Source organism: Hibiscus syriacus, unplaced genomic scaffold (assembly GCF_006381635.1).
Source record: "Hibiscus syriacus cultivar Baekdansim isolate YM2019G1 unplaced genomic scaffold, ASM638163v2 tig00005377_pilon, whole genome shotgun sequence".
Lineage (NCBI taxonomy): Eukaryota > Viridiplantae > Streptophyta > Magnoliopsida > Malvales > Malvaceae > Hibiscus > Hibiscus syriacus.
Genome location: NW_024062054.1, coordinates 2178260 through 2250348, shown reverse-complemented (window position 1 = coordinate 2250348; position 72089 = coordinate 2178260). Strand labels below are relative to the sequence as shown.

General features: G+C 33.0%; 1 long non-coding RNA gene and 1 pseudogene across 1 annotated transcript; both read left to right on the top strand.

The window, feature by feature from the left end:
• The first annotated feature begins 7687 nt into the window (after positions 1 to 7687).
• LOC120199144 lies at positions 7688 to 15116 on the top strand. Its single transcript, XR_005523427.1, has 3 exons — positions 7688 to 8013; positions 8510 to 8597; positions 14960 to 15116. It is a non-coding gene; the product is annotated as an uncharacterized LOC120199144 (long non-coding RNA).
• A 15716-nt stretch (positions 15117 to 30832) lies between these two features.
• LOC120199172 lies at positions 30833 to 36262 on the top strand (annotated as a pseudogene).
• The last annotated feature ends 35827 nt before the right edge of the window (positions 36263 to 72089 follow it).

Here is a 72089-nt window from a genome sequence, read left to right as displayed (position 1 = left end):
CGAATTTGACATTGGTATTCTAGAACCTGCATTTTAAATACTGTCGAGATTACACATGAACATGATGCATAAAAATGATTTGGGCACCTTAAGATTAACCATTCCGTTTTTCCCCACTAAACTACCTACCAATGCATTTTCCCCTAGTTAACCATTTTTTAGCATATTTCCATTTCTTTGTTTTCACCATATTCATAAACCCAAGCCTTTTTATTTTATCCCTCTTTTCTACCCTTTTCAGGGCAAGTGAATAATTTAACCATTGTATGCTCCATCAAAAAAAAAAGAAAAAAAGATGATGTTCGAAAAAAAGAGAGATAGAAAAAAAGACATGAAAAAAATGGAAAACAAAACAACAATAATGTGAAAAAGAAAAAAATCAAATGCATTTCGAAAAGAATTTTGTTATTCGATAGATTGTTTTTATCTTGTTGTACTTAATGTTTTGATGGAGTTGAACTTGTTATTTGTTAGTTCCTTGCCTTGAATTCTAGCCATATTAATTAGCCTTTTCCCCACCATTACCTAAGTCCCATTACAACCAATCAAAGACCCTTTGATTTATGCATTTTTTCTTATTAGTAGTGGAGATTTGATTTACTTGTAGGCCTAGGGTAATATCGTGTCGGTTCTGACATTGAGCGTTTCTTTACCCCAAACACATTGAGTGATTTGAGTGAATCCTGGTAAGGTGTTGAGTTATGGGCATTGAGATTAATGAATGAATGGATGTTATAATTGCATTTAACTTGTTCCAATTGGTGATGTTCAATTGATTGATGTCTTGACTTGAATAATTATTGTGGTCTCTACATTGCTTCCATGAATGTGAAACTTGACAAAGAACGGTAAATGAAATTTTTGACTTATTTGATTATATCATACTTGAGGACAAGCATGACATAAGTGAGGGGGAATTTGATGAGTGTTCAGAATCAGTAGTACTTGCTCGTTAATTCTTCGATCTTAGGGATTTATTATTGTTGATTTGGTTATATTATGCTTATTTTCTTGCAATGTCTTACTTTACGGAATTAGTGATAAAACAGGCGCATTTTGCTTTTTTATTATTTGGTCATGGATGGAGACATGGACACGACGCTGGGCATGACACAGTCTGACGTGACAGTTTCTAGAAGGTCCAGTCAGCGGCAGTTTCTAGAAGATCTACTCAGCACGCCTTCTGGAAGATGGACGAGCAGAGTTGCATTAGGAGACTTGTTTAAAGTTTGAATTTAGGAAAAAACAATTATCTTTAGGATTATTTTATTTTAATTTCTTTTTTTATCTTTAGGTTTTTAGAGGCTATAAATACCCTCTTGGGGTAACCCTAAACACACATCTCAGATTACAATCTTCTTCTTCTTTCTAGTTTTATAAAAATTATCTCTTTTATTTTATTTTCAAGTTTTCAGTTTTTTTCTTTATTTTTTAGCTTTTTTTTTTAATTATGCTAAGCATGACTTATGTCATGCTTAGCTAATTTCCTCAGAAGCCGAGAGATGAAGCGATGACTCAATTCCAATGGGAGAATTGAAACAGGCCCTTAATATTTTCGAAGTATCTCTCTCAATCTCTGCGCTTATTTTTCAAAATAAAAACAGTTTTCAAAATCAAAAGATAGACTTTGGTCAAGAGGTTGTTGCGATTAAATGTGTGGGAGGAAGATTCGGCTTATAGAGAGCACGTTCGACTTCCTGGGAATACACTTGGCGAGATAGATTCGCCAAGAGGGAATTGAGATCGGAATTGACGGTTATAGAAGCAACAATCCAAGTCGGTCGCCACGAACTTAAACGTTAATTGATCTACGACAATTGATGTTGATTAGATCAATTTCCGAAGCCGTAATCAAAGATTGCATTGGGTATTCGATATACAAGTAAAGTCACAGGAATTGTCCTTGTAGACAAAGTAACCGACGTGAATTCTGAAGGAAAAATCTAATTCGATGATCTAAAGGAAATTGAGTTAAAGCGAGGCTTGAGGCTATTTTTACCATATTCAACTTTCAACGTTACATTGTTTTATTTTCACTTAAAATTGCCTTTTATTTAATCCCTTTTATTACTTAATCACTTTTTACAAAACCCCATGTTTATTACATCACGTCTGGCTTAAACAAATCAGACAAAAATTTATAATTTTCTAAATCCATGTGGATTCAACCCTTACTTCTCTTTATTACGTATTTTCTTCATTTATCAATTTAGAAGAATGAATTTATTTTGATATCAAAACGACAGTTGTCACAACTGGGCTGAGCAGGTGGATAAAGCAAATAATATTACCAACGTTGAAGTGAAATAACTTATCCATTTCAGTATCGAGGCAGTACCTGATGCAAGAGGCTTTTTTTCATGAGTTGCAAGCTTCGACCAGAGATAGAATAAGGAGAAAAAAATACGGCTCAATGCTCGAGATCCAGAATAAATTCCTGTCGGTTATATAGAGAAAAAAGAGAAATCGAGTTATTAAGAAGAACAACTCGAGAATGGAAAAGGAAAAGAGTGTAGAGATCGAGGTTCAATCATTATCAGACTCTGGCATATCTAATAGCAGAAAAGTTTTAATTAGAGAAGCCGAGAGAACTTTGAATCTTGAGAAAAGTTTGGGTATTACAATAAAGGGAGATGAAAAAGAATTTATCGATGACTTGTAAGAATAGAGAAAAATTGCAGTTGAAGAAGATGGTTACAGGCTAAAGCTTCACTCTTTTTGGGTAAGTCTTGTCTGTTCGGTGTGTGTTGGTTGGGGTTTTTTGGTGCTTGATAGGTGTTTATCAAAATTCTTTTGATAATTTAGATAGTAAGTTTTTAAAGGATCACTGGCGAGAGACTTGCTTCGAGAAGGAGTTTTATGTTTATTTTTGAAGAAATTATGCTTGTGTTGGTCTAGGAAACTTTATTCAAAATAATTCGGGTGGGAGTTTCGTACTTGAGTTTGGTTTCGTTTCTTCTTCATGATTGTGGTTCGTATTGGTTGGATTTTAACTTTTCGGTTGGATTTTATTCAACGTTGTTCTAAGGTTTGAAATGATGAACTAATGGTTATACAAGCTTTAGAATGTTGTTTAAATCAAATTGGAAGCATAGAAGTGTTAAGGGACTAATTCGACATGTGTAGAAATGATACGTTTGTCGAGGAAATTGATGTAAAATTGATGTAAAATGCTTAAATGAATTGATGGAAGTTTGAATCTAAGGTTAAATGGAAAGGGACCATTTCAACAATTATGGAAATATTAGAATGAATTTTGAAAGAATTCATTTTGATGATTAAATTGTGAAATTTGGAATTGTTATTTGAATTTTCTTTTGATTTGGGTATTGAGAGATTTGAGGTTATGATATGAAATGTTAGTAGAATTTTGATATTTAAGGTTGAATTGGATAATACGAAACAGATTTATTATCGAATAAGCATCAAAAGAATTTTTTAGAAAATTCTTTCTTGCCATGAACTTATGTATGGCAAGGTACTAATTTGTACTTTTCATTGTATGTATTTTGTAAATGATGTATGTGTAAATCCTGAACTGAACCGAGATCGAAACAAGCTTAAAGTTAATGAAAAAGTTAAGGAGTAAGGTTTGTATCGTTGTTTGAGGTTATCTAGCAAGGCATATCAATTGAGTGCATTTTTATCTTATACTATTATATGTGATATAAGAAAGGCTTGCGATAAGCCAACTTTGAACGTTTTGGAAAGGAAAATGATTTGATTTATATTATGATATTATCATAGTATTTTGTTAAATGGTACTTGAATGATTGTGGATATGAGCTGCCCACAACACTGCTATAAGAGATATTCTTGACATATCTATATTTATGGATATTTTGATAAATGAATTATATGTGATTTTAATAGAAATGCCCATTATATATACATTGAGAGTCCTTGGTATAGTTGGCATGTTAGCAGCAGGATTAAGTACATAGTAAAGTGTTTATGGTACTATTGTACTCTTAGGAATGCAATACATAGTAGAGTGATAATGGTACTATGGTATTCTTGATTATTGTTGAATTGATACAGTGTTGATGGTATCTATACAAGTGATTGGCACTAAAAGTGCATTCTTAGTGACTCGCATACTTTGCATTCTCATTTATGTACTTCAGGATATGATTTGAATGAAATTGAAAAGTGTAGGATTGATTGATTTATTTGAAAGTAAATTTTTCATCGAATACATTGAATTGACATTAAATGCTTCATATATATATATGAACTGTTGATTTTTAAGTTATACTTACCAGTAAGTGACTTCGATATACGTCAATTTTATATTAACATATGTTATTATATGATATTTTATGTATTATTTTATATGATTTATTTTTTATATACTGATATGCTTTACTTTAAGTTATGGAAATGTCTCACTTAGTTATACCTAGCGTGTGATGATTTTTCACGCATAGGTAAAGGATATCGAGTGGAATAGGGAGCATTTTGGCATCTACTAGTGAGAAATACATTTCTAGTTGGCATGTATATTTATGTGTTAATGGTATTTTGGTATAAACTATGTTTTAAATAGGGTGTAAAAGTTGTACAGGTTAGTTTTTAATAAATAGTAGGTAGATATACTAGTTATAAAAATGGACTGCATATTAATAATTTGATAAATTAATGTTAAAATGACATTAAGATGAATTTTAGTTTAAACAATTTTATTTATTATATGTTATAGTTATGAACTGTTAGATTGTTGCTTGAAATTGATTTTGGTTTGATTGTTAGAAAAATTGAATTGGATTTTACGTGATTAAATGGATTAGCATTTATTGTCTTAGAAATAAATGAGTTTAAAGAAACAAAATTTTATTGATCTCGATAAGAAATGTTTTATAAGTTATATGTGACATTTCCGGCTCATATTCGGCGACGAATACAAGAAGGGGTGTTACATAAGCTAAGGTGATTACAAAGTAGTAATTGTTCTAAATACTCTCAACCATTTGACAATTAATGCTCAATCAGCATGTTACAGTCGTCGGTGCTTGAATCCGAGACCTCTATGAATAACAATCATTCATTTAACCACTAAGGTAATTTTATTCATGCTAATAAAATAATCTCTTATATGATCTTGTATTATGTCAATCAAATTTGTAATTTTACTCTAAATAAATCAAAAAGATATTGTAACTTTCCATTAACATATCAAATAATATAATCCAAATATAATCATAAATTCTATAAGTCAAATACCCTCTCACATTATATCAAATAATGTTTCTTTGATTCAAATTACAATGCGTACACTATCGTAACCCTTCAATCCCTGAATCAAAAGTAAATGCATCCAAGCACACTCGAATTCACAATATCATAATCACTATAGCAAATATTTTGTAACACAAATTATTATAATATTTTAAATAATATGTCAAAAATTGCAAATATAAAATAATATTTTTAAAATAAATAATAATTCAAATATAAAGGTAGCATCAGCACGATCACATGCCATGCATCGACCAGAGCAACTAATTTCCCATGTGAAATCATTAGTGCTGTCCATGCCTATGTTTTTCTCTTGAAATTGTAACCTAACTTAACCTAACATAAAAGACAATATGTGAATTGGACAAAAGAAAATGATTCGTTAGTTAAACCCAACTAAGAATTTGTTGTGGTGGGTCCATTTAGGTCTTAATTGTTGTACCTAAATGATTTCGAAGTTGTAACTAATTACTCATTAGTCTTGTGGGCTACGTAGTTGAACTAGAGTACATATTCATCCCTCATTCTTCCTTATCCGTTATTTATGTCATTGAAAATTAATTCGATCAATTAAATTATAATTGATTATGTGAGCAAGCACATTTGGTTGGTTAGTTTAGCTACTCATCTATGTTCCTTCATATTCACTCAAGTCATGAGTTCTAGACATACTATGAGCACTCTCCCTTCTTCCCCTAGAGTTTCCCCTCCACCTTCCCTCTAGGTAGGATTAGGATTAGATTTAGAATTTGTCAAAAAAAATCATAATTGATTCTTTAGTCCAATGTATGATTTGATTAGGGGTGTAATTGAATCGAGCTTGAACGAACAAGGTTGTGTTTGTTTGTTTATTTTTGAAGGTGTTCATGATTGGTTCATGTTTGTTTAATTCTTAATATCATGTTCATGTTTATGTTCATTTATTTATTTTTGAAAGTGTTCAAGTTCGTTTATTTATTATCCACGAACATGTTCCTTTAATGTTCGTAAACATGTTCATTTAGTGTTCGTAAACATGTTCATTTAGTGTTCGCAAACATATTCGTTTAGTGTTTGCGAACATGTCCGTTTATATGTTCAAAAATAGCGGAATTATGTCACTAGTCCCTTAGCTTCTTAGCCTTCATAGTTTCAACTCCAAAGCTTACATTGTGTTCAATTTAGTCCTTACTTCACCAATGTCTAAAATGTAAAAATAAAAGAAAAATGAGAACCGGAAGCAAGCTTAAAAATGAGTCAATAAACGAGCCTGTTCAAGATCATAAACAAACCGAAGACACTTTTTTTCTTGTTTGTTCATTTATTAAATGAACATAAAAAAATTATTCATACTCGTTTATTTAGCAGAATAATAACATAAACTAACATTATTCAAACAATTCACTAATAGTTCAATGAACACTCTGTCCATTTACAACCCTAGATTTGATACATTGTATCAGTGGTTGATCTTGATAGAAAACTTTAAATGTCTAATTTACAAAAATGAATGACTCAATGAGAATTAAAAACAATTGAGGATCTAATTAAAATTTTAAGGGAACTTGGTTAAATATATTCAAATTTTTTAAAATTAAACCAGAAATTTTAAAACTTTTGTTTGAAAAATTGAGCAAACCTAATTAAAACTTCTAAAAATTTTAAAGGACATGATATAAATTTCTCAAAACATTAAGGACCAAGACCCCTAGGCCTTTACATTGTTTGATTGTATATATTGTCGTGACATATTTTTCAAAACAAGTTTCCCCTTTTTAAAAAAGAAAAACCCTAATTTTATATTTATGACTTATTTAAGGAAAATTGGATTTTTGATAAAATTTCATTTGGAGTCACCATCGACTTTCGAGTTAGGTAGGTCGAATACATAAAAATGTCTTCTAAAATAATTTTAAGAAAAATCATTTTAAACAAAAATTTGGTATGCGTTTACCAAATATTCATTTTTAAGGGTTTAGGAGTCGGTTACACGTGGGAAGGATTATCACTCCTATAACACCCAAAATTGGTACCTGATCGCATATGTTGTCATAGTAGTGGAGTTTGTATATTTGAATCAAAATTTAAAATGTGATCCTTTTATCAAACATTTATCAATTTATTTTGAATTATTTGTTAAAGGGACATTTCCTATTCTGAGAAGAAATCACGGGATTTCTATGACACCTTGATTTCAATTAACATTGATTAATTTTTAGGGACCAATTTGTAAGTTCATGAAGTTCTAGGATAGTTTATAAATCCCAAAAGTTTAAGGACTTGTCCCAAAATTTTACCATCATTGGTCTACACAAATAAAGAGGATTAGGTGAAAATGCAACTGTGGGGCTTTGAACCCACATGTTACAAAAAGCATTGCCATTAAACTAGGGCACTATTTTTGTATTTTTTTAAGCATAATATATTTTGAAGATTCTCAAATGGGATTTTTAAATCTCCAATTCCCTTTTCCAATTAGAATGAAATCCCTTAATCCCATATTTCCCCATCATCGTCGTTACTCCCCCCGAATCGCGTCATCCATTCACTGTGCTCGTCACTACCACTACCAAAGTGATTGGTGACCTCCCGCGATCAAAACCAAATCAACCACTTATCGTGAAGGCCCACAATTCTTCTTTATATGAGCATCAAACCTTCTTCAAAAACCTAAAGCTCCCCTATCGAGAGCCACACAGTGCCACCACCGTGTTCTCCATGCAATTCCGATCAAAACCTAGGTGGTTGGGTCCCTTATCGTTACTCCGTTGCTGCCCCTCCATATTTACATCGTGGGTAAACCTCGATCACCATTTTTTATTATTTCTTCTCAGTTTTGGTTGGTTTTTGCGTAGATATAGGCTAGTTGTGGTAATAAGATACCCAGGGTGTAATCGAATTGTCTTCGGTCATTTCGACTATAGCACACGCTCCACACGCCATCCCTATATGTGGGGGTTGTTTTTCAGCTGAATGTGTTTCTAAAATGGCTTGAGCTAAGCCGATTAACCCTAGCCGAGCTGATAAACCGAGCTGAGATGAACCACGTTGATCGATCCAAGTCGAGTTGATCGAGTCGAATAGTGTTGATCGTTGATCGAGTCATTAACCATTAACTGATAGTTGGTCGATGTTAATTAGGTGTTGCTAACCATTAATTTTTATCAGAACCCCTAATTGTAATTTTTTTTATATTCTCAGTCTGTTTTGTGGTCCATTTAAGTGTTTTTCTCTCGATTCGATCAAATTTTCCTGTTTAAGAACTGTTTTTGATTCATTTTGTTTTGATAAGTATATGAGGTACTATTCAACGTCAAGTCCAAGACTGAGAGTGATCGAATGGAGTTGAAATGATCGACTGATGTAGCTAAAAAATCAAGGTAATATCTACGACCTTTTGTATGCTTTATGAAACTCATTCATAATTGGTAATTTCAAGAAAGAAAATGATTGGTTATGTGAGTATCGATGATTATTCTGAAACTAGTACTGAATTCGGTAAAAAGTTAGTAATTGAATAATACTCAGATGAATCGCATATGAAATTGAAAGATCGATAAGAAATAAATTAAAGCTCAATGATTAATTAGTAAATCAATTCAACCTAGGATCCGTAAATTTTGATTATTTTTGTTCAAGGTTAAATGCCGAAAACACTTGGATGAGAAATTATGAAAATACCCTTATGATGTAAAAAGACAAGGATTGTCCTTGAAAGTGGAAGTAACCCAGAAAAGACCTACTTGATCCGATAAATCCACTAATACACTTGTTAAATGTTTGTTTTGTTTAGAAAAATTTTGATAACTAATTTTTGACCTCCAAGATGTCAAAGGACTTAGAATTTCGATTTTTGAATAAACACCTGAAGACCAATTTTCCAAAACTAATGTATATGACGAAATTGAACAAATTGACTGAAATACCATTGAAATTAAAAAAAACCTAGATATCCCTTGACAATGAAAATGGCCTAGGAATTCATTCTTGACTTGATAAAACTACGAATTCATCAGTTAAATTCATGATTTGATTTAAAAACCCTGATAATCAATTTCTAACCTTCGAGATCGCAACATACATGGATATTCTGATTTCTAAATAAATATATAAAGATCAATTTGTCAGAAGCACATTGTATGGCTGAATTGATTGAAATGGCCAAATTACTATAGAATTATGAAACAACTAGAATAACTTTTAATATTGAAATGACATTAATAACCTCATGATCTGGATTAATGAAATGACTGTGGATAAGTTCTGAAAGTATCGGTGAAGCTTTAAATATTGTAACGCCCCTAAGAATTTTTAGAGTGCAACCTAAGTATGTTGGAAATCCCAGTTACTATTATAATACTAGGAAGGAATATCATCTGAATGCATGTATGTCTCCTCAAGATCAGTTCAATGATGATTCTAAAGGTGATTAGTTCAACTAATACACTCAGTATTAGGAAGCAAATAATTGTGAAGTATAGCAGTTTGAATGATTGGTAAGTATCGCAATGTTGAGGTTTATTCATTCAATCTGCTCAAAATTCTGATAATTCAATATAAATCTTAGATACTTTATATCATCATTTTACTGTTATTGGATTAAGTTGCTAAGAATTCTTCAGGAATCTAAATGTCCAAAATGCCATTATAGCCTGAATGATTAAATCACTCGTGTTATATCTGAACCTTAAATAATTATGATGTAAAAGTTCTTAAATACCTTTCAGATGCACCTAAATCTTATATGGTCCTAAAATATCAATTTTCTAAATGTCATACAAGACCCATTAGTAATCGAACTATTTTAATAGGGACCTCGTTCCTGAAATCCGATCAATTTACAAAAGTATCATGTTTTCCAATCCTGATAACTACTAAGTGCCTCTATAAAATAATTGGATCCTCTAGTGTGTTCCCTATGCACATGGTACTCCATTAGGTTGGCTCTTAAGCCCAATGGACCTATAGTAAGTCCTTATGGATGCAGTTTGGATAAACTGCATATCGATGTTTGATTAGAGAGCATGATCACTAATCTCTGCTTTTTAATATAAAAACATATGGCTCTTGATCTCTGATATTACTGTTATTGTTTACTATCTGTATGATATGATTTTATTTGGAGTGTTGTCTAGGTAGGTTTATGGAGTTCTAAGGTTCAGCTCTGATCAAGCTGGTAATTCCTTACAACCTAAGGTGATCCTTGGATAGGCTTTTAGGCCCAAAGTACTCCTTTGTGTAGACTCTATTTCCCAAGGTATTCTCTTAGGTTAACTTCTACGTCCAATGGGCTTAGGGTAAGTTCTTATGGATGTATTTTTGGGGAACTACATATTGGTCTTCAGGTAGAGGGTATTACTGTGATTTTTAAAAATCTATTTTCTGGTTTTGTTCGACTATATAACCTCTAAATATTAAACCAAGTTATATTTTTAATACAAATTATTATAATAGTATATATGACACATCAAATAATTATATATATGAAATATTTTTAAATAATTTTTTAAAATAATAATAGTTCGAACATGAAAGTTACATTATTAAATTTTCCATTTCAAAAATCCTACATAAATATTAAGAAAATAGACAAAAAGGCTAATTACTTAGTACATCGACAAAATTAAATGTAGTCATAGTGAGAAGCGTCGTAATTATCAAATAATTAATCATTTTCTCGGATAATTATGCAAAGAATGTAGTATAGAGAAGAAGGTGTCGGTCCATAAGGATTCAGAAATTTCTAATATCAATATGAATTGATCTTTAGCCAAGAAATCTGTAAAATAAGAAAATAAAAAATAAGGGTTTATAATAATCAAGTAAACTAAATAAATAAAATGAAACTAAAGTTCAGGCAATAAAAAAATTAAGAAAAGTAAATTGTAAAGGAATAATTAAGATGACAAATAACATCTAGCTTCGCTTTACCTCAATCTGTCTCGATACTGAAATAGATTTTACTTCGGATACTTGTCAGTTACAGTCTACAAGGAACGACCCTTGTAACTTGGTCTTCTCTCTGGTGAACTAATTTCCAAACCCAATCATTGAAATCCAACCCTTGTTTGGATTAATATTGGCTATCGATATTAATTTTAATGTTGTTTAGGAACTGGAAAAGCATGTGCTCTGATTATGGTGTCTCAATGAGAATTGAACTTGATCTTGATTTCTCTTACCGAACTGTCGCTAAGTTTGTTCTTAGGGAATAGAATTTGCTATAAACCGACTCTCCTCTCCAACTGTAGATCACAACATTGATCAAGCCAATGTGCACTCCTTCAATTGATGATATTAAGATGTTTGAAGAAATTTTGATTGCCTCTCCTTGTCCACCAAAAATCAAGAAATAATCTAAAGATGTGAAGTGTTTTTACAATTCTCACGAGAATGGATAGAGTCTTCGCTTAGTCGTCAACTAAAGAAACTTTTAGCCAAGAATGGTAGAGATCATGCTTGGCGTGTAGAAAGAAAGAAGATGAAAAAGAAAAATCATTTTATTAAACTGAAAACCTAAAAACAAAAAAGAAGCCAAAACCAATTCTATACTGAATTCTAAACTTGTACATATGTCAAGCTTCACTCTGATGGGTATTTATAGCTTGAGAAAACCTAAAGAAAATAAATTACTAACTCTTAAGAGTATTCAAACTCATAATTCTAACAAACTAAAAAAATCCTAATTAATAAATATTAAAAATATTAAATAATAAGAAACTAATAATTTTATGCAAACTAAATTCCTAATAAATAATATAATATCAAATTTTTAAATTCAATTACAGTTTTTAATTCCTAATGAATTATAGTTAGCGTTGATATCCTCCTTTTTAGGGTTCACTTAATACCATCACAAATTGTAACAAAACTCAATACCTCACAAGGGTTCACTTAATATTGTTCAAAGTTTTTAGGGTAAAAGAAACCGCTCAAAGACGAGATTAATAAAGACATTACTATAGGCTTGTACGAAAATCATGTCTCCACCACTCATTCGAACAAGATATATTTAATCAAAGGGTATTTTAATAAGGATGTAACGGGGCTTAGTTTGGGTAGGGATAAGGCCAAAAAATTGGGTTCAAAAGTCGAGATAAGAGATGTCGAATATATGTGTTCAAGCCACAAATTCAATATAGTAAACACATCAGAAGAAACATAATCAAACACTTACTTTTTTTTCAATTTCCTTGCTATTTTTCAGCTCCCTTTTTTCGTCGCTTTGTTCGATATATATATATTCAATGCTTTATCTTTCTTCTCTTGATTTTTTGTTTGTGAAACAAATCTATATCATGTCTCGATAAGGGTAACAAGATAGGGTGAAAATAAAATTGAAAGGTTTTGGGTTTTATAATGTGTTAAAAATAAAGAAAAGTTTAAAGGCTCAAATTTGGTTCACTAGTGGATATAAATAAATGGGTAGGCCATTTGCGTAGTAGAGAAGTGGTTTAATCATAAGTTCCTTAATCATCTTAAAGCATCAAATTTCAACATGTGGTCTTGATATACATTTAATCACAAGTTCTAGAATATCAAGATTAATCCATCACACTCAATCAAACAAATAATTAAGAATAACAGGGTATGCTCGTTTAGGTTCAAATCTCACAACAAGGGTAATGTGTATCGAGTCAAGAAACCTATCAACTAAAGAATTCATGGAACATCAAGAGAAAAAATTTAATGAAAAATACTAATCATACACCCTAAATCTGATAAAAGTGTGATCATAAACTTATAAGGTAATCAATTAGACAAAGCAAAATTCAAAATTAATAACAAGAGATATCAACAAACCAATCAAGGCAACTCAATTTCAAGTATCTAAACAAGCAAGAGATAATTCGATGCAAGTATTCTCTACCCCCCACTTAAAGCATATTGCCCCAATATATAAAATTAAAGCATAGGAGAAGGAATAGAGATAATGCCTATGTTTAGTGATGGCCTTGGTCACGACCTCGGCGAGATGTAGCCAAGCGGAGATAGGAGAGAATCTCATCAAGAGTTGACTCAAGGGAATGCAGATGAGCATACATCTCGTTGAGTTGATGTTGTATGTTCGTCCACGGATCATCTGCCAGTGCCAGTGGTGGTGTTTGTCTTTAGAGAAAGACACGTTCGCTTCGAGGTGCTGTGGTGTCATGAGGTACAATGAAAGGTGCATTAGGTGTGCTAGCAAGTAATCCTATTGTCTCCAAGCATCGCAAATCTAAACCATCCATAGAAAAAGCATAAGTAAATTGTTCAATGGTAAAAAATATGAGAAAAGTCTAGATGTGAGATGAATTATGTAAAGGTCGAGAATCAATTATTTATTATAGACCACAACGCTCTCGAAAGCTCGTACGAACCAAAATCCTAGGTTAACTTTTATGTCGGTAAACATGAACCAAAGAAAGAATACTTCACTTTACTCAAACTAGGTGTATTGTCATTATTCCCTGAGTAGTTGAACGCGAGAAACATGTATATGTATTGAAGTGCAGAGTCGTAGATATACCATCCTTTCATCATTTGTGCGTTGAAGGATTGTCTTGGTGAACAAGTCAACATGGAGTAGGCATAATCGGTGTTAATATCCTATGGAATCTCAAGTAAAGATGTCAGATGGTTGTGATCTATGACATCTATCATGAACCTCATGGAAAAATTAATTCAGAAATTTACATCCTGAAGTATTGTCCTAACAAGCGATAAAATAACATCCGGACAATTTATACTAACAACTCGATATGGAAAAAAGTTAAATGTGGTGTAAAATTCAAGAACCAATTCATAGTATGTTCCACATTTAATTTCAAGATATAAAGTACAACCAATAGCATTAAAGTAATGTGTAACGGAATGTCTCATATGCAAAGTATCTAAAGTACGAGTAGGAATGTACTTACAAGCTTGAAAGTTTTAACTCTGGATGTTGTTGAATCGGATTTGTTCATCGTCATTAAATTTAAAGTAACATCGCAACTCTTCTTCAGATGGAATGGTGAGGTAATGTGATGATGATGATGCCTGTGAGGGTGTATTTTCTCAAGAATTTTTAAGTATGGCATTATTGTGAGGCTAGGAAGATTGAACGGAGTTAGAAGTGCTTGGTTCAAGATTAAATTCCATAGCGGTAGATCTTTGACTTTTAGTTTTCACTATCTTGAAATTTTGCAGTAGATAATAAATATGAAAATAAGAAAGAAAATATCGTGAAATACTAACCGGTGACACGAGTGATAATTGATGAAAAGTGGTGACACAATTGGAAACAATGATAATGCTTGATTACACTTAGAAACGAGATCAATTAGGGTAACATAAAACTAGCCTTGCTTGATGTTCAGGAAACGACCAAGAAAACCAAGTTCCTTTAGTAATGTTAAGGGTGTCAAATGTATAGAATCAGTCTGGATATCTTTAGGTAGTGCGCAAGACACTTTAAGCTGACTAACTAGGGCCAAGGCCCTACACTCGCAAGGGGTGGTTTAGTCGAGGATGTTAACTGATGCATAGTTCCATGAAATCACCCTCAATAGACTAGATGGGTGTGTGAGCTCCAAGATGCAGAACCCTCAGCCGCACCATAATGTCTACCATAGAGTAGACAGTGAGTATACAAGTATACTCACCAAAGCAGAAAACTTGATAGCTTGAGCATTTTAGTGATACACTTTTAGTATGATCTAGTTGTTAGTGTGGCACTGAGCTATTTAGCTCAGCATTTGGAATTTGTTTCCTTACGCAGATTAGGTGAGCATACGAGGAGCCTTCAAGTGACCAAGGTTCAGACCAGTGCAGAGTACATCTTAAATTTTGTAGGGCATGTATATTTATAGACCCATTTGTATTGAGTCGTAACTTTATTGTAAAGTGGTTTATTTATTTTAAATGTATATATTTATTTTAGGAGCTCTCCAATGTGAAGTTTCAAATATATTTTATGGATGGTTTTCTTATGAAAATTGTAACACTCATTCCCCGTATACGCCCCGTACACGAGTCATAGATGTCACATGACTTTTAAAACATTTTCGTACTTGAAAACCAGTAAGCTTTTGTTTTTTTAAAAAAACAATTTAATATAATAATATTATAAACGTTCACTGACTACTTGTATATAAAATAGTCTTCAAGTTCGAACATAATATAATATTACAACCCATTTGTCAAATACATACCAGAGCATCATCATATAACTAATACATGCCAATTAGTAATATCAAAAGTAAACATCTAAAGATGTAATACAGTTATTGATGAGGAAACCTTTGATTTACGATGTCAGTTACACTCCTTACTCTGATTGTATGCTATTACCTACGTGTGAAACCATCACATGCTAAGTATTCACTTACTGAGTCATAATAAAATAATCGTGGTGTAACAAAACATAATTATTTCATTAAAGATCAAAATATGAATTTAGTTTTATAAAATATAATAACACATAAAACTGACTTGGTAAGCCAAGTTTCCTTCAATTAACTTATGAATCGTTATGTCATAAGCCCTACATACTTAACATACAATATAATCCAAAATGGATATCCATTTTCAGCCCAATGTATGATAGATGAAAATGCAAGGTACATGAGTTGCACATAAGTGCTAAACAAAAGTATATGTACTGTAGCAAGAGCGACACTATATATATATATATATATATAAATGAATATTCACACAACTCATTATGAATATCATGAATGCACACATAGTGTAGAAAGTACACAAAGGTACATATACGAAAATAGAACATATGCATTAAACAAAATTGATCGATAACCATCATACTCCAAGTATGGAAAAATGCTCAATGCACATACAATATGCCTTTAAATCAAATTCGTAGATTAAACATTTATTCGGAAACATCGATAGCTGTTAAAATAATATAAAAGTTCATCCATCTATTTTAGGGTAGTTCATACCCTAAAATCACCATAAACCATTTTCATAAACCTTATGAAAATATTTCAAAATATGATAAAATGCGCTTTTATAAAAACATTCAAGGTTAAATCTTCGCAAGTCATCGTCATATCATATACATACATAATAAATGCACTCACCTAGTATGCCTCACTATTATGCCTTACTGACAAAGTCAGACTGTTCTTGAACTTTTTCCTTGCCTTTTGATTTGCTTGTATCACGAATTTGATCACGGTCTACACAAGCATCTATAATCACACATACAAATATAAAATACATTGTTAGTATACTTACTAAAAATTTTACATAATAATAATACTTAAAAGTACTATTATTTTCGAATTCTTTTAAAATTCATACTAATTTTTCCATTTTATTCATAATGAGCCCTTTTTAATATTTTTCAATTCAATCCCAAATAAGTCCAATAAATTTCCAGCATTAAATTTCCATCCTAAAACCTCAACAATGCCATAATTACCAATTAAGTCACTAACTTCTCTAATATTTGCCATTTTTGTACTTAAACTTAACCAACTTTCCAAGATGGCTAAATTTTACATTGTAACTTCAATTTCAGCCTTCAACAAGCAATGCACATCATCTATTGAATAATTACATATTTATCCCATAACTTTTCAAAATTATTGAATAAGTCCCTCAACTTTTGTAAAAGTATATATTGGCTCAAAAAAAATTCTAAGGCTTGTAGAACCTTCCAAACATCATTTCTAATCCATGAGAATTTTTCCACAATTTTTCCCAACCTATTTCCTCAAGGTCGAATGGTATGTAGTTTAGGGTTTTAAGATTTTCACTAGATTCAAACATGAAATCAACCTCGATTCAACATTTCAAGACCTCTAAAATCAAAGCCCTAATCAAATTTCATCAAAACACTTCTTTCCCCTAAAGCTAGGGTTTGGCCAAATTCAACATGAGCTTATATAGCCATGTAGAAGTGATTTTAATCATCAATCATGCTTGTATATGATTTTACAACAACAAAAATCAAAATCCTTCATCAATTTCATAAACCCTAATATGAACACAACCCATAAAATTTGGGATCTTTCAACACAAGCAAGATTAGCATGCAATATTGGTACCAGATGGTAGCGTTTTTCGCGTAGAACAACTTTCTATTTCACGGCACTATCCAAAAACCAAAGGAAATTGCTCAAAAAGTTGAAAGGAAATTTTATCTTACCTTAGGTTGGGGTACACGGCTTGGTTGCTGAAAAATTGCCTAAGTTTCATGAAAGTTCCTTGGGATTTCATGTTAATTTAACCTTAAATGAATATTAAATTCATTTAATTGAGGAAATTACATTTCTCTTAATGAAATTTCATAATTACCAAAAAACCAAGCCATATCACCCTTATCATCTTGCAAAATTCAAAGATGAGCAAATTTTCTTACCATTTTCCAATTTAACTAGGCAACATTCCAAAAACATTTCAATCTTGCCATTTAAATCCAACAGTCCAAGTTAAACATGAAAATAAATCTTCAAATCTAACGATCCATGTTATTTTCAATCATTTTAACATGAGGAAATAATATTTTTTAAACCTAATTTATCATCCTTCAATTTTCCCCAAAATTTCTATTCGATCCGTTTACCGATTTCTTACCCGACTTTGACTCTTTCTAGTTTTCAACATAAATTATAGATCAAGAATCTAATTTCCATAAAGCCGCACTCTCAAAATTAAATTATCTATTTATGGAATAAAAATTATTTATGGGAAAACTACCACTTAGGTCCCTAAACTTTTCCAAATTTTATAATTTGGCTATTAAACTTTCAAAAACAAATATTTTTGGTCACTAAAAAAATTTGGGGTATTACAAAAATGGTCATTTTAAATTAAAATAAACGTAAAAATTTTTGGATTAGCCACTCTGATGGTTCCTTGTGGCATCTTAATCGGTCAACTGTGTGTCGTACTGTTTAGGGTGTTACAGCTTGGTAGCTTATGGTGAAAAAGCATGAATCAGAAAGGCACCTCTTCGCGAAAAGACACGAACTGTGAAAAGTGGCTTTATGTGAAAAGCATTTTCGTTTGATGGAGGATTGCATCTTTTCAGCTCTCCAACTCGTTTGAGTAGCTGAGTTAGATCATTTGTTCAACAACTATGTGTCCAAGTGCAGCTAACAAATTTACTTATCTTTGATCGTGAACTTCTATAGAGTTGTCCTATGTTGATTCCACTAGCTTTGAGCTTCATTTAATAGTTTAAATCTAGCTCACATCCTTTGGCCTAATGTACCTTCACAAAAAGAAAACAAGATAAGTTAAGTAAAAGATATAATAAAGCTTACAACATAAGATATATATATATGTATGTATGTATAATGCATGCCTAAGTATGGATGAAATGCAATCATATAACATAGGAATGATATGTATAACCTAAGATAATGGATGCATATAATCATATAACATAGGAATGATATGTATAACCTAAGATAATGGAAGCATACTAAACATATAATAAACTTATCATATGCTTAATATAATAATGTGGACTATAGGTTATATGCATGAACATCATATATCATGTAATTCATAGTAAATGGTGAATGGAAACATGTGAATATAATATCCTAAGAAATGATATGCAATCATAGCATATATATGAATGATATGAAGGACATGTTAAACTAAGCATAAGATGATATGAACGACATGATAACATATATTTAACATGTGAAAGCAGAATAGGATGTATAAATAAGATAATATAAGACAAAGAAAGGTAGATCTTTAATGATGCGAGGAAGTCATAGAGAAAGTTGGTGCTAGGCTGGATCACATCATTGGCGGTGGTTCTTACTTAAATATAGATGTTGTTAGGGATGTTGTAGTTTCTTATGGTAAGAATGATTTATTACTTCGTGCTGTCCTTCATGTACCCCAATTAACTCGTATTTACTCTATTAGTCAATTAACATCACAATATCCTTTAAATTGTGAATTTACTTACAAGAATTTTTGCATTAAGTAACGAGCAAAGGGTCGGGCTATGATAGTGGGTCAACATAAAGGGATCTTTATGTTTTATCCAAACCAAAGAAAGAACACTTTTCCAATAGAAAAAATTCAGGGACTGAAGAGCTGTGACACCAACGTCTTGGACATCCGCAAAAATCAACAGTTCAATTATTATGTACTAAGAATTTAATTCATGTTCGTCCAAATAAAAAGGAGGACATTGTTTTGTGAAAGTTTCCAATTAGGCAAACTTAGCAAATTACCTTTTAATTCTTTTTCTTCTTCTAGTATTGGTGTTTTTGACAATTTATTGTGACATTTGGGGACCAACCCCTATTCTATCTCTTGGTAAGTTCGATATTGTACTTGCCTTGTGGATGATTGTTCTCACTATGTTTGGATAATTCTTCTTCGTTCCAAGTCTGAGTTTATTGATGTTTACTTTGCTTTTGAGAGTTATGTGCAACATCAATTTGGTAAAAAATCAAAAATTTTCATTCTGATGGTGGTGATGAATTCGACAATAAAAGACTTTCTTTACATTTTCAACAAGGAATCATTCATCAACTTTCTTGTCCACGTACACCAGAACTAACTAGCATTGTCCAACGTCGTCATTGCACTATCAGAGAACTCAGGATAACTATGATCTTTCACAGTGGTGCACCTACTTTTCTATGGGTCAAAGCCTTCACCGCTGCAGCTTTTTTAATCAATCGTTTGCCTTCTTCTTCTTCTCTTAATTTTGATTATCCTTATTTTTTATTACATGGTGCTAATTCTAACTACTATATTTTATGGGTTTTTGGTTCAAGACGTTATCCATATACATGGAACGCCAAAAAGAATAAATTTGATCCTAAAATCATTCCTTGTGTGTTTGTAGGTTACAACGATCGACATAATGGGTACAAATATTTTGATCCTAAAACCCACAGAATGTTTGTATCCTTGCGAGAAAAACGGGTCTTTGTCATCTTCCAGTGTTAGCATATTAGCATTCTTGATTCTCCGTCTCATGTCTTAATGAAGTCACCATCTTCAGCAATATACCTAATACATATTCCTGTTCCAACCTTAATCTCAAGCTCGTTACCCTCTGTACCAGATGCTACAAGTTCAGCAGTGCCCTCTGAATTACCAAAAAAAATTAATCCCAAAATCCCAATTCCATCAATACTGATCTCGAGTTGTCGGCACAAGAACAAGATATGTCTTCCTCAATACCTCTTCTTGATATTTTTTACTTCTCGCATGGGGAGATATTCCAAGTGAGCCACAGTCGGTCAAAGCATCCCTTCAACATGATGGGTGGTGGAAAACCATGCTTAATGAACTTGATACTTTGCATCAAAATCTCACATAGACTTTAGTTCCCAGAGACTTTCATATGAATGTTGTTGGCTCAAAATAGGTCTTTAAAGCTAAATTAAAAGCTGATGCCACACTTGACAGGCTCAAATCCCAACCCCTTGTAATAGGGTATCACCAAGTGAATGGTATCAACTATATTGAAGCATTCTCTCCAATCATCAAACTAGGTATTATTCGTTTTGTTCTTGGTTTAGCCATGGTTCGCCAATGGAACATTCGACCACTTGATGTTAAAAATGCTATCCTTCGTGGCTACATAACTGAGGATCTTTATACAGAGCAACCACTAGGTATGCATGATCCAAAATTTTCATCTCATGTTTGTAAACTTCAAAAGGCTCTCTATGGACTTAAGTAGACACCAAGATCTTGGTTTGATCGTTTTAGTTTTTTTTTTTTGCTGAAAACTGGTTTCTTTTGTAGTCTTGCTGATCCATCATTATTTATTATGCACTCTCCATCTGGCACATTAGTCTTACTCCTTTATGTTAATGATATGTTGTTACAAGATCTAATTCGACGTTACTTGATGATTTTATCACAATTTTGCATTCTAATTTTTTCATGAAAGATCTTGATTTTCTTGGTATAGAGGTTTAACAGTCTGCTAATACTCTACACCTTTCTTAAACACACTCTGCCCGCACTATTATTGACAAAGCTCAGATGTTGGATTGTAAACCAATGAATACACCAATGGATTCCAAAACCTAGTGGCTTCATGTTAACACTTCGTTCTCTTATCCTACTTTTTATCGTAGTATTGTTGGTGCTTTACATTATTTAACACTTACAAGGCCAGACCTCTCTTTCATATTAAATATGTATCTTAATATATGCAATCACCAACTGTTTCTAGCATAAAAATGGTTGTATCGTATGCTATGTTAAAGGCTCTATTACTTTGTGTTAGGTATGGCTCATAAATATACCGGTAAACTCGTAGTGTGGGTTACGATTATGTGGGTTGAGGGTGCGGAGGCGTAGTCCCGCGGTACGGTATAGGGTTATTTTTATAAATATGCACCAGGGTTTATTTATTATAAAATGAGATGTAACCAAAACCTATGTAATATTGATTAAAAATTCTAGTGTCGCCTAGGGCACCGAGGACGTAAGCACATTGTTGAACCTCGTTAAAATTCTCGTGTTCTTTCCGTTTTCTTTACCCGATTATTCAACAATTGGTATCAGATGTCAGGAGCCAAATTCGAAGTTGCAAAATTCGATTGTCAGGGTAACTTCGGATTATGGCAAACAAGGCTGAAGGATCTGTTGACGCAGCAAGGGATCTTGAAGGCTTTGTGACCTACAAAGTCGGCATCAATGGAGGAGGAAGATTGGGAAGAATTACAGCAGCGAGCGGCAGGAACCATACGATTATGTTTGGCGAACGAGGTCATGTATCACATCATGCATCTTTCGTCTCCAGATGAAATTTGGAAGAAGTTGGAAAGTCAGTTTATGTCCATATCCTTAATGACTAAATTGTATCTAAAGCGACTGTATGGGTTAAAGATGCAAGATGATCATGATTTGGCGCAACACGTGAATGTCTTCAATCAAATCGTTTCTGATTTGGCTCGGCTTGATGTGAAAATTGAGGATGAAGACAAAATGATGATTTTATTGTGTTTGTTGCCTCTCTCTTACGAACACATGGTGACTACTCTTACATATGGGAAAGAGACTATCAAAGTTGAGGAGATTACTGCAGCCTTGTTGGCTCACAACCAGCGGAAGCAGAATGCAGGGGAAAGCTCTCAAGATGATAGCTAATATGTCAAGGGTAATCGAGACCGTGGACGAAAGCCAAAGAAGGCAGGGTCTAGGAAGCGGAATTTCATATCCAAATCTAGGGATAAGAAGACAATTCACTGTTACAAGTGCAAGGAGACGAGACATATGAAGTGAGACTGTCCGAAGTTGAAAAAGCGGACTGCTGAGAAGCGTGATGACTCATCCAAGTCTGTGAATGTGGTCGAGGATGACAATTCTGATTGCAGTGAGGGTGATATGCTCTCTATTTCAACAACTCAATTGACAGACGCTTGGATTCTTGATTCTGGATGTTCTTATCACATCACACCAAATAGGGAATGGTTTTCGACATGCAAGTCGGTTAATTCTAGTTATGTCTATTTAGGTGATGATCGATGTTGCAATATTGTTGGTATTGGTGATGTCAGAATTAATATGTATGATGGTTCTGTTTGGAAGTTGCGTGGTGTTCGGCATATCCCAAATTTGAAGAAGAATTTGATTTCTCTTGGTACTTTGCACAAGAATGGTTTTATCCCTAAGGCTGATGAGGATAGGGAAACCATTCGGATTGTTAAAGGAGCTTTGACTGTGATGATAGGAAAGATGATTACAGGGAATATTTACATATTGTTAGGGAGTACCATTGTAGGTGGAGTTCATTCTGTTGAGTCCTGTGATGATACTATCAAACTGTGGCATATGCGTCTTGCTCATCTTAGTGAACATGGTATGGCTGAATTACATAAAAGAAATCTGTTGCATGGTGTTAAAAGTTGTAAGCTCAATTTTTGCAAGTATTGTGTTCTTGGTAAACAGACTAAAGTTCGTTTCAAGACTGGAAAGCACACAACTGAAGGGATTCTAGATTATTTGCATTCTGATGTATGGGGGACTTCTACGACATCGTCTTTGGGTGGATCTAAGTATTATGTTACTTTTATTGACTATTTTTCACGGAAAGTTTGGGTGTATTTTTTTAAACATAAGTCTGACGTTTTTGAGAAGTTCAAACTGTGGAAATCTGAGGTAGAAAACCAAATAAGACGAAAAATCAAGTGTTTGCAGTTTGAAAATGGTACGAAGTACACAGATTCACAGTTTCTAAACTTCTATAATGAGCATGGGATTAAGAAGCATTTTACAATGAACAAGACACCACAACATAATGGTGTTGCAGAATGGATGAACAGGTCGTTGAATGAAAGAGCCAGATGTTTGCGGTTGAATGCGAGGCTTCCCAAACACTTCTGGGTTGAGGCTGTTAACATGGCGTGTTATCTTTTCAATAGATCGACAAGGGCATCATTGCCTAGGAAATTTGCATAAGAGGTATGGACTGGTCATGATGTTACTTTTGATCATTTACGGATTTTTGGTTGTCATGCTTATGTGCATGTACCTGCTGATGAGAGATCCAAACTTGATGCAAAATTGAAGGAGTGCATTTTTCTGGGTTACAAGAAAGGTGTCAAAGGATTTAAGTTCTGGGATCCATTTGCGAAGAAAATTGTGAACAGTAGAGATTATGTTTTTGATGAACAACCCATGTTGCAGCAGAAGAAAGGCACGAAGTAGTGGATTTCGAGTAGTTTCTAGTTGAGAAAACAGAAACTTCTCAACCGACTTCTGGTGGTTCTGCTACGGATGATTTGCAGGATTATAGTCTCGCCAGAGATATGGTTGGACGGATAAATATAAAGCCTCCGAATAGATTGGGTTTTGAAGACGTGGTCTCTTTTGCACTTACTGTTAGCAGTGATGATCCGATTACTTTTCATGATACTGTTACTAGTCAGGAAAACGAAAAGTGGATGGATGTCATGGTTGAGGAGATGGAGTCTTTGAATCACAATCGCACATGGAGTTAGTTCGCCTTCCTGAGGGTAAGAAGCCTATTGGTTGCAAATGGGTGTATAAGAAGAAACCAACAGTAACAGAAAAAAGAGGGGGAGAAGTTTAAGGCTTGTTTGGTAGAAAAGGGTTTTTCACAGCAGAAATGAGTTAATTATGATGAAATTTTTTCTCCTGTGGTCAGGCACACTTCAATCCGTGCAGTACTTGCATTGGTGGCTAGTTGGGATTTGCATTTAGAGTAGATGGATGTCAAAACTGCTTTTTTGCATGGTGATTTAGAGGAGCAGATCTAAATGCAGCAGCCTGAAGGTTTCACTCAACCTGGAAACGAGCATTTAGTTTGCAGATTGAAGAAATCTTTGTACGGGTTGAAACAGTCTCTGAGACAATGGTACAAACGGTTTAACTCCTATATGATCAAAATTGGCTACAAGTGATGTGAGTATGATTGTTGTGTCTATGTTAAGAGCCTTAATGATGGTGATTTTATTTTTTTCTGTTATTGTATGTTGATGATATGTTAATTGCTGCGAAGAACATGGATGATGTTATCGGTTTGAAAACTTTATTGAGTCAGGAATTTTGTTAGGATTTTCGGAAGCTCGAAACGACAACCGAAACGGTTTGCAAAGAGGGGTCGGAATGGTTTTGTGTTTAGGGAGTAAGGAGATTGAAAGATAGAAAATTGCACAGCGATTTAGAGTGGTTCGACTTTATCAACCAAAGTCTACATCCACTACCTTAGCTCCTCACCAAGGATTTTTCCAACAAATTCACTAATTTGTTATTTCTTTTGAGGACAAAGAGATAACCTTACAACTCCCTAGTTTTTCCGGGCTAAACTAGAACCTTTCCCTAGCTTTTACACGGGCTAAGCTAGAACCTTTCCCCTTTACAAAAGGATAATAAGTGTAAACAAGAAAACCTCTCTAAGGTAGGTGTTTACAAGATTGAGCTCACAAGAACAAATATACAAGAGAAAGATGAAATAAGAATGAAAAATTCTTCTCTTGTGTTTGATTGCTTGGATAGTTGTTCTCTTACTTCTTCAAGTGTCCTTAGCTTGTATTTATAGCTTGGAATGTGTTTGAAGTCATATCTAGCCGTTGGGGATGTTTTGGAGCCGTTTGGGAATGATTTTTCTACTCAAAAAGGTTGCCCAGAATGGGGGGAATCGGTACCCCTTCATAGGGAATCGATACCCCTTCATAATATTCAAATATTATGACCGTTGGGCTGATGAACAGTGAGGGAATCGGTACCCCCTTGGGGGGAATCGGTTCCCCTTTTACAAACTGGAATTTTTGAGCCTCGGGTTACTGTTCAAACAGTTATTTACTGTTCAAATAGTAATTTACTGTTCAAATAGTAAATTACTATTCGTAAAAACATTTTTGTGCTCAATTTTAAATTAAAAGAACTTTGAATTATTTTTGTAAATTTTGAATAAATTCAATTAAGTCCAAAAACATTTTGTAAATTCAATTCAAGTCCAAAAAACCATTTTGTAAATTCAATTCAAGTCCAAAAACCATTTTGCCTTAAATTGTTATATCGAAACATAGTTCAACAATCTCCCCCTTTTTGATATAACAAAACATTTGAAAAATTGTTTTTGGCAAAACTCCCCCTTAATAAAATGTTTAATGAAAAAGATCCTAGTTGTTGGAAAACATATGAAAATGTTAAGCTCCCCCTTTTTCATTAAGAAATTGAATTTTTTTTTATTAAGAAATTGAATTTTTCAAACCAAACTTCTCCCCCTTTTTGTTATATTAAAAATAATTCAATCTTTGATGTTCAAAATAACTTTGGAGAGTAAGTAGTAAATTTTACATTTAAAATCATTTGAAAAATCAAAAGCTCCCCTTAATAAATGCATTCCAATTAAAATTTAGCTTTTAAGAACTTGACACTTAAACAAAATTGAATTTCAACAAAGAATAACAAACAAGTTAGTAGCACATGAAATTCAATTTATCCAAGACTAAAATACTTTATGCAATACCAATTGTTGAAATTTGATATAAATATCAATTGTTAAAATTAAGTGCATTTGCATAAAGTTTTCGAAAAATGTTATGCATTAAAAAAAAATTGATATCAATTGTTAAAGAGATATCATTTTCATTTAAACCACATGCATAATCATTTAAATTTAGGTCAAAAATTTTAAAATTTGTAAAATTAAATTATTTGAAAAATTGATATCAATTGTTAGAGAGATATCATTTGCATTAAAACCAATTTTGACCAAAATTTTATTATGATGAACTAAAATTCTTAAAAATTAATATAACTTTAAAATGTTCATCATAATCATCTTTTCAACATACATGAGATTAAAACAATGATGCATAATCATTTAAAACCAAAACTCATGCATGCTTAAAATCAAATGAGCAACCAAATAACCAAAATTAAAAGCATTAAGCTTAGAGGTTACCCATTCCTTTTTCATGTGTGGCTAGAGCATCTTGAATATCATTATTTTCATCACAATTGCTCCCACACACCTACAAGAGACATTCATTTCGATTTTGGTATCCAAATTGCTTTGGATCCTTGGACGTAGTTTCAATGCCCCTTGTTCCTTTCGGAACCCATACTTGTCTAATTTAAAACATTTTCCTTTCTTCAAAGGACAAGTATGTTCCAAATGACCATGAAAATGGCAATGTGAGCATTTTGCCATTTTTACACATAATAGGTTATTTTTAGAAATTAATTATTTTTCTTTTGTTAAGCCTTCAAGCTTAACTTCTAACTCAAAATTTTTCTTTTCTAAATCATTTATTTTGATTTTTGAAAGCTCTAAATCATTTTTCAAAATTTCATTTTGATTTTCAAAATCAACTTTTGCTTTCAAAATCAAATTATCTTTATTTTGAGTTTTGAAATTAATTTCGTATATTTGGAATCATGGTCTCAAATCCCAAATACAACCTATTATAAGCATCTTGTAACTCATCAAAAGTAAATGAATTAAATTCATTTGAGTTAGAAGATACCTCAACTTCTTCATGAGTGGCCATGAGGCATAGGTTGACTACTTCATCTTCATCATTGGAATCATCTTCATCACTCCAAGATTCAACAAATGCCTTCTTCCCCTTTTTCTTTAAAAGAGGACATTCATACTTGACATGCCCCTTTCTTTGACAATTGAAGCACACCGGGGGACTCTTCTTCTTGGTTGATTCATGTTTCACTTCCTTGGAAATCATGAATCTCTTGAGTTCCTTCAAGAGCTTGACCATCTCTTCTTCTTGTTCATCGTCTTCTTCATCCACCTCATCACTTGATTCTTGATAGCTTTCATTGATGCCTACGTCCTCATTCTTCTTCTTGTTTTTCTTCTCTTCCCTTTCTTCATCTTCCTTCACCATCATCTCATGAGTGAGAAGGGAACCAATTAGCTCGTCGAGAGTGAGAGACTTTAGGTTTCTTGCTTCGATAATGGCCGTCTTCTTTGATTGCCACTCCTTCGGAAGAGAGTAAATCATCTTCCTCACAAGCTTCTCATTTGGGATTACTTCTCCATATCCCTTGAGACCGTTGACAATCACAGAAAATCTATCCGTCATAGCTTTGATGTCTTCATCGGGTTTCATCTTGAAGTTCTCGTAGCTATGGTTGAGAAGACTTTCTTTAATTCCCTCACTTCGTCGGTTCCTTCATGAGTGACTTGGAGCTTATCCCAAATCTCTTTGGCACTGGAACAAGATGAGACTCTTCCATATTCATTTGGGCCTAAAGCACAAAATAGAATATGTATAGCCTTAGAATTAAGCTGAAAATTTTTCTGCTCTTCTCTACTCCAATCGTTGTACTTGCCGGGTGGAAATGAGTAACCGTCCATGATTGAGTACCAAGCTCCTAGATTGTATGATTGAATGAAGTACATCATCTTATTCTTCCAATGTGCATAATTTGCTCCATTGAAGAAAGGTGGCTTGTTGACCGGTTGTGAATCCATAATAGGATATTCTTCAAGATAATAAGTACCGGAGGAAAAAGTCATTTCTTTGTCGGTTGCGTCGGGAATTGGTAGAGCTTCTTCGAGGATCGTCTCAAGGTGGTTAAACCTTCTTAACGAGTTAGGCTCTGATGCCAATTGTTAGGATTTTCGGAAGCTCGAAACGACAACCGAAACGGTTTGCAAAGAGGGGTCGGAATGGTTTGTGTTTAGGGAGTAAGGAGATTGAAAGATAGAAAATTGCACAGCGATTTAGAGTGGTTCGACTTTATCAACCAAAGTCTACATCCACTACCTTAGCTCCTCACCAAGGATTTTCCAACAAATTCACTAATTGTTCTTTCTTTGAGGACAAAGAGATAACCTTACAACTCCCTAGTTTTTCCGGGCTAAACTAGAACCTTTCCCTAGCTTTTACACGGGCTAAGCTAGAACCTTTCCCCTTTACAAAAGGATAATAAGTGTAAACAAGAAAACCTCTCTAAGGTAGGTGTTTACAAGATTGAGCTCACAAGAACAAAATATATACAAGAGAAAGATGAAATAAGAATGAAAAATTCTTCTCTTGTGTTTGATTGCTTGGATAGTTGTTCTCTTACTTCTTCAAGTGTCCTTAGCTTGTATTTATAGCTTGGAATGTGTTTGAAGTCATATCTAGCCGTTGGGGATGTTTTGGAGCCGTTTGGGAATGATTTTTCTACTCAAAAAGGTTGCCCAGAATGGGGGGAATCGGTACCCTTTCATAGGGAATCGATACCCCTTCATAATATTCAAATATTATGACCGTTGGGCTGATGAACAGTGAGGGAATCGGTACCCCCTTGGGGGGAATCGGTTCCCCTTTTACAAACTGGAATTTTTGAGCCTCGGGTTACTGTTCAAACAGTTATTTACTGTTCAAATAGTAAATTACTATTCGTAAAAACATTTTTGTGCTCAATTTTAAATTAAAAGAACTTTGAATTATTTTTGTAAATTTTGAATAAATTCAATTAAGTCCAAAAAACATTTTGTAAATTCAATTCAAGTCCAAAAAACCATTTTGTAAATTCAATTCAAGTCCAAAAACCATTTTGCCTTAAATTGTTATATCGAAACATAGTTCAACAAATTTGATATGAAAGATTTAGGTGCTGCAAAGAAAATTCTTGGAATGGAAATTTGCAGTGACAGAGACTCAATGAAACTGTGGCTAACTCAATGGGATTATGTTGAGAAAATGCTAGAAAGGTTTGCGATGAGCAGCGCAAAACCTGTAAGCACTCCATTGGCGAATCACTTTAAGCTCTCATCAGAACTATGCCCTAAGACAGATAAGGAAGCTGAAGATATGGCAAAGGTTCTGTATTTTAATGTTGTTGGCTGCTTGATGTATGCAATGGTATGTACTCGTCCTGATTTAGCTCATGTTGTTAGTCAAGTTTGTAAGTACATGTCTAAACCTCGTAAGCAACATTGGGAAGCATTCAAGTGGATCTTTAGGTACTTAAATGGTACTGTGGGACATGGAATTGTTTTTTGTGGTAAGCAGGATAATCTTTTGGTTGTAGGATATGTGGATTCGGACTATGCGAGTGATTTGGATAATAGAAGATCTATGACAGGGTATGTCTTTACTCTTGGTGGAGGGCCTATTTGTTGGAAGTCTATTGTTCAATCTGTTGTTGCATTATCTATAACTGAAGCTGAATACATGGCAGCGGCTGAAGTTACAAAAGAAGTTTTATGGCTTACTGGTTTAGTGAAGGAGTTGGGTGTTTAGCAAGGTGGAGTTCAGTTGCTTTGTGACAATCAAAGTACTATTCACTTGGCTAAGAATCAGGTATATCGTGCTAGAACGAAGCATATTGATGTAAGGTTTCACAAGATCAGAGAGTTGGTTGCATCTGGAGATATTTTGTTTGCAGAAGATACATACTGATGAGAATGCCGCTGATATGTTCACCAAGCCAGTTACGACAGACAAGTTCATACATTGGTTGGACTTGTTGAATGTTTCGAGTTGTTAAAGAAGTAAGGTAACCCAGCCCACATTGAATGTTTCCTGAGGGGTAGGATATTCGCTAAGGTGGAGATTTGTTAGGTATGGCTCATAAATATACGGTAAACTCATAGTGAGGGTTACAATTATATGGGTTGGGGGTACGATACAGGGTTATTTTAGTAAATATGTACCAGAATTTATTTATTATAAAAGGAAATGTAACCAAAACCTATGTGATATTGAATAAAAATTCTAGCGCCGCCTAGGGCACCGAGGACATAAGCACATTGTTGAACCTCGTTAAAATTCTTGTGTTCTTTTCGTTTTCTTTACCCGATTATTCAACACTTTGGGTATGCATCTAACTGGAAATATTGTACTTGATCTTTTTGCCTTTTTTGATGTTGATTGGGCAAGTTGTCCTACTACTAAACGCTCCACAACCGAGTTTTGCACGTCTTGGGACATAATATATATCTTGGTGTGCCAAGAAACAACCAATCATCTCGCGTTTAAGTACTGAGGCTGAATATCATGCAATGGCTAACACATCAGCTGAATTGACATGGCTCACTTTTCTCTTACGTGATCTTCACACTCCTTAAATCCGTCCGCATCTACTCTTATGTGACAACCTAAGTGCATTGCACATGATTGTTAATCCTACTTTTCATGCTTGTATCAAACACATTGAACTTGACTACAATTTTATTCGTGAGAAAGTCGGAATGGGACTCCTTATTACTCGCCATGTCTCCTCTGCCCTCCAGCTTGCGGATATTTTCACCAAGCCCTTATGTAAAGCCACTCTTCTTTGCATTATCAGCAAAATGTGCCTCCAACCTCGACACAGTTTGAGAGAGGGTAATAACAACCAATCACTTGAATGGAGAAATAAGGATGAAAGAAGTAATAAGGAAATACATGGTTTGTTAAGCTAACAATACACGGCTTGGCTTGTTCCTAAAACAATGGATCATGAGAGTAATTTAAGGGGTTTTATTGAGACTCAATCATGTATAAAAGGTAAGTTAATAATAGAGCATTCAGCTCCACCATTCAAGGAAGTGATAGCACAGAATTTGTATGTGATATATTTTTCCTTTATTGTATCATTCTCTTCTGTAACAATTTCTATAAATATGACAAGCTAATGAACTCTTCTCTCACGTTGAAAAGAGATAATTACATTCACAAAATTTATTAAAGTTTCAGTTTTTCTTTAATTTTAATTATTTTAACTAAAAATTACTACTATTAAAATAATCAATTAAATGAACCGAATGTAAGAATACAATTCTTAAAAAAATTATTTCCCTTAATAATAATATTTTTTTTGCGAACCGAATGTCTCCCATAAATAATTTGGTGGCTTTTCCCATAGTTCAACCTTTAAGTCATTCTGTTGTTGTGGCAGGTGGTGACGGCGGTAGAGATAGATGGGTCAACCAACATTGTACAAAAGAAATCACCGTCAATCACGTGGGCAATGTACTATCATGTGCCACGTTTGAACCAATCATGGAAGGAAATGAATTCCACCAAACGCTTTATTTTCTCCCCGCCACCAGCAAGCAGGTAAGGTCACAAACATCCTTCCTTTTCTTTAATGTTCTTTTTTTTTTCAAGAATATCAATAAGCATATTATATTGGATGAAACTATGATGAGAGTTTTTGTTCAACAACAACGCTTTCTCACTTTGGGGTTCTCTCCTCTTCAAGCATCATCAAACATCATATGCCGTTTTCATTGAACAAAAATCATAGTAAAACCTTTTTGGCTTTCAAAAGTATTTTCTCTATATTTTAAAAAGAATCCATATCTGAAACACACAATTTTAGATTCCTTGCCACTCGTCAATCTGCAAGTAAAATTCTTACTTCAGGTGACATTTTCACATTCATTAAAAAAAAAAGTATAACTGCTGGCAATCAGTTATGGACTTAAGTTAAAGTTAGGGTGGGTACGTGCCCACCATGAAATTTTTTAAAATTTGAATTTTTCTTTAAAATTCGAAGTTTTATTCATTAATATATGTGTGCCTACTCTAAAATTCTATGGTGTCCACACTGAAATGTGATCGTATCAAAAAATTTATATCATTAATATATATGTATACACTCTCAAAAAAAATTTAGATTTGTCACCGTTCGCAATATTATTAAAGGATTTGAATCTTAGACTTATTGTATGAATAAGTCTTGATCAATGTCTTAAAGAGCTGTTGGAAATATTTTTTAATTATTAAACGTTTGATGATATTTTTTTCCTTCAATTTTTTAAAATCTTTCCTCTGAAATATTTTTTTCTCATATAATTCTCAAATTTCTTTATTTTGAAATTGAACTATAAGTAATAAACTTATTAAATTGATTCAATTATTTTATTTTTTTTATATTAACTTAAGTTATTTTACTTTTATACAAAAAAATAAAATAAAATAATTTTAAATTGTAAAAAAAGTATTTAATTTGTGAAAATATGAAAAAATGTTAGAAACAAGTATAAAAATTAATAAATATCCACTGTTTTTACGACAATGAATTAGAAGTTCAAAAATAAAAAATAAAAAAATATATTATTTAGGAAAAAAACCGAGAATAGAGAATATCATCAAGCCAGTACTAAACATTAAAGTTGACATTTATTTTTCGTAACATTCAGTATCCATATGTTTCAATAATCACAATTACATTGGTAATAACCTTAACAGTTTAAAATATGTAATTTATTTGAGTTTTATTTTATTTTATTTTCAAATTGTTGGTTACAAATCCTATAAATTACTATCTCTTTTTTTTTTTTGCTAATTAATGATAGTGATGGAGATGTGGGTGTAACAGTATTTGATTAAAAATCACTTTTTTGTTTGTATGTAGAGAAACAAAAAGAAATCCAAAAATTTAAAACTCTATAGTTATTATAAAAATATTATTTTTACTCGTAATAACGATAAATATACTACAATTAAAAATGAGAACGTAGTCCTAATTTAGATCTCTTGATATAATCATATAAATTAAATAACATCTGTGATAAAGAAATTATTGTACCAACATTAATAAAAAAAATTCTCTAGACGTAACCGGAACGCATTAGCCTATAAGATTGGCTCCTCGTCACCACATGCAAATTGAAGTTCGTGGGTCAGCTCCAACCCCACTTTTAAGTACCAAGTCTTAACACTAAAAGAATCGAAACTCCACCACCACAAGTCTACCGAATCCTTTTTATATATTGCAAAAGTTGACAGGACAAAAGAAAAAATAACACTTAATATTTTAAGTTTTGGAGTGGATGCCATTGGTGTTTTTAAGACAAACAGTGTCGGCTCTCCTGTCCTTTGCAGAAACAGGGAGGCCTACCAAGTGCGGTAAAAGACACAGCTGGTACTTTTCCCTTTTCCCTTTCCATTCATATGAACACCCACACACTTTTAACAACGTTTGTCTTAGATCTCTTCTTCTTTTTCGTATTAAATGTTTCAGGTGCATAGATGGTGGATACCAAATGCTCCTGTCAATGGCTATGTATTGTTGTTTTGGGACTGATGTTGTTTCAGGTGCATAGATGATCAGTGTTTTTTTTCTTCCACTCGATCTCTTTGGTTTTACTTTCTTTCTGACATGTTTGATGAAATTGTAGTTTGTTTAGATGGAAGCCCCCCAGCTTACCATTGGGATAAGGCATACGGAACTGGTATAAACAGTTGGTTGATTCAGCTTGAGGTTTGTCCAAAACTCCTTTTATATCGTAATCAGGGATTTCAATTGTGATTGTAGTTTTTTTTTTTTTTTTTTTTTTGCGTTGTACTTATCATGATTGCGGATATGATATAACGGTTTCACGACACTGCTACAGCTGTACAGCGGGAGATAGCGCAATAGCCGACCGTTATATAAATCACTTCGTAATTCATAAAAAATGATGCAATTATTTTCATGATGTTTGTTTTTTTATCAGGGAGGAGGATGGTGCAATAATGTCACTAGTTGCCTCGTTCGTAAAAATACTCATCTAGGCTCATCTAAGAGAATGGTCAAGCAAATTCCCTTCTCTGGCATATTGAACAATAAACATCTGTATAATCCAGGCATCACCTTTAACTGTTTTACTCATTTCCCCCCCCCCCCTTCCAATATTTGTTTTCCACCAGTTTAATGTATTTCATATGGATTTGTAGACTTCTACAATTGGAACAGAGTCAAGGTCAGGTATTGTGATGGATCGTCATTCACCGGTGACGTTGCGGCCGTCGATCCTGTTATTAATCTTCACTTCAGAGGTGCGAGGGTCTGGCTTGCTGTCATGGAAGATCTATTGAACAAAGGAATGAGAAATGCCGAAAATGTAATGTAATCAGCTTTGTTTTTGCCTTTCTCCTTTGTTTTTGAGCTAATGATTTCTTTCTGTAGGCCGTTATGTCGGGATGTTCGGCGGGCGGATTGGCGTCGATCTTGCACTGCGATAGCTTCCGAGCCCTCCTTCGTTTGGGTACTAAAGTAAAATGTATTTCAGATGCTGGTTATTTTATCAATGCGTAAGCTCATTAATAGGACCTTCTGCCCATCTTGTGTTGAAGCATATATACACGGTAGTTTACATGTTTCATTTATACAATATTTGGTAATTGGTTGTATTACAGGAAAGATGTCTCTGGAGGACAATACATTCAAACCTTGTTTGACCAATTAGTCGCAACACATGTACTCATTCTTTCTCTCTTTCCCCCCATATGAATGCTTCAATTTTATGGGTTATATGTATGTATGATATTGAGTTTCTTTCTGAAGGGGTCAGCGAAGAATGAAACCTGGTCTAGTGAGTGCTTCTATTTCATTCTTCACCATTTCGACCAGTGATGATGTTACCGATTCTCATCCACGTTTTTGCAGTGTTTTTTTCCGCAATACATGGCACAGCAAATACGAACACCACTTTTCTTCATCAATGCAGCATATGATTCGTGGCAGGTTTTGGTCTTCTCCATTTTCTGATTTGTTAAAAATGATTGGTAGCAAATGCAACTTAATTTCTCTTCTACACAAAACTCACTCAACATTAATCCTTCCTGTTTTACACTCAAATCTGTTGGTGGGATTACTAAATGGCCTAATGTTTATATAAATAGTCATTTTGACTAAGGATCAACTTGCGGACTTTGTATTTTCATACTGCTTAATTGTTGATGTGACACATATCAAACCATCACTTCAGGTTACATGACACATGACACATCATTGTGTTCAATGACGTGGCACGTGTTATGTCATCACTTTGGGTATCGTGGTGCATTTCACGTCATCACTTTAGATGGCGTTTCAGATGTCATGTTAGTAATTAAGCACATGTGAATATGTCACAGAAACAACATATGTTGACTGTTAGTCAACTAACGGTTTCCTTCCAACCATGGAGGAAGCTAAATATCATATTGAACCTTATAATTTTAGTTAATTTTGATTCCCCTCAATTCTATGGTTAATTATACTTTACCCCTTATTTTTCATGATTAATTATACTTTACGCTCCTTAAGTTGATATTCTGGCTCAAACCCAACTTCAAGTTGGGACTAAAATGCTCGAGAAAAAGAATATGGTGAGTGATCCATTGTGCGTGTTTTAGCTTTCAGGTTGCAGTTCTTAAGTGCAGTGGTTGGGCTAGGCAGGTCCATATCAAGAGGAATGTTTATAGACTCATGCTTTGCACATTGCCAAACCGAGATGCAACAATTATGGTTTATGCCAGGCTCCCCATTGTTGAATAAAACCGTAAGCCCATAATGACTGCAAGCTTTAACATTGAAATTTGTTTTGGAAACATGAAATTGAAGATGATTTGTGTGTGCAGAAAATTGGAAAGGCGGTCGGGGACTGGTTTTACGATCGTAATCCGTTCCAAAAGATAGACTGCGCTTATCCGTGCAACCCAACTTGCCACAACCGCGTTTATGATGATCCACATGCACCCCATTCCTAGATTTTCCCACCATATTCATACTTATACTTACATACAGACATACATACACATAAAGTAGCATATTTATGATTGATATTCTTGATTAAATGAAATTAAAATTGGTCAAAGTCCCCTCTGAATAACCAAAAGGCCACCCCCTGCACTGAACTTGTGTGCTGGCTTGGCTCCATTTGTGTACTGGTATTATTTTTGTTCTCATTCTTAATAAATCAGTTTTTCTTTTTTATAATTCTTGTTTCATCTATGTTTCCATTTCTTGAGGAAAAGGAATGAAAGTTAAAACGTATACAATTGAAACTTAAAAAAATATATATATGTATATAAATATTATAACTAACGTCAAATAAAAAAATTAATTAAGCAAAACGTATTATATTTAAAATATATATAAATTATAAACTGTTAATATCAATTGATTTGATTTTCTATTTATTATTATTGTTTTATATTTTTTTATATAATTAAAACATAAAATAAATTTTAAACATTAATTGTAACTTAACTTAAACAAAAGAAGGGAAAATAATAAATCTTTAATATTAAAACAAATAGAATTTAAAACAGTTTATTAAAAGAAACACAGTCAAAAAATTAAACTATGGGGCAAGAATAGGGGCATAAAGGAGGGGTAGGAGATTTATGTTCTGTTTTACAAGTTTTGTTTCTTGTGTATTTCCGTTTTAAGCACGAAAGTTTTAGGCAGGATGGAGAAGTTGTACGACTTTTTTTTTTTTTTGAAGAAAAGAATTAGATAGATTTTGATTCATTCTTTTTGGTTTTGAATTGAAAGAACGCCCAGAGAGGCTATACTAATGGGAAGGGGTCTTGGGTGTTGCGGAAGACGGCTATCGGATAGAGCAAAATCGCAACTGATAATTTGAGAAAATAAAAATGAAGATAAAAAGAGACAAAATTTACGTGGAAAACCCCTAAATAGAATAGGGTAAAAGCCACGGGCAACGGTAGAAGAATTTCACTATGAGAAAATAGGAATTACAACCTCTCTCGATCTACCAAGGAGAAAATAATGATAATTCTCTCTCGATAAAAAAAGAGAAAACAACTCTCAAGAAACTCTCTAAATTCTCTCTAGTATTGGAAGAAAGCTAGAATGCTTTGGGATGATTTTGAAGCTAAATGAGCTAGGGTATTTATAGTTGAAACTTAAGGACTAATCTTATAAATACCCTAAATTACAATGACTAAAATTAATTATCCCATTACCGAATTTCAACAAAAATTAGGTGCCTAATTTTTTACTTTGACAAAGCACCATTTGGTGCCTAAATTATTTGACTTTTAACAATCTCCCACTTGAAGATTTGATTGGAATAATCATATCTTCACACCATTCTTTCTACCTTGTACCTTCATGTTGCTTACGTTTCTGACAGGCCACAGGAGGATCGACACCAGGTAAATTTATCAACATTGATTGCCTTCGTCATGAAATCTGCTATGTTGTCTTTGGTATGGATCTTCTGCATATCTATCGTTCCTTCTTCCACCTTTTCACGAATGAAATGGTACTGAACTCGTATGTGCTTTGTCCTTGAATGAAATGTTGGATTCCTTGCTAGATGCAAGGTGCTTTGACTGTCACAAAACAGAGAGACATACTCTTGATTGTGCCCAAGCTCCTCAAATAGCATCTTCAACCAAATTGCTTCTTTACTGGCTTGTGTAGCTGCTACATATTCTGCCTCTGTTGTGGACGTAGCCACAACTGACTGCAATTTTGAAACCCAGCTTACAGCTCCACCAACAATTTTGAACACATATCCTATAGTAGATTTGCTTTTATCCAAATCCCCTGCATAGTCAGAATCTACATAACCATTGATTAGTAAGTTTGATCCTCCGTAACATAATGCAATATTTGAGGTCCCTTTGATGTATCTGAGGATCCTCTTTACAATATTCCAATGCTCTTTGCCTGGATTCGCCATGTATCGACTAACCACTTCCACTGCTTGTGCAATGTCTGGTCTTGTGCATATCATAGCTAACATTAAACTTCCCACTGCTGATGCATACGGTACTCGAGACATCTCCATCCTCTCTTCTTCACTGCTAGGACACATACTGGAGGATAATTTGAAGTTAATAGGAAGAGGGGTAGAAATTGGCTTACAATCTTGCATGTTGAATCGTGACAATATCTTCTTCAAGTAATTCTTTTATGAAAGACAAATCTTCTTATTACTTCTGTCTCGGTGAATTTGCATCCCTAGAATCTTGTTTACTGATCCCAAGTCCTTCATTTCAAATTCCCTAGCCAGTTGTGCATTCAATTCTTCAATATGATCTTTGTTGGGTCCTGCAACCAACGTGTCATCCACATACAACAACAAAATAACAAAATCGTTATCACCAGACCTCTTGAAATAAGCACAAGGGTCTGCATTAAGTTTGTTGTATCCAAGGCACATAATGAAAGAATCAAATCTCTTATACCAACACCTCGGCACCTGCTTTAGACCGTACAGAGATTTGTTCAACCTGCAAACCAAGTTCTTCTTTTCTTTTTCTTCAAAACCTTCAGGCTGGAGCATATAAATTTCTTCTTCAAGATTTCCATGAAGAAAAGTTGTTTTAACATCTAGCTGCTCTAGATGTATGTCCAATGTAGCACACATTGCCAAAACTACTCGAACTGTTGTTAGTCGAACCAGAGGAGGAAATATTTCTTTGAAATCAATACCTTCTTTTTGAGCATATCCTTTGACCACCAGTCTTGCACGATACCTCTCAACTTGATCGTCACCATTTCGCTTGATTTTGAAGACCCATTTGTTACCAATTGGCTTCCTTCCTTGTGGTAGTGGCACAAGGTCCCATGTATTATTTTTATGAAGGGCTTCGATTTCTTCTTGCATCGCCATCATCCACAGTGAAGCATCTGAGCTGTTTATTGCCTCCTGGTATGTTGATGGCTCGCCGTCCTCTGTTAAAAGGCAGTATGCAATTTTACCTTCTATAACATAATCTGAGTGCCAATTGGGACGTCTTCTCACACGATCTGATTGACGAGTTGTTGGAGCTTAGAACTCTTTGGTTCTTGTTCATCATGTGTTGGTTCTGCTTAGAAGAATCTCTTCAAACTCTTTTTCCACATGTATCTGAGTAGTCTCTGACTTTTCAGCGCATCGTCTTTTTCTTTGTAGTTTATCTCTACAAAGATAACATCTCTACTAATGATCACTTTGCGGGCAGTGGGATCCCACAAGCGATACCCTTTACCATCAGCATACCCCAAGAATTTGCATTTCCTGGATTTGGATCCAACTTTGAAATTTCTTGGGAGTTGTACACACATACACTATACTTCCAAATATATGGAGGTTTGAATAATCAGCTGGTTTTCCAGTCCACATCTCCATTGGTGTCTCAGCTCTATTGCAGTTGATGGAGCTCGATTCACCAATAACAGGCGGTATTGACTGCTTCTGCCCAGAATGATTTTTCTAGGCCTGCATCCCTCAACATTGCTCTTGTTCTTTCTAACAAGGTTTGTTCATCCGCTACCACTCCATTTTGTTTAGGAGTGTTCCCACTATGAACTGTCTTTTGATGCCTTCTTTCCTGTAAAAGTCATCAACTTCTTCGCTTGTGTATTCTCCTCCATTATCTGTTCTGAAACACTTGATTATTTCCAGAATCAAGTTCCACCCGTGCTTGAAGTTTTTGAAAGTTGAAAACACGTCTGACTTCTTCTTATAGGGTGCACCCAAAATCCTGGAGTAGTCATCAATAAATGAGACAAAGTATTTTGCTCCACCTAGGGACGTTACTGGTGCTTGCCATACGTCAGAGTGAACCAATTCTAGAACACTTTTGCCTCTAGAATTTGATGTGTTGAATTTCAACGGGTGCTTACTTGTTATGAATGCTCACACAAGGAGTTGATACCTTTGTTAAGCCTGAAAGTAGCTTTTGCTCCAAAGGATTTTCATTCCTTGTTCTGACATGTCCAAGTTTGATGCCATAGCATTGCCGAATCTGAACTACATGAGGCAACATAGGCTTCTGCTTCTACCAAAGTCTCTCCCTTCAGCATGTACAAGTTTGCAGCTATTTTTCGCCTTTCAGCCCACAAGCGCTCCACTGAACACCTTCATGATTCCTTTCGTGTTTCAATCTTGCTTGCATTATATCCAACAATCCGTAGGATAATAAATTTTCTTCACCTTTCACGTGCCGTACATCTCGAACAACTTTAATTGTTCCATCATACATCTTTAATTTGATGGTTCCTACACCAACGATCTCTTAGGCATGATCATTGCAACTATACACAGATCCTTCTGAGACATGTTTATAATGATGGAACCATTCTCTTCTTGAGGTCATGTGATATCGCTCATGAATCAATGAGCCAGAAATCTACAAATCTTTTTCTGCCTTCCACGGTGGTTGACGCTTCACAGCATAGAGCATCTCCATCATCTGAAGTGTTTGCGGTATTGCCTTGTGGATTGTAGTTTTTATTTAGACTCCAACAATCCTTCTTCAAGTGACCATTCTTTCCACAGTTGTAGCACTTTAAATTCTTCTTGCTCCTCGACTTTGATCTACCATGTTTGTGACTGCTGCTTTGGCCACGTTCTGTTGATCTCTCTCTCATCGTTGTCAACGTTTCTGCTTGTTGCAGATTTACTTGTCTGTCTTCCTTGTTCTTGCGTCGATTTTCTTCTTGTAGAACAGCAGCTGCAACGTAATCGAAGACTAGACTGGTGACATTTATTTGTCAAGTGATGATGAGTTGATCGTACGAATCCGGTAGGCTTTGAAGTATAAGTTCAGCACGTTCTTGTTATCCTATTTTACAGCTTAAGGATGTAAGCTGAGAAAATAAGGTGTTCAGTGTATTTAAGTGCTCCGTCACTGAAGTAGATTCTGGCATACGGAGAGTGTACAATTTTCTCTTAAGGAAATTTTTATTGTGCAGCGATGTGGCCTCGTATAATTTAGTGAGATGGTCCCATATCTCCTTAGATGTCTTCTTCTCCTCGATGCTTGACAATACTTCATATGCTAATGCTAGATGAAAGTTTTCCATACCATTCCCGTCCATTTTGATCCATTTGTTGTCATCTGTGAAATCCACTGGCCTTTCACTGATAGTTGCTAGACAACCATCTTTCCTCAGGATGGCCTTCATCTTCAATTTCCATAATGAGAAATTTCTCCTATTGAATTTTTCAATATCAAATTTCGTTGCCATAACTTCTATTATTGATAGCTCCCACTATTTAACTATCGTGAATAGTTCTCTAGAACCTCAAAGAATGGATAATACCTTCTTATTTTCTTATTTTGAAGGATCCACCTTTTGGTGGCAACCACAAAGACAATAAGTAGATATTACACACTCAAATCTGGCTCTGATACCAATTGTTGCGGAAGACGGCTATCGAATAGAGCAAAATTGCAACTGATAATTTGAGAAAATAAAAATGAAGATAAAAAGAGACACAAAATTTACGTGGAAAACCCCTAAATAAAATATGGTAAAAACCACGGGCAACGGTAGAAGAATTTCACTATGAGAAAATAGGAATTACAACTTCTCTCGATCTACCAAGGAGAAAACAATGATAATTCTCTCTCGATAAAAAAGAGAAAACAACTCTCAATAAACTCTCTAAATTCTCTCTAGTATTGGAAGAAAGCTAGAATGCTTTGGGATGATTTTGAAGCTAAATGAGCTAGGGTATTTATAGTTGAAACTTAAGGACTAATCTTATAAATACCCTAAATTACAATGACTAAAATTAATTATCCCATTACCGAATTTCAACAAAAATTAGGTGCCTAATTTTTGACTTTGACAAAGCACCATTTGGTGCCTAATTTGGTGCCTAAATTATTTGACTTTTAACATTGGGATCCTCTAACATCGAGCTCGATCAAATGATCAATTCAATTGGAGTTGTATCAAAGTAACATATTTCGAACAGTCTTGGAGCCAATTTAGAAAGGCCATCGGCGGCGAAATTTTCAGACGTTGGAACCCAACGTAAGCAAGTCTCCTATGCAAGGTTACATCAGGCTGCAATAGCTCGGACTAGCGAAAGAGGACTATTCATTGTATGTTTTCCTTCTATCAGCTTCATAGCCTGAGTACAATCCGATTGTATCTCCTACCTTGTAACTCCTTGACTCCACGCCATGCGAATACCTTCGTATATTCCCCATAATTTTTGTTGAAACCAAGAAGCCAATAACCATCGCGATCATGCAAAACCCCAGAAAAGTCCATCAGATTCGATGATGTGCAACATCTCTATCACAGTTCAAACAAAACCAACCATCGGGGGGTCTAGACCATCCACACATTTTTGTGCAACAGTAGTAACACCGGAAGCTTTTAAAGACCGGGATTTAAAGCAACGTGACTAGCTATCCGCTTGTTGAAAGATCTCAGGCAATGGCTAAGTTACTCCATTGAATGTTTCATCATTTAGACGCTTCCAAATCTACCAAAGGGTGCCTCAAAATCGTGCAGGACAGTTGTATCTGCAAGGTTTGTAATTAGCCATGGAACATGATCAAAAGAGAAGGTGATAGTACTCGAAGAGGGTAGAATGTTAGAACTAAATCATAACAAATACAAAAATAAATCAAGATGTGATCATGTTAAACCGTCAAGAATAAAATAAGTATTAGATTTGTGGAAGCGTTCCTAAACTAATTGATATGTTGACATTTTTAAATCTTTCTTTGGTTGTGATCTTCCAAGAAATAGGTTTGCTCTTGCTGTAAAAACTCTCTGATGGGGATAAGAGTAATACAAGTTACCATATTTCTTGAGGATCACTACCTCTTTATATAGACTGAATATTAGGTCAATCTTTTAAGTATTTATAATTATGTCCTTCATCAAATTATAAATACAACTTATGGTATCTACACTTTGATTCCATGACACTTTAATACATATAAGACGTGTAACATAATTGGTCACTTAATTTTGTGTCATACTTTACGATAACATTGTATATTGTACATATGTGCCCACACAAATATGGATTTTACTCCAACAATCTCCCACTAGGGTTACATATGTTTATGAAAAATGTACAACCTTAAGAACTCAAAATTTGTTATCATATAATAAGTATTCTATAACAATCTTTCCCATCAACTATATCTATATATTGGATCAAAGTGATCTTCATCATATCAATCATGACTAGACCCATCAATGGTCATGTATACAAACACAGTCAAATGACATAGATCAATTATAGAATCTAGCATGGAAATTACATGCAATGTGAACCACACATGTCTATTTCCAACTGGTCCTCTTTAAAAATTAGTGAGGACAAATTTTACCAAAATTAGAGTGTGGATAAACCAAAAACAAACTTTATTTCTGCAAAACAAATACTTTAAAATAAATGCCCTTAAACTAAAGTAACTAAAATTGCGTTTATAATAAACGAGCATTAAATACAAACTCCCACTAAAACTGAATATCCTTAAATGATATTACACCCACATAAGTAGTTTCCTCATGAAATAACTTGGGTGACAGTTCCTTAGTAAGCGAGCAATTACGAGTTTGCACCAATATGCTCTATAAACACATAACCACTATGAATTTTCTTTAACAATCAGAAGCATAATATCTATGTGCTTAGACTTAAGGTGTTTCAGTTATATATGGAATAAAGGACTGTAACTTAGTTGTCATAAAATAACTCAAATGGTCTTTCTTATCAATCCATAATTAGCAGTTCATGTGACAAAATTTTGCATCCATATTCCAATAAATCGGAGTCCATAAACCTAATTTTCTCTTACTTACTAGACCTCCGATATATGAGCATGTAATATTTTGTTCTTAAATGTATTGTATGAATCAATTTGGCTGCTATCCAACAATTCATACCTAAATTGTTGAAATATCTTCTAAATATCCTAAAATCATACGCTATATCTAAATGCGTATAAACTTGAGTATACACTAAATTCTTTATTGAGGATGAAGCATAAGGAACCTTTCTGAATTTCCTTAGTTTCAAAATCATCCTTTAGGATGTTGATCAAGACTAAACTTATTTCCTTTAGCTATAAGGGGTATTGTTTGGCTTACTCCCACTGAATTTATAGTATGTATAATTAGCAACCAAATTTATCTCAAAACCAAACGTACAATTAACATGTAATATCCCAAAATCTGGGATAGTGACTAAAATAGAAACTTTGAAGTCTGATTTTGAAAGATTTAATAGTTCAGGGATTAAATTGGAATATTTAGTGGATGTTAGTTGGTAATTATTAAAGGAAATAAAAGGTAAAATGGTCATTTGACCAGAAAGATTTTTATCTTTCTTTTGAGGCTATAAAACACGTGGAAAGGGTGAGAAAGAAAAAAAAGTCTGGAGCTTGGGTTATCTCCTTCCTATTCTCTTCCCGTAAGCTCCATAGCAAAGGTAAGTTTAGTTTCAGTTGATTAATTCTTGAGTTTTAAGCTTAGTTTTGATTCTTGGGTTGCTAAGAAAGATTATTTAGAGATTAAAGTATGTTGAAACTTCAAAATGGATGAGTTAGTGAGGATTAAATATGAAGAGAGATTTTAAGTGAATTATTGAAATAAAAGGAGTTAATAGATTTTGAAGTTGAATTTACCTTTTCAATGGTTAAATTAAGGAATATGAAGTGTTAGAAGTGGATTTAGAACATGTAGAAAATTGAGTACGATTCTTGAATTTCATAAAGAGGAGAAGATATTGAGGTTAAAGATGAGATAAATGAATATTAATGAGGCTCAGCATGTGTATGTAAGTTAAGGATTTGAATGGGGTTGAAATATGGCACAATTAAGTTAGAATAAAGTGATTTTCGTGCATAAATTGGAATTCTGGGCTAGTGTGCATCGGTACACATTCAACATGTATCGATGCACTTCAAAGGGAAATTGGAAGTAGCCTTTCTTTTAGTTTAAGAAATGAACGATTAGAATATTGATATGGATTCATTTATTATTGTGTAGATACCAATCGAGAGCAAGTTCTGAAATGATTAAAAGGTTAGAATTGATCTAGAAGAGAAAGTAAACCATAGGAGTAATTGATAGCAAGTGAGGCCAAGGTGAGTACATATTAGATTGTATATGATATTAAATGGAAATAAGACTTGCGACAAGTTTATTTCCTATAGTGTTATGCATAAATTCATGAACATGAACATGTGTTTGTTATGAGTTATATGTTGTTGTATGTTTACATAAGTTATATGAATATATGTTTACATAATGAATAATATGCATATGTGATATATGAATATAAGAGATTAAGTGAATGAACATAGATGATATACATGATGATATAAGAATAAGATATGAATCATATAATATGGGTTATATGAGAAATTTATGTGAACAAGATATGATATATATGTGTATGTGAAACCATGCAAGTGACATGAGCTATGTGATATGAATATGTGGAATATGATACAAAGTTATGTGATTATATGGTCACAAGATATAACAAACAGGTGAAAGTGAATTATATGATTATATGAATAAGTGAATTGATATATTGTTAATGCCCATGTTATGTGTAAAGAGAGCTAGAGGTATAGTTGGCATGCCAAGAGTCGAGGGTTACCTATGTTCTTCGAAACATATATACAGTGGTCCTTCGGGACAAATTTCACATGCCTCTAGTGGGACCCCATACGAATTATGGTAATAACATAGTGTACAACCTTAGTGTACTCACATATCTATAGTTCTCACATATGTACATGGGCTAACAAAGAGATAACAATAAATATATCACATGTAATGTTTATGCTTTTGTGATATGAATGGTGTTATATGATTTATATGATGATGTGTGTATTGATTGGTTAAATGAATCATATGTTGATTAAAAGAATAGATATAAATGATAAAAATATTGATAGTGAAATAAGGTTAGAGATAGAAGTAGTGTGTGATATGTATATGTGTATATTACATTGCATATAATGTGGTATTGTTTTGATGTAGCATCATGAGAGGATATGTTCATGCATGTTTATATAGTTAGAGTTCTTTTATAAGTTTAATGCCTCACTAAGTCATAGACTTAGCATGTGACTGTTTCATACGTAGGTTACAGAAGCGAGAAGAGAAGCTAAGAGGAGTAAGATAGGTCAGCATTTTCCTTACGAATATCGGATCAGAAACATATTATATATATATATATATATATATATATATATATTGTTTTATAAAATTTAGTTGGCATGTAATTACGAGATTTGAATTGAATATGCTCTGATTAGTTTGTAAGACAATTTAATGGTATTTATTAACGTAAAGTATGCATTTTCTCAAATGTGAATTTAAGATTTGGTGGATTTGTAAAGAATAGAGTTTTGAAAGTCAATGTGACACCTCGGACTCAGATACGGGTTGAGGGTATTGTTAAAAACATTTTTGATATTTCGATATAACAAATTAAGTTAAATGAATTTTAAGATTTTTACAAATGATTTTACAATTATATTCGATTCAATTTATCAAATATCAAATTATTACTCCAAGTCTTTGAAGATCAATTTTAATCCTTACTAAATGTGTAAAATTGTGATATGTACTTAAACTATTTTGAAACAATTTTCACAAAGTATTTTGAACCAAAATCAAGCCTTAAATCAATTTTTCAAAGGCATGCACCGATGCATCAATACCCATGCATCAATGGATAAATTGAAACATCGAATGCATTCCATGCACCGATGCACTCTCCATGCATCGATGCACTCTGATTTAATTAAAACATCGAATGCATTTGATGCATCGATGCACATCCTGCATCGATGCACCAGGCTATTTTTTAAACATCGAATGCACTTCATGCATCGTTGCACTCTTAGTGCACCGATGCTAGGAGTCCACCGGTCAAAATATTTGAAATTTTACTGTAACATCCCAAAATACGGGTTAGTGACTAAATTGTAAAACTTCAGATTTTGGTGATTTAAATTGGATATTTGAATAGTTCAATGATTGGTTCAGAAATATTTCCTAAAAGTTTATAGTAATTATCCAAAGAATTAAAGGGCAAAATGGTCATTTAGCATGAAAGATATTTTTCCCCCAATTATATGAATGAATCACGTGAGATGGGGGAAAGAGTTATCTGAAAACTCTTTCTTCTTTCTTTCTTCTTCTCCCAACCGTGGAAGCTAGGCAAAGGTAAGGGTTTTCTGATTTGTTGGTTATTTGTTAAATTAAAGGTTATGTTTTGATCATTAGATGATAACTAAGCTTAAGGAAAGCGTAAGTTGTCTTATAATCAAAAGATGAAGAAGTTATAAGAGATTTAAGAAAACGAGTTTTATATGAAATCATGGAAAATAGTTGATAAGTTGAATTTGAAGTTAATTTGACTTGTCCTCATGATAATTAAGGAATATGAAGTGTTAGAATTGTATTTAGAACATATTGAAATTTGAGTATGATTCTTGAATTTCATATGAAGGATAGGATTTTGAAGTTATAGATGATTTTCATGGATATAAGTTGGTTTAAGTAATGGTAGTTGAGTTTAATGACATGATAGGGGTTTAAAATAGAAGAATTAAGTGAAGAATTGATGATTTTTGGGGTTAAAGTACAATTTTTGGGTAGAGGGAACCGATACCCTATGAATGGGAATCGATTTCCCCTCTTGAACGAAAATTTCCAGAATATCCAGGGGGTATCGATTCCCCCTGGGGGGTATCGATTCCCCCCTAAATGAAAATTGGAATTTGGTTCTTTAATCTGGCTTAAGTTGTTAACATCACGTTTAAGGTTTAGGCTTCTGATAGTTGTTTTGAAATGTTATATTTATGTAGATATTAAGTCTAAACAAGTTCCGGAATAATCAAAGGATTAGGATAGAATCAAAGAAAACAAGGCTAAGGTGAGTGCAATTTTAATTGTACTTATATTTTTGAACGGACATTGACTTGCGATGAGCCAGTGATGGAGTTACTATGGTAAGAAGTGACTCCTAAAATGTTATTTAATTTGTGATTCTTAAATGTGCATGAATACATGAAATGAGTATAGGTTATTATATATGTTACATGATATGCATAAACATAAGAGCATAAAACATAAGATATATGATATGATATACATGATTATATGCATATGTGATATATGCTATGAGACATGACCAATGTGAAATGAGATAAGTTATGTGAATATATGAAATGATATATGAATATGCAATACGTGATACATGTGCTATGATATGAAATACATGGTTACACATACATGTGGTATGTGACAGAAAAGAAAGAACAAGTGATGAAAAGTATTCATCGTAAATGCCCATAGTATATGATACGAGAGCTATAGGTATAGTTGGCATGCCAAGAGTCGAGGGTATTGTAGTCCTTCGGGACGTAGTCCTTCGAGACGTAGTGGTCCTACGGGACATAAATAGCAGTCCTTCGAGACGAATACTGAACAAATGTTCGGTGCCCCATTAGGGAATTTATACGAGCTGTGGTGACAGCATTAGTGCACAACCTCAATGTACTCACATACCTCTATTCTCAATAATATACATGGGCAAATACAATTGAAAGATAAATTAAAGTGAAAGTGATACAAGAAGGTAAGTTTCATGTGTGCATGACATGATTATATATATGTCATGAAATATATATATATGCATATTGAAATGTCATGATCAAATGGTAAGAATGCATATTTATGAATCTATTGTTACATGTTCATTTATTATCTCACTAAGTCTATGACTTAGCATGTAAGTGATTTACACGTAGGTACCAAGAAACAAGAAGAGCAGTAATAGAAGTGGTAACGACAGTATCACTACTAGAAGATCAGATCAGAAGTAATCGACAAAGTATGTATTTTGTTGTGTATAGAGTGTTGGCATGTAATAAGTCGTTAATTATGAGCACTCTGATCGAGTTTGTATTTTGTAGTCTCTTCTATGTAAATTCAAGAATTTTGTTTTAAACAAAGTTTTTTTTAAATTCCCGGGGATTTTCTTTAAGTGTCAAGGTTTTAAAAGTCAATATGACACCACAGACTCGTATTCGGGTCGGGTACGGGTTAGGGTGTTACAGTTAATGGTATCAGAGCTAAGGTTTAGTCGATTCTCGGCATAAACCTGAGTCTAGAGTGTTTTATAAGGTATACATGCCAACAAAATAGTGAAAACTTCTGATCTGTTGGAATAGTAAGTGTATTGTCTTGCTAATAGAATTAAAATACTATGTTATATTAGATATATGATCATAAGAGTTTCTAAAGTGAAATACAAGGTGATAGACCTGAAGGTAATAGCATTCACCTGCCCTGGCCAGGCAGGGAGAAGAGAGAAAACCTCAGGGAATGCCTGTATAAGATTAGAGAGTGATTCATGATGTTGAATGATATTATGATGTGTTTTAATTTTATACTTCTATAATTCATAGAATAAATGTATTGAAAAGAGTTGAGAACACCTGAGTTTAAGGGGTGAATTTGAGAAATGTTCCATTGTTATGGAAATTTGATTAAATGGTAGGAAGATAATATTAGAAAATTTTCATTTCTCTAAAGTGGAGAAGTTAAATTGAGTACTTTTATTACTACGTAGGTAAACTAGAAGTATGGTGAATAAATGTCACCATAAGAGGGTTAAAATATCAAGTGACGTGGTATCATTGTAGAAGAATTATGAATAAGTACATGAATGATCAGTCATAAAACAAATAAAGCTCGAATATATGAGATTAAAGAATTACACATGCATGTGTATGGTATAAGTTTAATAGTTAAACAAATTTATTGTTGTGTTGATTTGATTAGGAAGGATAGAAGAACATGTGATTGGTTGTTTAGGGCTTGCGCCTTAAATTAAAAGAGTGTTACTGGTTTTGAAATTGTTCTCAATTCAAGAAATGATTAATCGCGTTAAAATTCTATAGAGAGCTAAGAATAAAAGGATTAGAGAACAAAAATTTCAGATGATTAAGAGAATTAGTGTTTAATAGAGTTAAGCACCATTAAAGAAAGATAGAGATTCTAGCTTTCAACTTAAAACCAGATATGAATTAGTTGCATTCTCCACCAGAGAATCAAATCAGATGAGAGTCAGACAGACTAAAGCGGTAGGGTCTGATATTTGAATATTAAATAAGGAGTTAATTGATGATAAGTCAGGGTTAAATATAATCTTTGTGAATTGGGTTAAAAGCTCTGTTAGAAGTTATGAAAATTGAAGAAAAAAATTATTTTAAAGGGATATAAATAAGTTTAAGTATGTGTATGTGAGATAAGGATTTGAATGTTCAAGAGAGATATAGAGTAATAGAAAAGTTTGAGAATGAGTAAGTCGGTGAACAATTTATAAGATAAAGGAAGCATAATGTTCGATTTAATCAGAGAAATAATATTACGTGTGAGTAAAAGTCCAAGTTTGAAAAGTTGAGTAAGATATCATTGGAATATATAATATATATAATTGATTGAAATATGGTATATGATTGAGTGGATAAGGGTTGTACCCTAGATAAAAATTAAAGATTTTGTTTAAAAAAATTAAGGTGCTATTAAATAATGTTAAAGGATATCCACTATTATAAAGTGAGGAATTTAGATGAGATAATTTAGTTGCTATGCAATTGAGCTAAAATATGATAAATAAATGTTGTAATGGGAATAATGGAAGATTTATTGATGAGAATATTGTTTCGGAAAAAGTTTAATAAATAGATATGTCAGTAATTATTTTATAAGATGGAAGATGTTGAATTGTTGAGAGTGAACAATTAAAATTTCATGATACATGAGAATGAATGTGGATTTGATAAGTTAAGTAAACAATTGTTGAGATAATTCTGATTGGAAGAAAATAAAAGGTGAATTATCAAATATGATTTGAATATGGTTAGGTATTGATATAGATTATATATATATATGATTAAGGCAATGAGAAGAGTATTTACATGTTTTAAAAGGCGCTTTGAGGAATAAAAAAATTAATGCAAGTATAAGAAGGATAAAGAATAAAGTTACGTGAAAATAATGTTAAATATTAAGGTTATGAAAATGTGATAAATATTAGTAATCAAATATAAGTGTTATTATGATGTTTTTCATATAGATATGAAAAACGTAATGGAGTAAAAAAAATAAATGAAATGATTTAGATTGCAAGGAGATTTTGATTTGTGAAGGAATAAAGAGATAAGGAAATTAAATGAGAGTTTAAAGGTTTAAGAATGAAAAGGGTTATGATAAGGTGCAAAGTATAAGTTTGGTATAAAAGTAAGAATTTTTCAATTCTAAGAAGAAAGGATAAAGAGTTATGAATTTTGTATCAGAATTTCAGTAGAGACTAAATTTGGAGGTTTATGAAGAAACTGATTAAGTTAGTATCCTTTATCATACTGAGGTAAATATTTCTTGGATAAGTATGTAAGGTTATATGAAAAGATTGTTTGATTTTGTAAATTGCATGTCTTAATTATATCTGATGAAGATTTAAGATTATCTCAAAGTTGTGGAAATCTTTGAAAAGGTCTTAGGAATTTAAATTAATTGTAGCATTGATATCTATGCATAGACAAATAGTGAGTTTAACAGATTATTCATACTTTAAAAAGGGTATGTATGATTGAATTCAAAGAATCATGGAAAAATTATTTATCTTTAGTAGAATTTGTCTATAATAATAATTATCAATTGAGCATTAAGATGACTCTGTATGAAGTTTTATTTGGGAGAAAATGTCGGACATCATTAATTTGGTTCAAGTTAAAGGATCAAAATTTTATTTTCCATGATTTATTGAAAGTGGTTGAGGATAAAGTAAAGATAATTTAAGATAATTTCAAGATGACATCTAATCGACAGAAGTATTAGGCAGACTTGAGGCAGAAATAAATTGAATTTCATGAAGACGATAAAGTTTTTCTTAAAGTATCGTATTAGAAAAAAATTATTATGCAAAGGGGAGAGTATAATAGAGTTTAAAAGATCGGAAAAAGAATGTCAGACTCAGTTAACCAAGTGTAACATGTATTGGTTTAAGGTTGTGTTTCTTAGCCATGTAAATATAGTCAAAGAGATAAGGATTTATTTATATGTATGAAGGAAACTTGAGATATATTTGAATGATAGTATTCTCTCTAATCAAGTTGTTAAAGATAAGTATGTTAATTTTGAGATGATAAAAAGAGTGTTGACATCAATTTCAAGATTAATATGAGTAAAATTTAGAAAGAAATGTGTATAGTAATTTGAATGAAGATGGTATAAGAATAAATGTTTGGTTTATGTTGTAAGTCATTAGAGATGGATGAAAGAAATCAGTGGACTCATGATGTTGAGTGACAAAGATTGAAATTACCGTATGGATGGAACCTTATTATTTCCATGATGAGCGACATTATATTTATACGAATTTATAAAGATTAAAAGGTGTAGAATCGAATGAGTGAAAAAATATGAATGAATGTAATTCCTTGTTGATTGAAAATAAGTTTAGTAATGGAAACCACGAAGGGAAAGTTAAAGACTTAAAGTCGGATGAATGTTATCATGTCATAGAAAGAGTTATTATTGAGTTTGTTTAATAAGTAGTAGGTCCGCAAGTAAAGAAATATATCAAAATAGCTTTTTTTGAAGTTGTGTAAAAGAAATGCTAGACCCTATTAAGTTAGTTGAATAGAAATATTGAGATTTGGTATGGACAGATTTGATCAAAGAAGTTGAAGAAAAGTGGGGAAAAATTACATAATGGATAGTTAACAGAGTTCTACACTTATTTAAAAAAAATGGAATTTCTAGATAAGTGATAAAGTATTTCTTAATATCTTGTTCTGAATAAGATTTTCTGTTTAGTATAGCTCATTCCTACATTCATTGGACCTTATGGATCTTTAAAAGAGGTGGATCCGATAACAGAGAAATGCAAATAAGAATGAGTATATAGTTATCCATCTATTTGTACAGTGAAAATTCGAGGACGAATTTTCTTAAAGGGGAGAGAATTGTAACATCCCAAAATACGGGCTAGTGACTAAATTGTAAAACTTCAGATTTTGGTGATTTAAATTGGATATTTGAATAGTTCAATGATTGGTTCAGAAATATTTCCTAAAAGTTTATAGTAATTATCCAAAGAATTAAAGGGCAAAATGGTCATTTAGCATGAAAGATATTTTTCCCCAATTATATGAATGAATAACGTGGGATGGGGGAAAGAGTTATCTGAAAACTCTTTCTTCTTCCTTTCTTCTTCTCCCAACCGTGGAAGCTAGGCAAAGGTAAGGGTTTCTGATTTGTTGGTTATTGTTAAATAAAGGTTATATTTTGATCATTAGATAACTAAGCTTAAGGAAAGCTTAAGTTGTCTTATAATCAAAAGATGAAGAAGTTATAAGAGATTTAAGAAAATGAGTTTTATATGAAATCATGGAAAATAGTTGATAAGTTGAATTTGAAGTTAAATTTGACTTGTCATCATGATAATTAAGGAATATGAAGTGTTAGAATTGTATTTAGAACATATTGAAATTTGAGTATGATTCTTGAATTTCATATGAAGGATAGGATTTGAAGTTATAGATGATTTTCATGGATATAAGTTGGTTTAAGTAATGGTAGTTGAGTTTAATGACATGATAGGGGTTTAAAATAGAAGAATTAAATGAAGAATTGATGATTTTCGGGGTTAAAGTACAATTTCTGGGTAGAGGGAACCGATACCCTATGAATGGGAATCGATTTCCCCTCTTGGACGAAAATTTCCAGAATGTCCAGGAGGTATCGATTCCCCCTAGGTGGTATCGATTCCCCCCTAAATGAAAAATGGAATTTGGTTCTTTAATCTGGCTTAAGTGTTAACATCAAGTTTAAGGTTTAGGCTTCTGATAGTGTTTTGAAATGTTATATTTATGTAGATATTGAGTCTAAACAAGTTCCGGAATAATCAAAGGATTATGATCGAATCAAAGAAAACAAGGCTAAGGTGAGTGCAATTTTAATTGTACTTATATTATTGAACGGACATTGACTTGCGATGAGCCAGTGATGGAGTTACTATAGTAAGAAGTGACTCCTAAAATGTTATTTAATTTGTGATTCTTATATGTGCATGAATACATGAAATGAGTATAGGTTATTATATATGTTACATGATATGCATAAACATAAGAGCATAAAACATAAGATATATGATATGATATACATGATTATATGCATATGTGATATATGCTATGAGACATGACCAATGTGAAATGAGATAAGTTATGTGAATATATGAAATGATATATGAATATGCAATACGTGATACATGTGATATGATATGAAATACATGGTTACACATACATGTGGTATGTGACAGAAAAGAAAGAACAAGTGATGAGAAAAGTATTCATCGTAAATGCCCATAGTATATGATACGAGAGCTATAGGTATAGTTGGCATGCCAAGAGTCAAGGGTATTGTAGTCCTTCGGGACGTAGTCCTTCGGGACGTAGTCCTTCGGGACGTAGTCCTTCGAGACGTAGTGGTCCTACGGGACATATATAGCAGTCCTTCGGGACGAATACTGAACAAATGTTCGGTGCCCCATGAGGGAATTTATATGAGCTGTGGTGACAGCATTGGTACACAACCTCAATGTACTCCCCATAACTCTATTCTCAATAATATACATGGGCAATACAATTGAAAGATAAATTAAAGTGAAAGTGATACAAGAAGGTAAGTTTCATGTGTGCATGACATGATTATATATATGTCATGAAATATATATATATGCATATTGAAATGTCATGATCAAATGGTAAGAATGCATATTTATGAATCTATTGTTACATGTTCATTTATTGTCTCACTAAGTCTATGACTTAGCGTGTAAGTGATTTACACGTAGGTACCAGGAAACAAGAAGAGCAGTAATAGAAGTGGCAACGACAGTATCACTACTAGAAGATCAGATCAGAAGTAATCGACAAAGTATGTATTTTGTTGTGTATAGAGTGTTGGCATGTAATAAGTCATTAATTATGAGTACTCTGATCGAGTTTGTATTTTGTAGTCTCTTCTATGTAAATTAAAGTATTTTGTTTTAAACAAAGTTTTTTTTTAAATTCCCGGGGATTTTCTTTAAGTGTCAAGGTTTTAAAAGTCAATATGACACCACGGACTCGTATTCGGGTCGGGTACGGGTTGGGGTGTTACAGTTACACTGATGCACCGATGCATAATGGTCATGCATCGATGCATGAGACGCTCCCACCCAGAAAATTAATTGTTTTCACACAATAACGGCTCTATTGACTCCGCTAATTATCACAAACGTTCAGAATTGATTCAATGAGTATTTAAACAAGTTTAGAAGCCATTGATCAACAACAAGAAACATCAAGCAACTAGAATCAAGAGAGAATCAAAGAGAAAGCATGAAACCTCAAGTTTGAGCATTTCAAGCCTATTTTTCATTCAATATTCATTTTGCTTTCAAGAACACTTTTGTGCTCAATTGTATTTATTCTTGAGTGTTCTTTTCTTTGTTCTAGAATTGTGCAAACAATCTACCTTGTGAGGATTTTCTTGTAAGTTTGCAAATTTGTATTGTTCTCTTTGGGAGAGAGTTTTTCTCAAGAATTTGTGGTATAATTCTTGAGGTTTGTAAGGTTACTCTTTGTCCTCAAAAGAAAGACAAATTAGTGAATTTGTGGAAAATCCTTAGTGTGGATAGATAAGGTAGTGGACGTAGACTTTGATTGAGAAAGTCGAACCACTCTAAATCACTGTGCAAATCTTTTCAATTTTCTGCAAAAGCTTCCACCGAAATTTTTAATTACCAATTCACCCCTCTCTTGGCCGATTTCGTCGATCGATTAACTCAACAATTGGTATCAGAGCCTCACTCATTTAAAGGTTTAATTGCCTCTTGAGTCGATTCGGGAAGAGTTACATCGATTATTAAGTCATCAATGGCCTCCGCTTCAAATTTTGACTCCGGTCTCGATTCGATGCCCGTCAACAAGCCTCCTTTCTTCAATGGAGCTAACTATGCCTATTGGAAGAATAGGATGATGTACTTTATTCAAGCAAGTGACATGGGAGCATGGAATGCCGTAGAATAAGGATACATCAAACCTCTCACTCATCAAAGGTTGTGGAGTGAAGGAGAAACAATAATGTTCCAGCTCAACTCCAAAGCCATCCATATCATTTTTGTGCTCTTGGACCAGATGAATACGGAAGAGTTTCATCGTGTACAACCGCCAAAGAAATATGGGACAAACTTCAAGTCACTCATGAAGGTACCGATGAGTTAAAGAAATCTAAAATTAGTATTCTAACGCTAGCTATGAAAATTTCAGGATGAAACTAAATGAAGATATCAAAGCTATGACGGATAGATTTTCAACGATTTTCAATGGTCTCAAATCATATGGAGAGATCATTTCAAATGAAAAGATTGTGAGGAAGTTAGTCTACTCCCTCCCAAAATCGTGGCAATCAAAGAAGACGGTAATCATCGAGTCTAAGGACTTAACGTCCTTAACTCTTGAAGAGCTAATTGGGTCACTCCTCACTCATGAAATAATGCTCGAAGATGAGGTGGACCTCGACAAGATTGACGAGACACCAAAGGAGAAGGAGAAGAAGAAAAACATTGGAGTTGCTCTTAAATCCACAAAAGATGAGAGTGATTCGAATGACGATGACGATGACGAGGAAATGGCATTGTTTGCCAAACGGTTCAGAAAAATTATGAGACCTTATCGAGGAAGAAAATTCAAACGAAATGAAGGCCTCAAAAATGAACCGAAAGAGAATGACCCAATCATTTGCTATGAATGCAAAAAGTTGGGGCATGTCAAATATGATTGCCCACAATTGAAGAAAAAGGGTCAATCAAAGAATAAGCACAAGGCTCATGTGGCTATATGGAGCGATGAAGAAAGTTCCGATGAAGAGGAACAAGAAATAGCTAACTTGTGCTTGATGGCATTCGGGGAAGATTCTAAGGTAACCTCTAACTCATCCGATTTTGATGATTTATCCTATGATGAGTTATCAGAGGAATATAATGGGTTGGCTTCGGATTATGAGAAATTATTTTTAAAATATAAAAATGATGTTTCAAAATTGAAAAAATGAAAACAAACTCATATCCAAAACCAACAATGAACTTGAAAGTAAAATCAAAGATTTGCAAATCAAACTAGAAGAGTTTGAAAAGAAAAAATTAGATTTGCAAAATTTACTTTCAAAGATCAATGATGATCATCAAAAGAAAATTGATGATCTTAAAATTTCTTTTGATAAAGTTGGAACAAAACATTTGAAAAAGGTGGAAATTCAAAATCCAACTTTGTTACAAAAAGTTTTAGAAACTACAATCATAGAGGTCCCAAAGACCTCTAATGAAAAATCGTTAGAAGTATGTGGGTTCCTAAAAAACTCATTACTACTAAAGATAAAGATATCCTACACAAATGGATACCTAAGGGGACTAGGATTTTGGAAACTAATGAATATGGACCCAAAAGAATTTGGGTACCAAAAATCAAAAATTAATCTATGTTTGTAGGGAAAGGAGCATTACTACAAGGCACGAGAAACAAATTCAAATTCATGGTACCTTGATAGTGGATGCTCAAGACACATGACCGGAGAAAAAAGTCGGTTCATTGAGCTTAACGCCAAAAATGGAAGAGAAGTGACATTTGGAGACAATTCAAAGGTCACATTGAAGGTATTGGTACAATAGGTAATACCTCTTCCATACAAATTAAAAATGTTTTATATGTGAATGGATTAAAGCATAATCTATTGAGTATTAGTCAATTATGCGATAAAGGATTCAATGTCTTATTTGAAATTAATGGTTGTAAAGTCATTGACATTGCATCTAATCGGATTATGCTTGTTGGTCATAGAATAGGAAACATATACATGGTGCATTTAGATTCTTTTGATATGACTAATTTATGCCTAGTTGCTAAGGATGAGCATGATAGTTGGTTATGGCATAGGAGATTAGGACATGCTAGTATGAGTGTTTTGCAATGATTAATTCAAGGAGACCTAGTAAGAGGGTTGCCTAAGCTTAAATTTGACAATGATAAAATCTGTGATGCTTGTGCTAAGGAAAACAAAAGCGAGTTCTTTTAAATCCATTAATGATGTATCAACTAGTAGAGTTTTACAATTGATCCATTTAGATCTTTTTGGGCCAACTAGAACTACTAGCTTGGGTGGAAAACAATATGCATTTGTATTGGTAGATGACTACTCTAGATATACTTGGGTTCTATTCTTAAGTACAAAAGATGAAGCATTAGAACATTTCATCACATTTTCAAAAATTATCCAAAACGAAAAAAGGTTACTCTATCACTAGTGTTAGAAGTGATAATGGAACTGAATTTGAAAATCTTGGATTTATTGAATTTTGTAATTCTAATGGTATTAACCATAATTTTTCAGCACCTAGAACTCCTCAACAAAATGGAGTTGTTGAGAAGAAAAATCGAACTTTAGAAGAAATGGCTAGAACCATGCTTTGTGAAAATAATTTGTCAAAATATTTTTGGGCGGAAGCCACAAATACCGCCTGTTATGTTATAAATCGAGTAATGATTAGGCCACTTTTAAAGAAAACTCCATATGAAATTTTCAAAAATAAAAAGCCTAACATTAGTTATTTTCATCCTTTCGGATATAAATGTTTTGTTTTAAACAACGGTAAAGAAAACCTTCGCAAATTTGATGCTAAAAGTGATGAAGGAATTTTTCTGGGTTATTCCTTAAATTCTAAAGCTTATTGTGTATTTAATAAAATAAATTTAGTTGTACAAGAGTCTATACATGTTGTTTTCGATGATAATCCCCTTCCGAGGAAGGATTATTATGTTAATGATGATGTAGGCATTGTAAATACAAATGACGTTAGACATGACATTGGAGAATCATCATCAAAGGAAGAAACAAAGGATGAGGAAACTCATGATCCCATCGAGAATCCAACCATTGAAGAAAGGGAAGTCTTATCCAAGAGAGTACAACTATGTCAAGGATGGTGAAGTTATAGGTGATCCATCTAAAGGGGTAACTACTCGATCTTCTCTTAGAAATATTTGTAATTATGTTGCATTTATTTCATGCATAGAGCCTAAGAACATCAAAGAAACATTAAAAGATGAACATTGGATTATGGCTATGCAAGAAGAATTAAATCAATTTGAGAGAAGTAAAGTATGGACATTAGTTGAAAGGCCTAGTAATAAAACTACTGTAGGTACTAGATGGGTATTTAGAAATAAGCTTGATGAAAGTGGTAATATAGTGAGGAACAAGGCTAGACTTGTTGTTCAAGGCTATACTCAAGAAGAAGGCATAGACTATGATGAAACATACGCTCCCGTAGCTAGGATGGAAGCAATTAGAATGTTATTAGCATTTGCATGTTTCAATGAATTTAAATTATATCAAATGGATGTTAAAAGTGCATTTTTAAATGGTTTTATAAAAGAAGAAGTGTATGTGGAACAACCTCCAGATTTTGAAGATTCAAATTTTTCGGATCATGTTTTAAAATTGACAAAAGCTCTTTATGGTTTAAAACAAGCTCCTAGAGCTTGGTATGAAAGATTGTCAAATTTTTTAATTGAAAAAGGTTTTTCAAAAGGAAAGGTTGACACTACATTGTTTTTAAAGAGAAAAGGTAAAGATTTATTAGTAGTTCAAATTTATGTTGATGATATAATATTTGGTTCTACTAATGATGTTCTTTGCCAATAATTTTCTAAGCTAATGCAAAGTGAGTTCGAGATGAGCATGATGGGGGAGCTCTCATATTTCTTGGGACTCCAAATCAAGCAAAGAAAAGATGGCATCTTCATCAATCAAGCTAAGTACGTCAAGGATATGCTCAAGAAATTTGGATTGGAAAATGGGAAACCCTATGCCACTCCAATGAGTTCTTCTACAAAGCTTAACTTGGATGAAGGAGGTAAATGTGTGGATGTTAAATTATATAGATCCATGATTGGTTCATTGCTTTATCTAACCGCAAGTAGACATCACTAAAAATACTATTCCTATCAAGTGTGACAATACTAGTGCTATTTGTCTCACTAAAAATCCCATCCAACACTCTAGAACTAAACATATTGATATTAGACATCACTTCATTAGAGACCATGTCGCTAAGGAAGATGTAGCTCTAGAATTTGTTGATACTTTGCACCAATTAGCGGATATTTTTACAAAACCCTTAGATAAGGAAAGATTTTGGACACTTAGGAGAGAATTAGGTTTAACTGACCTATCTTCACTTAGTGTTTAAAATAATTTTAGCACTTTTAATAAATATTGAAAATTGCTTATAATAATAATCTTTGATTACATTCTTGCTATCAGTTAGGGGAGTTTATGATTCTTAGTAAAAATTAAAATTAAGTTCAAATAAAGTTTAAAGATTAATTTGATAGATTGAACATAATTAATTTTGATAAATGAGTTGCCAATACCACTAGAGCAAAATAATTTAGCATTTTAAGTGTTTAAAATAGATTTTTGACATTTTTGTGCTTAATGCACCGATGCACTTAACAATGCATCGATGCATCTCTTTGAATGTGCATCGATGCATCCGCATGATGCACTGATGCATGCCTTGAATGTGCATCGATGCACAAGACCATGCATCAATGCATCCATCGGGTTTTTGGTTAAAAACCCTTATTCTCTTTATTTTTCTCAAAACCCTTTAAACACTCCCTCAGTCGTTCGTCCCTCTCTATCTAAAAACTCCAATCTTGCTCAAAATCAACGATTTTTCGTCAGATTCTTCAAGTTTTTCATCTCCCAAACATGCTTTTATCATCAAATCGTGCAAAACATCTCTTCATCCCTCTCAATCCGAAATTTTCAAGGTAATATTTCAAAAACCTCTACTTTATTGATTTTTGATTTTAGAACTAGTTCTGATTAGTTCTAGGATGAACATTATATCGAGCATTGATTGTTTGATGATTAGAAACTCAATTTTACAACTAATTTCATCAAAAACTCACAAATTTTCAAGATTTTTTTTTAAATTTTCGAAATAAAAAAAATCGAAATTCTGAAATTGATTTTTAAATTTGATGTTTTTGATACATCTTATAATTTTACAAACATTATTTTCAAATAGTTTTTCAAAACCTTGCCCATTAGGATTCGGTTTAGAGAATCTTGAATTATTAAGGACTCAATTGAGTTTTGGGATTGATTATTGCACATACATGTGTTTTCAATTTGCAGGTTATATTTCTTATTCCGACTCCTTTACCATGTCTAATCCTAAACGTCCTAGGACTTCCTCTAGTCGTTCACATCGTCCTTCCGTTCCTCTACCTCCTAATCTTGTTCCTCAAACTTCTAGTAGCCTATTGAGTTCCTGTTTCAATATGCCAGAGCGTCGTAGAAACAACCTTTACAATAGATACATTGAGTCATTCCAATCCTATAGAATTTGGGAAGAATGTATTCCCTCACTTCAAGCCATGAACAAAATTGACTTTGAATACCTCCCAATTCTTAAACAATGGAAGTTTGATAAACTTTTTTCGCTTCAACCTATCGTCTTCCACCAATTAGTCCGCATTTTCTATTCCAATGAGATCTGTATTCAAAATCAAACCCAATGTGGAACCATCAAAATTAGATCCTATCTTCTAGGACAGTACATTATTGTTGATTCCGCAACTATTGCTTCTCTTTTCGGGTTAGATGATGATGGTGTGTTTGACGAAAAATAATCTGTGGCTTATCCCTATACTCTTAATGCTAGTTTCAGTACCCTTCGAACCCATCACGACTGTTTCCTTCATTTTATTATTTCTTGGTGGTTTCGTCCTTCTGCTGGTAGGTACTCCACTCTACGTGCTAGGGATTTATGGTGGATATATTTTATTAAAAATAAAATCAAAATAAATCTTCCACAGGTCATTTTTAGTCAACTAGTAGACATCGTAAACATTGTTCCTTCTAAACATGTTGAAACATTAGCCTATGGATGTCTACTTAGTAACATGTTTATCAAATTTGGTCTAGACGTTTCTCTCGACACTCCCATTCCTCTCCAAAATCAAATCAATCTCACTTCTTTAAAGAAAGCGGATTGGGTTCAAGATGAACGCACCGGTTTTTGGGTCTTTCGACCAAATAAACAAACTCCGGGAGCTAGTTCTTCTCGTGCTCCTCCTCCTCCTCCGGGCTGCGAATGTTGATCTCGAGCTTCAAGGGATATTTCAAGATATTGACGATCCAGATAATGCACCAGAACCCGCTCAGCAAGAAGATCAAACACCACATTATTTCCGATCTTTTTTAGAGGCATTTGATCTACGATTTGCTTCTATGGAGTCTCAGATTACTGAGTTTCAGAGGGAGATGTGTGATCATATGGATGCTCTGACTCTTGAAGTTCGAGCTCATTATCCTTCTCCTCCCGATCCTCCGATGGAGTAGATTTGTATTTCTTGTTATGCTTTCTTAAATTTAAAACTTGGATTGATTTTGATATTTCTGGTTTGTTTGTTTTTGGATACTTTGACTTTGATTGGTTGTTGAATGTTTGGACTTATTTTATATTTATGGATGCTTGAACTTAATATATATATTTGGTTTGGTTAAATTTTCTTATTTTTGCATCATTAGACATATATGACCAATTATCCATTGCATGTTATATGAATATTGATTTATGAAACTAATGGCTAACCTCTCTTTTGATTGTGATCTTAGCAGCTTATAATTAATAAATCAATTGGCTTAAGTTTTTCAAAACATTCTTGTTTAAAATGTTTTATAGAGTCTTTTTGATTTAACAAAAAGGGGGAGAATATGTGTGTCATAGTAAGGGGGGAGTAATTTTTCAAAAGTTGATTTCAAAAATAATTTTCTAAATCTTAAAATTTCCCAAGTGTTTTGTTATATCAAAAAGGGGGAGATTGTTAAAAACATTTTTGATATTTCGATATAACAAATTAAGTTAAAGGAATTTTAAGATTTTTACAAATGATTTTACAATTTATATTCGATTCAATTTATCAAATATCAAATTATTACTCCATGTCTTTGAAGATCAATTTTAATCCTTACTAAATGTGTAAAATTGTGATTTGTACTTAAACTATTTTTGAACAAATTTCACAAAGTATTTTGAACCAAAATCAATCCTTAAATCAATTTTTCAAAGGCATGCACTGATGCATCAATACCATGCATCGATGCATCAATGAATAAATTGAAACATCGAATGAATTCCATGCACCGATGCACTCTCCATGCATCGATGCACTCTGATTTAATTAAAACATCGAATGCATTTGATGTATCGATGCACAATCCATGCATCGATGCACCAGGCTATTTTTCAAACATCGAATGCACTTCATGTATCGATGCACTCTTAGTGCACCGATGAAATTTTACACTGATGCACCGATGCATAATGGTCATGCATCGATGCATGAGACGCTCCCACCCAGAAAATTAATTGTTTTCACACAATAACGGCTCTATTGACTCCACTAATTATCACCAACGTTCCGAATTGATTCAAGGAGTATTTAAACAAGTTTAGAAGCCATTGATCAACAACAAGAAACATCAAGCAACTAGAATCAACAGAGAATCAAAGAGAAAGCATCAAACCTCAAGTTTGAGCATTTCAAGCCTATTTTTCATTCAATATTCATTTTGCTTTCAAGAACACTTTTGTGCTCAATTGTATTTATTCTTGAGTGTTCTTTTCTTTGTTCTAGAATTGTGCAAACAATCTACCTTATGAGGATTTCCTTTTAAGTTTGCAAATTTGTATTATTCTCTTTGGCAGAGAGTTTTTCTCAAGAATTTGGGGTATAATTATTGAGGGTTTGTAAGGTTACTCTTTGTCCTCAAAAGAAAGACAAATTAGTGAATTTGTGGAAAATCCTTAGTGTGGATACCTAAGGTAGTGGACGTAGACTTTGATTGAGAAAGTCGAACCACTCTAAATCACTGTGCAAATCTTTTCAATTTTCTGCAAAAGCTTCCACCGAAATTTTTAATTGCCAATTCACCCCCCTCTTGGCCAATTCCGTCGATCGATTAACTCAACAGGTGTTACATAACAACCAAACTTATTTCAAAACCAAACGAGATAATCACTTAGTGAAATTTGTTATACATTTAACGAAATTCATACTTAAACTCATAAATAGATTTCTTTAATTTGCATATCATTAATTTTGTATCGTCAAACACAACTTTCTAATTGCACCGTATAAAACATCTCATCAATGTTACCATTTTAAAATCCAACTTATGTAACTCAAGATTAAATATGAGCAATAAATATCATGATTATCCTAAAAGAGTCTATCAATGAAACCAAAGAGAAAGTCTCTACAAAGTTATTGTCTTTTTTATGAGTATATCCTTTAGATACAAGACATGCCTTATACCTACCAACATCACCATTTGCATTCATATTGATTTTAAATATCCATTTGCGACAAATAAGCTTTGTTTCTTGTATAGAACTTATACTATTTTTACGTGCCATTAATCCACTTTTGAGAGCCATAAGTTTTATGACATGACAAAAGTTGATTAAATCATCTTTCATCATTTTAATATCATCCTTATTTCTTATAGAAACATAATAATTTAAAATAATGTTTATCTCATGATGTGGATCTTTTGAATGACACTTATTTTTTAAGGTTGTTTAGTTTGTTCTTTCGTAATAATTTTTATCTTAAATGGAGAGTTATTCAATATTATCTTATTGAGGTTCTATATTCATTTCTTGACTAACAACATGTATGAACAATGAATATCATTAAAAGTGATAATAGAAATTGATTTATAATTCAATTCCCCTCAAAAGAAATTTCTTAAACCTTATTTCTCCCTCCAAACTCAACATCCTCAAAAATAATGTATAGATCTCATCTTAAAAATATTCCTAATTATGATATCATAAAACTTATAACCATTGGATCGCTCAAAATAACCAAAGTAGTTGCTTAATGTTTTATAATTCAATTTCTCCTCATTTGTCCTAACTTATCTCAAAAGAGAACAACCATTTGTAACATATTATTGTCTCTTTTGAGTTGGACCCTTAACAACTGCATTCTGGTTTTTTGTGCCCTTATCTTTATATGGACTTCTTAAGTGATTACTTTCAACTTTATTATGCTTCAACCTTTTCTCCTCTTACACATAATGAGAAACAATCTCATTTTAGAGTTTATCTCTAACTTTGAGTTGATTAAACTCTGTAGGAAGCGATACTGAAATCACAAGAACAAGTAATTCTTTAGAAAAACTCAATCTTGAGTGTCTTAAGTCTTAAAGCAATATGAAACATATTCATAACATACTCTCTCATATTCCCTTGACTCTTATATTATAGACATCAAATAAGTTAAAAGTGATGTCATTTAAACTTTATTGTTTTGGAAAACATTTCTTAATTTCGTCAAGGAAACCATTAGCCTTGTAATATTTTCAGATTATGTGCCCCTAAAGGCTTCTAAAATGTTGTGTTTCATGACCATTAAACTTATGCAATTTGAAAAAAAAAATACCTCTCAGAATCCAATTAATGATGTTATCCCCCATGAGAGGTGAAAAGTGTTCTTTCCTTAATCCAAAGTCTATGTTCATACAACCAAAAACTTATATAAGTGCATTTTATCATTTCTTGATATTTGTTTTCTTAAGGATGATAAGAAAATGTATAATAACAAATATTATGGTAGCAATAAATAAATGATTAGCTGAACAAACTATAAATAAAATTGAAGCTCACATCTTAAGTAAACAAATAAATTCAAAATTATTGCTAATTCTCTTATCAAGATACCAAACACTACATTAATATCAAGTCTTTGGACAGTAATATTAACAGTAAATGATACTCTTGTTGTAGTAGTCAAACATTGACAATAAGCTATGTTGAAAAAAAGATTAATATTTGGATTAATGCAATGCTCACATAAAATACTTTATAATTGTCACATGTTATTATCATAGGTATCGCTTGAAATTCTGCCAAATATTAACTTTTTTGGGTCTATTAATAAACGTATAAATAACAAGAAAAACATACTCATCTTGATATTCTAATATATATATATATATATATATATATATATATATATATATTCGGAGGTCTCTTACGGAAGCTGCTCTCAACCTGGTGTTGGGGGTAGCCTACTATCTTACCTCCCCCTTACCCCATATATGGGAAAAAGGGACAACCATTTTATATATATATATATATATATATATATATATATATATATATATATATATATATATATATTCAATCAATCAATTTCTCTTAATTTTATCTTTTAATTAAAAGATAACCAAATAATATTAAATTTGAATAACCTTAAACCTTATCTCAAGATATCAAATGCTCCATTAATATTTTATATTTAGACAAAATATTTACCTTAGGTGATATATGAGGCAGTAACCAAACACTGATAATAAGAATATATCAAGCAAAAATCTTTTTTTTGGTCGATTTATTACTCACACGTCAAACTGAATAATTATCACATGCTTATTACCAAAGTTGTACATGTGATTATGTCAACTATTAATCTTCATTTGGGCTGATCAATACTAACATATCCTAAGTTACATGCAAATAACCCTTCATATTTTAATATAAAATATTTTCTATAATTGGGGTCATTTTAACGACTTATTCTTTTAATTATAATCTTCTCAAAATAAATATTAGTGTTCAAATTTAATGTTTCTATAACAATCAAATGTGAAAACTGAAATTTATGATTGCACTACAATATCTTAAATAACCCAAAATAAGGTCACATAAATGGTGCTATCAAAAATCAAAAACTTAAGTATTTGATTGTTTCTAAAGAATTCCTTAAGCATGCATTAATTCATAACTTCATAAATCACAAAAAAAATCGAATTCAAATCAAAATTAACCAAAAGTCAAGGTCAAAGGTACATAGTAATGAATTAAATCTTTAATCAAATTAAATCAAATATATCAATACCAAATATATATTCCATAATCTATATAGTCAAAAAGCCAAAACTGAATTTTCTAATCAAGTCATCGTTTTTAAGTAATCCATAATAAGGTTGTATAAACGAATACTAAATTCAAATTTAATATCATGATAAAAAAAATCTATTGTTATCAAGTTTCAATTTTGAAACTATATTATAATATTTTAATTTTCTCATTTAACAAAAGTGTCATTATTAATCGACAATTACCCGTAAATAATCAATTAAGACAATTACACGAAATCAACACTGTAGCAATCATGCATCTCAAATTAAATGAATCAGCAACCAATTGTATTAATATTATACAATTAAAAATGCCATAATTAAAGGCCAATATATAATTCCATAATTTGATATCTAATGTAATTAAAACAAATCCCTTATAATTGTAATAATGGGCACGCTAAAACACGAACACTAAAATCCATATACATTATTAATGCAGTTTTAAGAAAAACATTCTAGGTTTTTGCATCACTTGCAAGAATAAAAAAATGTTATTGTAGAATTACAATCAATTGAAAAAAAAATTAGAATAGCACGAAAAGCAAATGCACCCTAAATACTTTTAACGAAAAATCCTAAATTATATTATTGATAACCCATAAATTAATAAATTTTTAATGATTCAACATGACGATGCTCTAATACTACTTGTTAGAAATAAATCATATTGAATATAAAATAAAATTAGAATATAATATAATAATGTCAAACCATCAAGAATAAAATAAGTAATAGATTTCTGAAAACGTACATGAATTAATTGATATGTTGGAATCTTTGAGATTTTCTTTGACTGTGATATACCAAGAAGATAAATTGCTTACTGTAAAAACTCTCTGAAGGGAATAAGAGTAATACATGTTATCCTATTTCTTGGGGATCACTACCTCTTTATAAACATTTAATATTATGTCAATCTTTTAAGTAATTATAATTCTTCCCCTTATCAAATTATAAATACAAATTATGGTATCTACACTTTGATTCTATGACACTTTAATATATATAACACATGTAACATGATTGGTCACTTAATTTCGTGTCATACTTTATGATAACACTGTACATTATATATTTGTTCCCACAAATATGAATTTTACTCCAACAAATAATGCCTTGCCGGAACACACGTACCATTGGGTAGTTGAGAAGAAAGTGAAGGGTTGTTTCATGGGAACATTAAAAGGTAGACAAGAAGAATCAAATTACATAAAGTGAAGCAACTGCCCAATAGGGAGAAAATTGACTTCACCTGAAGAAATAAAGAAGGCAAAGAAGTGTACGAAGTAGACGAGGATAGAGAGAAATAGTGAAATGTATGAGAGCGTAAACACTTGGTAATAGCCATGACATCTTAACGCCACCATGCTCGCCAAATTAATGGTGCGCTGGTTAAAGAAGCGACAGGGCCGTTATCCCATGCTGGTGGCCCCACTATCGCCGCCCTTGTTGGCAAAATAGGTTTCTTGGACACGAAAATGTCATTCCTTGAAGGCCATCATATGCTGCCACTCTCTTTTTATTTACCTTTTTTTATTACTTTGTTTTCAACTTAGCATTTTAAACCTAGTCAGAGTTGAGTCAACAAAAAACGGAGGGAGATGGTGTGGTTGACATGCCATGTCAGTAGAAATTAGCGGCCTCGTCGGTCGATGAAAAAAATATTGATCAAAAGTCATATTGAGTTTATTTTCTGAGTTAGAAGGTCACATTAGGTGAAAAAATAATACGAGAGCCACATTAATTTCGTCAAAAGTACAGAGACCTTAGATGCCTTTTTGCCAATAATATATTAAGTTAGAAATCCATTTAAAATGTATTACAATCTTAACAAATTAGTTTAAATTTGATTTATATAATTGACAAAAAATTAGTGTTTGATTAAAATAAATAAATTATAAAAAAACTTTTAGGGAGAGAATGCTAGTTCTCTACAAAGGTTAAAAAAAAGAGGAGTGTCCAAATTTAGTTTAGGTGCATGAATATAATATGATGGGGTTACCTTTTAATTATTTGATAAGTGGGTGAGAGCCCCACTGCCACATGCAGTGTCAAGCAACTGAGTGACTAGACTTATGTACGTGGTAACAAGAAGGGAAAGGATTTTTTTTTTTAAAAAAAGGATGATTAATTATTTGAACACAATTAAATAGAAGGGTAAATTATAAATTTGGTAACTGAACTTTACTCTCTTCTATTTCACTCATTGTATTTTAAATCTTTTTGATTTTTTCACTAAACTTAATACATTAGGTTTTTTATCCATTCAATCGTTTTTCACTAATGACATTATAAATAGGCTTTTGTATAGATGCAAAACGACGTTGTGACAAAAAAAATCCAATGTATTAAGTTCAGTGAAAAAAATGAAAACTTTTAAAGTTCAGTGAGCAAACTATGAGAGAGTATAACTTTTAGTGACAAAATTTGTAATTTACCCTAAATAAAAAGAGGGAAAAAACCAATATGCTTTAGAGTGTTAGAGTGTGTTTGATAATATTTTAGATGTCAAGAATATTTTTTATTCATAAGTAATGATATTTTTTTTATTTTTTTTATCTTACGATCATGATTAAAAATTAATTTTTCATCAAATATCAAAAGTTTAAAATTTTAGTTTTTATGACAGAAATACTTTTAAGATGAAATTGTATTTTTATTTTAAGTTATTTAATTTTAATTGATTGTTAAATCACTGATCACAATGAGGCCCAGGCAGTTCGCCGTCTCCGACGTATGCTGAGAGACATTAACCCCGCTATGGTATTCTTGATGGAGACCAGGATTCAGAGGTCCAGGATGGAGAGAGTTTGATTATCATGTTTTTCCAATGGTGTGAAGGTTGAAGCGTTTAGATCCGGAGGAGGTTTGTGTTTGGCGTGCCGTTCTACGTGTTAGGTGACATTGTGTTCTTTTTCTTGCTCGCATATTGATGTTAGTATTTGTGATAGCTCAGTTAATTTAACTTGGAGATGCACTGGGTTTTACGGAGCCCCTGAAGAATCTAGAAGAGTTGAGTCGTGGAATTTACTTCGACGGTTAAATGACATCTGTAACATACCTTGGCTAGTTATTGCGGATTTTAACGAAATTCTATACTCTCGTGAGAAAGAGGACGGTCGGATTCGGAGTGAACGTCAAATGGATAATTTTCACACTGCTTTGTTGGATTGTGGGCTATCAGATAAAGATTTTTCTGGTCGTTGGTACACTTGGGAGAGAGGCAGGAAGGCTGAAACTATTATCTGTGAAAGGCTTGACAGAGGACTGATAAATGACAATTGTTGTCAGGTTATTTCGAATTATACTTTGACCCATCTTCTGCACGCTTTCTCTGATCATTGTCTTTTAATAGAGCTGCACAACAGTTCGTGTACTGCTCGCCATAGGCATTTCAAATTCGAGTCTACCTGGTTACTCGAGGATGCTTGTGAGGTTGAGATTCGTAAGCTATGGGCTGAGGGAGATGGTCTTATTCCAAATAAACTCAATCATGTCAGTTGTGGGCTTGACAAATGATTTAAAAACATGTCGTTAAAAACGCTACACAGAGGGATTTGAAACATAAACTGGAAGCGCTTTCTGAGCTTGAACCAACGAATGATGTGATTAGGGAAATTCTTGATGCTAAGCTTCAGTTGAATTTTGAAGCAGACAAAGAGCTTTACTAGGAGCAATGGGCTAGGGCGAACTGGCTCAAGAACAGAGATAATAATACCACTTTTTTTCACTATTTTACCTCACAGCAAAAGCGTCGAAATAGAATTCTTTGGATAAGGATAACGGGGCTCTTGCTGAAGATGAAATGGGTCTGGGAAGAGTGGCATGAAAGTATTTTCTGGAGCTTTTTAGTTATTCTTCCTCTTCAATTGATAAAGGTGTTTTTGAGGGGGTGAGGCCTCGAATTACCCAGGAAGTGAAGAAGGTGCTGTTACAGAATTTTTCGAGAGATGAGGTGGTCAGGGCAGTTAAATCAATGAGCCCTATCTGAGCCTCAGGTGAGGACGGTCTGGGTGCTCTCTTTTATCAGCGGTTCTAGCATGTGATTGGCGATGAGGTGGCGGAGTATTGCATAGGCATTATCCAGGGTCGGTTTGATGTTTGTGACATAAACCATACACAGTGTTAATTCCTAAAGTGTATTCTCCATGAAGGATGTCCCGTTTTCAGCCTATAAGCTTATGTAATGTCCTTTTTAAGATCATCTCTAAAATGCTAGTCAACCACCTCCAAGGATTAGTTGACCTATGTATTGATGAAGTGCAAAGCATATTTGTGCCGAGTATATTGATTACAGACAATTTCTTAACAGCTTATGAGTTGCTTCATTCCTATGTTCGAAGAAGGAAAGGTATGAAGGGTTTCTTTGCGCTAAAGCTTTGTATGAGCACTGCCTACGATAGAGTGGAGTGGCACTTTGTGTGGGCTATGATGGATCGGCTGGGGTTTTTGCATAGTTGGATTGACATTGTTAAGCACTGTGTGACCTCTGTTTCTTATTCAATTGTGCTTAATGGTATTTTGGGCCAGATTTTTATTCCGCATAGGGGACTCCATCAAGGTGACCCTCCGGGCCCTATTTGTTCCTTTTGTGTAGAAAAAGTCTTTCTTCCATGCTTCGTCGAGCTGAGAATACTTGTAACATTCTAAACCTGTAGGCCTAAAGTGTCACATTGGGCTGCCGAGACAACCCCTGAATTTCAAAACCTGTTCATTTTCTTTTGAAACATATTGAATGGTATCATAAATAAACATAAATAATTGTTATAAAATCATTTTACAAAATCGGAGCTTAGTGAAACATAATTTAAATCAAAATAATACATCATGAAGTTTACAACTCAAATACATAAGTAAGGTTCTGTGAATACACATGCCCACTAAAGCTACAGTAC